The 72,089-nt window shown below is 36.3% G+C and overlaps 1 protein-coding gene across 1 annotated transcript; it reads right to left on the reverse strand.

The window, feature by feature from the left end:
• Window positions 1-13,187: 13,187 nt before the first annotated feature.
• Window positions 13,188-32,135, reverse strand: LOC100952759 (cytochrome c oxidase subunit 5A, mitochondrial-like). The gene is made up of 2 exons (XM_003797505.2): window positions 32,096-32,135; window positions 13,188-13,698 (listed from the first exon to the last, which is right to left on the reverse strand). The coding sequence occupies exons 1-2, from the start codon at window positions 32,133-32,135 to the stop codon at window positions 13,235-13,237; spliced, it is 504 nt and encodes a 167-aa protein (XP_003797553.1). The 3' UTR covers window positions 13,188-13,234.
• Between the last annotated feature and the right edge of the window lie 39,954 nt (window positions 32,136-72,089).

Genomic DNA, 72,089 nt, shown 5'->3' on the forward strand with positions numbered 1-72,089 from the left:
AATTATTGAAAAATGCATTTCTTAATGAGCTGCACTGAATTGTTCCTGTCCCCCTATTCACTCTGGTAAATATAGATGATTATTACTAATTGCTAGAATGAGATAGGGTTTTTTATCAATTCCATTTTTTTGTTGTTGTTTTTTGTGGATGAAAGTAGCAAAGAGATTTTGTTCCCATAAATAGATAGAAATGGAAGAATTTTTTCTTTTACACTCCAATGCAAGTGTTCTAATTCAGACAGACCAGAGAATAACTCAGGCACTGGAGGACAGACGTAACATGTCTTTATTCAGCTCCTGGTGGCTGGGGGAGCAAGCAAGGCAAATCTGCAATCCACAGTCCACACAAACAGAAGGTCCTGTATACCTATATACTCAAGGAGAACACTAGAGGTACAGGCAAGGCGCCAAGCAGCAGTTATACACGCGTGATTTCACTGTACACAGTGATGACTCTCTAGGAATGCATGGCACCTTCCCATGGCTGAGAGAACCCAACCAACTGTGTCTTGTCCCACACCCAAGGCCACGGATGAGAAAACTCAGATAACTTTGGCCCTACAACAGCAATTTCACTCAATTCTTTGAAGTCTTCATGAGTTACAGACACAAAATTTTCTTGGACAATTGCAAATTATTCTTTTTTGTTGAAAACATTGGAAATCATAGAACTTACAAAGGGAGTTGCCACTTAGTCATTAGACTCATTCACTTTATAGAGCCAATAAACAATATTTCAAAAGTTAAGGGTAAACTGAGGCACAGTCATTTTTTTTCCTTTGAGACAGAGTCTTACTGTCTCACCCAGGATAGAATTTCCTGGCATCAGCCCAGCTCACAGCAACTTCAGACTCCCAGGCTCAGGCTATCTTCCTGTCTCAACCTCCCAAGTAGCTGGGACTAAAGGATCCCAACACGATGCCCACCTAGTTTTTCTATTTTGAGTAGAGATATGATCTCACTCTTTCTCAGGCTGGTCTTGAACTCCTGAGCTCAAGCAATCCCCCTGCCATAGCCTTCCAGACTGTTAGGATTACAGACGTCAGCCACTGGGCCCCACCAATTTTTTTTAAAGAATTAATTTGAGCAATAAAATGATTCATGAATTGGGCAGCTCCAAATCAGTGGTGACTTAGGAGCTCCATTGAGGGATTGCAAGGGGGAGGATTTTTAAGATGGACACAGAAGTAAAGCAAAGAAGATAATTGATTGACACAATTTTATAGTTGCTCTATTTGATTAGCCCATTGGAAAGCCCCTAATCATACAAGAAATAGCTCAAGCTGAGTTTCACTTATGTTTGCAAATCAAGCAAGGTTTAGGTCCCTAATTAGTTTTGTTTACTCAGGTTTTCATCAAGCCTGGCTCCATTTGAATTTACTTTAACACTCTTCATTCTCTTGTTCCTGAGGAGATTTTTTTCCTATTTAAACTTTTTCTTTTCATTTTAAAATAAAGCTAAGATATGGAAAGTACACAAAACAAATATATGGTTTAATTCTGCCACCTGGATATCAAGCAGTAGCACATTGCCACCCAAACTAGTATAATAGTTTCACTAATATCCCCAATGGAGTGGTTATTGGGATATTAATCCCTTGTCCCAATAACCACTCCCTTGGGCCATTAAAAATGTTGAGATATCTGTCTGTGTTTATAGGAAGACACCAAGTGACCAACAGAGAATTCCAAACCAAAGATGGTTAGACTAAGGAAGAATACAGGTTGAGACAAGGTCTGCAAGGAGGGTGGGGTGAGGGGAAAGAACATGTAAAATCATTCACAGGTATTAGTCTAGAGAAAAAGGAACTTCTCTGTGAGTCAGAAAAGAAGAGAAGACAAGTCCATTCAGTCGATCATTTAATAAAGATTTATTAAGCCCCTGTTAATTGTCAGTACTGTAGAAAATGCTAGAGACAGATTTTAAGAGGAAAACATGCTGTCCTCAGGCTGCCCTGCTAGATGGGCTTAGTCTCTTCAAAATAGGAGGAGATAAAGTAATGAGTCTGAGTAAGAGCTATTTAGGGGAGGGTGGGTTGGGACACTGGAAGAGTACGAACGAGATTACGAAAAGCTACAGTAGGGAAAGTCCTTAGGAATCAACACATTTTCTTTTCGGATCTCTGAAAAGAACCAAGCCTAGTATTTTGTTTTGAAAGCTAAGCTTGGAATGCTCATATCATCCAGTACAGTGAACCTTATTGATTCCATTTTTAAAATTGCACCTGCCATGGAGTCATGCCAAAACACACATACCAAATTAAAGCACAAAAACCAATAAAACATAACAAGAGCTGAACATTGCAAACTCAATGGCTTATTAAAAAACCATTAGCCTTAAAATGTTAGCTTGTCAGAAAACAATTCCGTTCTATTACACGTCAACTTTGAAGGTCAGCTAATTGGAAATATATAGAATTAGGACAGAAAGGGAATTCAATAAAACAGACCTTGCAGTGGAAGAAATTTTGCTCCAGGCCCATATTAGTGGAATTGGAAAGGCATCATCAGATACATGCCTGCAGATCAGAGCTCTTATTAAGCCAGTAATAATTCTGGTCTTTAGAGTTCACCTGTGAGAAGTTATTCTGTTAAATACCCTATTTCAGGTAATATTTAATGTCTGTAAGAGGGCTCAAAAATACTAGGATGCTTAAACACTTTAGAAATAAAAGTCTCTGCACGCACTAGCGGGTGAGCTTTCTTTAATGTTTCCCTTTCTTTCAGCAAGGCAGCCTTTTCTTTTTCACTCAGTCCTTTGCTTCTGTTCTCTGAAAATTAATCTGTGGTTTTGATTTTGGATCTTTACAGAGTGGAGTGTGATCACTGAGGTCTTAATCAACATTCAGGCTGACAGAAAGCAGTTGAACCAGCTATTATTTTTTGTTCTGAGAGCCGTGTTTGTTGTAAACGCTCCGGGCTCTCTGAAGACAGGGAAAAGGGGCCTTTGAAACTGACACAAACAGCAGAGTGTCGCTTTAGATCCCTATGGCTAAGAGAACTGCAAAGGTGACTTGAGGGGAGAGTTATTTATAAGATCATTGAACAGAACATGAAAAGGAAACTGTTTTACTTTAAATATGACACTTTTTGTTATTATTAACTGAATCAGAATAACTGGAAGAGATTTCATAAGTCATTCCAGTGATTTCTTAACACTAATTTCTAGATAAAGACTGAAATGGTATTTCCACCAATCCATGTCAGACTTACAAATTAAATAAGAAACAGTGTAGTCAGGTTTTCTATGAAGGTAAATTTGTTATTTGATTTTAATGCTAATAGTACACTCTTATTATTTCTTCCTAAAATATTCTTTCTTATTTGAGATGATAGATGTATATGATGGGATGTATAAAATGCCCTTGTTTAGAGCAAATGAAATAATTGCTATTCATTTGGAAGTTGAGGCAGGACTTAGGGGAAGCTAGACTAGAAAGTAAGCAGCATCGGTCTGGTGACCGGGATCTCACTGTTCCTGATCCTTTCTCTTCCGCTATGCTTCTCAATGTCTTTACTTTACTATGCAGTCCACAATGTCCTTCTGTTCCTCATCTCCTTTTTCCCCAAATAGAACCCCACTTTGGGAAAGAATCAGCTTTCAGCCACTTATCCTACTCAAATGCAAGGTGAGAGTAAACTGTGAGCGCTACAAACCATCATCACCACTCTCAACTTTCTTTTCTGGAGTATATTTATCTCTCCCTTTGTACCAGCTGGATGTGCATGACCGATGTGATCTAAATTCTTACATCGCTTTTAAGAAATTAGAACTTTCCTCTTTGTACATCTCTCTCCAGTACCACGTTATTCCTCCCCACTAAACATACTTTACCCACTTCCCTCATTTCTTCCCACTCACTTTTCAATTTTCTTCAATTTGGTTTTGTCCTCATTCCACTGAAATTGCTTTTGTCAAAGTCAACAATAATATCTGTGCCACTAAACCTGATGGGCACTTTACCTTTTCCTCTTATTCAACTTTTCATAATTATCCAACACATTAGAAGAACCATGCTCTTTAAATATAGGAATATACCAAGATTGTCCCATTTTAGAAGCTTTGCAGTTGCTTTTTCCTCATTTTCAATGCTTGCTCTTTCCAACATATCAAATAAGACTTTCTTAGAAAAAGCATAAATTAATACTCACCACACACTTATTCTGTCTGTCACCCCAACCACCACTACTGCCTGTTGCTCTCTTTTAATATCCCAGTTTCCTTACCAGCACTTACAGTGTTTGTCTCCGTATTTTATATATTTATTATCTGCCTCTCTCAGTACAGGAAGCTTTATGAAGGCAGGAACCAGAATGCTATATTCATTGCTGTACTTACAGAACCCAGTACAAGGCTTGGTGTATAGTAATTCTTTAAAAAAGTCTTGTTAAAGCATTCGATAGACAGATGAATGCTAATAGTCCCACAGCCTTTTTCAGTAGTCTCAAGTCGAAAATTCACACCAAGCCCTTATTCTATCTCTGCAATGATTCTAGCATCTGTCTCTTCCATTCAATCCTTGCTTCTATCTTCCTTGCCCAAGCCATTATCACCTTTTACTGTAGCCATTTTAACTATTTAATAAAATTTATAACTCATCTGTATCTTCTCTTGATCTTTAATCTGATCTTTAATCACTGTTATGAACCATCCTGATGTTCTGATCTTATCATTTTACCATGAAAAAAATCCCCCCCCATTTGTGTAAACAGATTCTTCTAATCTTTCTATCTTGGCATTTAGAGTCCTCAAAGACCTGGCTCTAACCTTTACCAGCTATAAGTGATCATGACATTCCATGAATTCACATAACTCCTTTTTATGCCTCTCTTATGGAACTTTTATGACTCAATGTTGCGGTATTATGTGATTTAGTAGAAAGAGGTAGATACACAATGTGTTTTCTAATATCAACAATTATCATGGTTATTGTTACATAGAAAGGTCTATAAATATTTATTAAAAATATCATTGTGGGGCAGTGCCTGTGGCTCAAAGGAGAAGGGTGCCAGCCCTATACACAGAGGTGACAGGTTCAAACTCAACTACGGGCTGAAAAAAAAAAAAAAACCTGCCAAAAAAAGAGATATTTTAAAAAAAACATCATTGTGTGTCCCTCTTCTTGTAGTTTGATGTTCAGCATCAAACAGCATATGGAATATAAAAAATGATTAGCTTTAAACTCAAAGAGTGGGTGTAATTAAAATTAAAATACTGGGTTCAGAATATTTTGTTTAAGGCAATGGATGACTTATTAGTCATGGTAATGTTAAATTGTTTTGCACAATTGATGCCTGGAGCTTCCTGTGCCCAAATAGGAAAAATCTCATCCTCAGAAACTGTTCAACTAAAAGGCCATCCAATTAATCACAAGACCCTTAGCAAAAACTGTTGATGCATGTAGCCTTTTCCCCAGAAAGAACTGTAAGATATGAAGAGAACAATAGCCCCAGGCAGGACAGTCAGTAGATAAGACTATAAAATGTGGAAGAAGCCCATTCTGAACATTTCTAGCACAGACTGGCTGCCTGCGTGTCCTGATGTTAACCTCTCAGCGTGCTACTCAGACTGCCTTCACCACTCATGTGACATTCTAGGCAGCTTAGCAAAGGAATCCAAATAGTCCAATGTATATGTTTTAAATAAAAAAAATAATTTGGAGTTGTATAATGTTGCATGGAAATAGTATAATATAATTAAGGCCTGATTAGTAGGTAGGAGCTTACTTGTGTAAGGTATTTTTCTCAACATAGTAATTCTCAATTTTGGCAACACATTGAAGTTGTCTAGAAAGCTTTCAAAAATTCAGATGTTTTGGACTCACCCCTCCTATATTCTTATTCAATTGATGTGGGATGGATCTCAGGCATGAAATGATTTTGAAAGTCCCCCAGGTAAATCTAATTTGCTGCTAGTGTTGAGAACCATAGTAACTCACTATTCTCCTATAAGTTATTAAGGTGTAAAACAATAGCTATAGGTGTTCAGGGCCTTTGAATTTCACTCTAACATTACTTTTTTTCCCTTCATGAAGCTATAAGCTGGAAATGTGAACACTTCAGATTCAATACCTACAGTGAATGCCAGTGAAACTCCACACACATACGAAAGCAATGAGTATTCCACTGAGTACCAGCTATTCCAGTTATATTTTTTAACAGCTAGGAGAAGGTTGACATGCTGTGTGTAGTCTCTATCAATCATGCTCTAGTCTCTGAGGAAACAAAGTACATGAGTGATATTTGAGATACTTCATGTTTTATCCCCATATTGTCTTCTATTTTTATCTTATACCATGCCAAATTCATCTCGCTTATGCTGTAATCACACTGAATTATCTTAGAGTCACTCTGAATCCAACAATGCATAGGCTTTTATGTCTTTAGGCTTTTGCATGGCTGCTTCTTCTCTTTGGATTCCTCCTCATTCTTCTCTGCCTAAAACATTCCTACTCATTATCCCATACCAATAGCTCTGAATGATGCACATTCTGTGTCAATAAGTAAAATACCTGTTTGTATATGTGTGTTATATACATTTGCATTGGAAGAGGCATCATAAATTTCTTTACATTCCCCAAAAGGTCTATGACCCATAAAGATTAAGGCCCATTGCTTCTTGCTTATTTTTTTTTTTTATTGAATGGTAACTATGTACATTAATGCACTTCTGGGGTACAGTGTGGGGTTTTCACATGCAATCTGAACTACTTCCATCAACTGGTCAACACAACCTTCATGTCATTTTCTCAGTTATTGCTTTAAAACGTTCACATTCTACTCTTAGAAAGATTCACCTGTACCCCTATAAGGTAAACCTCAGAAGTAATCCCTCCAAACCCCCTCCCTCCACCCATTCCCCCCTCCCTTCTTGCTTCTTGCTTATAATCAAATGTTTCACAGGGAAGGCATTCTTGGAGATCCTCTGCTCTCCCAACTGCTCTAGCTAAGTTCTCTGTCACTGACTCTGGGTTCCCATAGCCCTTTACATATCTTTCCCTGTATACAATTTTCACTTGTCTCCCTTTGAGCTGAAATTTCACTGAAGGCATGGATAATGACTTAGTCATCTTTGATCTCAGAGCTTAGCAAAAATACATGCATTGATCTTTAGCAGAGTAGAATATTGAATCTCAGGTCAACTTTCCTGAGATTGCAAGGTTTTCATGTTTCAAAATTTTGTAGGAAGCAGCATTGTGCCTTCCACCTATCACCCATATACTTCAACATTTGACCAGTCAGCTCCCTTTTTGAAGTCACACTTCGTGTGAACACCAGTAAATATAACATTTGTTCTTTAATAAAATATGAAAACCATGAGTTGTGATAGATTGACACAAATGGAATCAGTGTGGTTCTCTCTTCTTAAGAATATCTTCTCCAATATTTTAATTGTATAACTACTAGAAAGAAAATAAATAAATAAAACTGAAGGGAAGAAATTATCAGTAAAGTATTTCAAGAAAAATTCTCAGAACTTAAAGATGCTTATTTATAAATTATAAGGTTAGCACCCAGTGAAATAGATGAAAATAGACTCATGTCAACATATATCACTGTGAAATTTCAGAATGTGAGAATAAAGAGAAAATTTTATAAGCTTACAGAAGGATAAAAATAGGTCAAGTACAAATGTCCAGAAATTAGATGGCTTAAAAATTTTCAACAGCATCATTATAAACCAGAAGACAACGGAATGACACATTGAAAATTCTGAAGGAAAATGATTTCTGACATATGTTTCTATTCTCATGTGAACTAATAACCAAATGTATAAGTAGAAAACAGATATTTTCAGACATATGAGACCTCAAAGAAATTATCTGTCTTTGAACCTTTTTGTAGGAAGCTACTAGAAGTTTTTCTCTACCAAAAAGAAGAAGTAAACCAAGAAAGACAAAGACATGAGCTGCAAGAAATAGGAGACACAACATAAGAGAGAGAAAGAGAAATGAAATTTCTGAAAGGATGTTGAAGGGAGATCCTCGGGTGAGAAAGCTGAATCAGCTGTAAAGGGCAACCAGTCAAGATTAATGTGGAAAAGCAGCTTCCATGAGAGTATTTCTGAAGGTGATACCATTGATAGAAAAATTAATATGAATAAAATTTCTGAGAGAAGATTTAGACAATTAGTAACACATTTTCAATTGAATTAGTAAGCATAAAAATACAATGAAGTTGGAACTTGGCAACAAAATCAATAAATATAAATAATTGTTGGCAACTCACGGATTACCATATTGGAAATTGTAAAGTACATACTTATGATATTGAAAATATTACAGATTAAACTTGTGAGTAGCACCCAAATTGGTATTTCAATAGGAACTTGGAGACTTAAATGTTTCCATTACAAAATAATAACCTGAAAATTAATGGGCTATGTATCTAAATTCAGAATTAGAAAAGAAACACCAACTTCTAAAAAGTTAAAATAGATAATGATGCAGTTAAAATTAATAAAGTAAAATAAAGCCAAAATTTGATTCTTAAAAAGAAATAAAGCACGAAAACCTCAGGGAAGATATGTTAAGTCTTAATCTACACAGTATAGATTAAGAAGCTTATGAGAGAATATGACGAACACTTTTCACAGATCAAATGGACATATTTTTATCAATATATCACTTAGTAATAAGAGTCATACAAGAATTATGTAATATGAATAGTCTTATAACTATTAAAGGAAATGAGGGCTTATTCCTACAGATAAAACACTAAGTCCATATTTTCCCCCTGGACAGAGCACTCCAATCTATATGAAGAATTCTATAAGATAGTGAAAAAAGAAGTGTACTAAACTTATTCCAAGAGGCTAGTAGAACTTTGATGCAAGCACCATACAAATAAAGTATATAAAAAGATATTAAAATTACAGTCCATTCTCATTTATGAAACAAATTGTAAAATTCTAAATATGAAAAGATTTATGTGCATTCTTTGAGGGTTAGAATGAGGTTGGCTTCTTCTGCCAGGTGCTGCTAATCTGGACCTACCCGCAAACGAATTCAGGTGTTGAGGCTTCTTATACTATCCAAGCATGTGGAACTGGCTCACCAATATGTGTGATGGCCATTCTGTGGCCATGACTTCTCAAGGACACAAATTTTTGCTGTTTTCTTCCTTGCTTTGACCACATCATTTAAGTGAATTTATTCATTTTGGATATGGGGACAAGTTTACTTCTATTTCACCTTTATCATAAAGATATAGTCCTATGGGATCCCTGATCCATTTTTTTTTTTTTTGAGACACAGTCTTACTTTGTCACCCTCTGTAGAGTGGAATGGCATCACAGCTCAGAGCAACCTCAAACTCCTGGGCTCAAGTGATTCTCCTGCCTCAGCCTCCCACGTAAGTAGTTGGGACTACAGGTGCCTGCCACAGTGCCTGGCTATTTTTTTTTTTTTTTTTTTAGAGATGAGGTCTCGCTCAGGCTCAGGTTGGTCTTGAACTCCGGAGTTCAGGCAATCCACCCACCTCGGCCTCCCAGAATGCTATGATTACAGGCATGAGCCATCATGCCCAGATCTCAGATCCATTTAGAGAGAGTAATTTGTTAAATTCCTTTTCATAAACAGACCCTAGGTTTTGAATCTATCTTGTTATATGGAGATGGATAGTTCCTTCCTGCCGCACCAGTTATTGCTACTATTAATGTTTCGTCCATCAGCAATTTTTAATTGTTTTCCTAGGAAGAGTTGGTCCAAGTAACCTTGGCTATCATTATGGAACATGGAAATTGATGAAATTTAACAATCCTGTCTCTGGCACCCTTTAGCAGTGAGCAATCTTTTGATATTTTTTTCCTGTGCCATTCTTGTTTCCCTCAGTGTCCTTTTTACTGATTTTGGCCTTCCCTTTTGTGAACACATCTTTGAATGAAAAACAGTTTTCCTGGGCCATCTTTTTCTAGGCTATCTGGGGAAATTGCAAAGGAAGTGTTTGTAAACAGAAAGAATTTTCTGTAATATTTACAGCTTTGTCTATGTGCGCATGTGTGTTGATGTGTATACGTGTTTTTTTTTTTTTTTCTTTTGTAGCTTCAGTTTCTCTCAGGTTCGTGAAGACATTGGCCGCTCTAGAGATATTGATGATACAAAGTATTAGTCTTCTTCTTTGCATCCCAGGAGTGAGTGCAAGAAGTTTGAGAGATAATCCTTAGCTACTTGAATGTAGGAGCTGGGAAAGTAAGACAGTGAAGGGGGGTAAATTAGGGGTACATTATTGAGCTGGTTGTTAGAATGGGAAACGGGACTCAGTCCCATTGGGGACCTTGAAAAGAATTGTGTAGAATATGCCTCACAGTTGTCCCTCTAAAAGACTGAGGTTCAGGCAATTATCTCTCAATTGTTCCCATCATTGTTGGAACATTTTCCCTTGGACAATTAACTTCACAACATTTGTGACCTACACTGTGCACTAACTGAATAATAACTTTTAACTTCAGATAAAGACTTGAATAAGAAAGAAGAGCGTTTTGGCGAGCACTTGAGGTAGCGTACAGGAAGCATACACAAGACCTGCCCATCGTAGCTGCGTTGGCAGTCACAGGTAGGCCAAGTGAAGCTGGTGTTAACTACAGTCACCTCTCCCACATGCACCAACAGATTCATTCTTAAAAATACAGTCTTCTGTGCTTCTAGGGACAACCCAGGACAATATAAATACCTGCTGCCAGTCCAAGTACCCTATCTGTATTGTTTGAATAAAATATCACATTACATATCATCTGAGAAAAGTGTAATCTCCTGGAGATTTCAGAGATGTGTAGTCACTAGTATCCTTTCTCAGATTCTTCTATCTAGGGTATTTATATATACATTATTTGGGGGGCAGATTTTTCTCCTATTTTGCATTTATAGATTCAAATATTTCCTGCCGGAGGTGACGGGTTCAAACCCAATCTCGGGCCAAAAAATGCAAAAAACAAAGAAAAGAAATATTTCCTAGATTTTTCCAATATTGAACTTTATTCCCTTATTTATTTCTCTGCTATATTTGGGTTATTTTAAAGAGTTAGAGATACCCCTTACTTCCTTCCATTCTCAAACAGAAAATCCCTTTAAAAGTGTATTTAATGACCTAAACCTATCTGTGGGTTCTATTTCTTCTCTAACAAAACAAAACAAGGAAACTTATTTAAAGTGTATGGTTCTGTGGTTTTAGACTACTCAAAGCCATCGTCAACATTATCTAATCTGAGAACATTTTCGTCACCCTAAAAGACTCTCCATACCTGTTAGGAGTCACACTGCTTAGTTCCTCACACCAGCCCCTGGAAACCACTTATCTATTCTATGTCTCCATGGGTCTGCCTATTAAAATATTTCACATAAATGGAATCAGACAATGTGTGGCCTTTTCTTTCTGGCGTCTTTCACTTAGCATAATGTTTTCAAGGATCCTCCATGTTGTAGCAGGTATTGGGACATCATTTGTTTAAATTCAATTTAATTATCACATTGCAGTAAGAACACTTAACAGGAGATCTATCTTATTAACAAATACTTAAGTGCATAATATAGGATTGTTAACCACAAGCACAGTCTTATACAGCAGATTGTAGAACTTACTCACTTTGCATAACTGAAAATTTATATCCTTTGAATGGCAACTCCTCCTCCCTGGAAATCACCTTTCTACTATCTGTTTCTATAAGTTGTACTAATTTAGCCATGTCATAAAAGTGGAAATATGTAGTATTTGTCTTTCTACGACTACCTTATTTCACTTAGTATAATAATGTCCCTCAGGTAAACCCATGTTGTGAAATATAACAGGATTTCCTTTGGAATAAGATTAAATAATATTCCACTGGATGTATACGCCATGTTTTTCTTATCCATTTATCTATACCAGTGGACATTTAGGTTGTATAAATATCTCGGCTATTGTGAGTAATGCTACAATAAACATGAGAGTTAATATATTTCTTCAAGATTCTGATTTCAATTCTTTTTTTTTTTTTTTTGAGACAAAGTCTCACTTGGTCACCCTTGGTAGAGTGCCACGGCATCTTAGCTCACAGCAACATCAAACTCTTGCCTCTGCCTCCCACATAGCTGGGACTACAGGTGTCTGCCACAGTGCACGGCTGTTTTTTAGAGACAGGATCTTGCTCTTGCTCAGGTTGGTCTCAAACTTGTGAGCTCAGGCAATACACCTGCCTCAGTCTTCCAAGTGCTGAGATTACAGGTGTGAGCCACCGTGCCCGGCCTGATTTCAATTCTTTTGGATATATACCCTTGAGTGGGATAGCTGGATTATATAGTACTCTGTTTTTAATTTATTTGAAAGACCACTGTACCATTTTCCATACTGGCTACACTATTTTATGGGCCCACCAACAGGGTACAGTGTTTCAATTTCTCTACATCTTTGTTATCCTTAATTATTTGTGTATCAATAGGGGGATACAAGTTGAGTTTTGTTACATGAATGTATTGTACAGTGGGGAGTTCTGGGTATTTAGTGTACCCATCACTGAATTGTGTACATTATATACAAGAAGACATTTTTCATTCTTCAACCCCTGCCACCTTATGTTCATTACACAACTCTGTGCAACTATGCATAGCCATAGCTTAGTACCCACTTCACAGTGAGCACATGTGCTATTTGGGGGATGTATGCTTTAGACAGGGTGAAACATTTTTCTGACCCTTGTAAATTCTTTTTTATCTTGTTTTTTGTGCTCCATTATGGTGCTCTAACTTCTTCTTTGGATTCCAAAATTATTACAAATGCATCCTTATCCATAGAAAATTATAAAATTGATGTATATTGGGGGCAAGAGTTGGGGACCTCCTAGTCTCTCATCTGACTAAGGTCCCTCTTCTGACATGTGTCTTGCTTTTACTTATATAGATTAACATTCCTGGGTTACTAATTATATCCAAGTAATTCATTACTATTCAAATATACCATTGTAAGTATGTTTAAAGTATGTGTTTTTCAGAATTTATTTTTAATATTGTCTAAAGTTGATTCTTTTTATTATTATTATTATTTTCAGTTCAAACTCATTTCCCTTTTATTAAAGCCCAAGTTACCATTATGGTTTGGTACTCAATAAAGAAAAACTAAAAAAAAATAAAAATAAAAAAATGTGAAAAAAAAATAAAGGAAAAGTTATTTAAATAAGGTAATATGTTATCATCAGTATTTCCTGGTGACTATTTACAATCAAGTAGTATTATCAATAAGTCCTTGGGAAGTCCATCCATGGGGTTCACACTTTGTCAAGGCCCAGTTCCTCTGGAGTGGAAATTCCCAATTCATTTAAAGTTGGTCTAAGTTCCCGAATGACATAGGGGTAGATTTTGTAATGAGATCTTGCTTTGTCCTTAACAACCGCTAGGATGCGAACTGCACTAGTAAAATCATTGAATGTTCTGCATGCCTGGAAAGCAGCATCAATGATTTGGGGTTCTGGAACCAGATCATAGCCAACAGGTGTGTTCATCCCTTTTCGCAATTCCCAGGCATCTATATCTGGCTTGTTGAAGTATGTCACCCAGAGAGCATGCAACTCTTCATCTGTCTCATGTGACCCATGGGAATAGCAGCGAATTGCCTGGATAGCGGCGGTGGGAACGTGGACTGGGGCTGGGTGCCGGAGGCCTCGAGGGCCCGGCCCGGCGGCTGTATCTACAGCGCCGGAGAGAGCGGTGCCCAGTAGTGAGCAGGAAGAAGCTGGAGAGAAGCAAGCAGAGAGCTCGCCGACAATGTCTATGTCTTTTTTTTTTTTTTGGCCGGGGCTGGGTTTGAACCCACCACCTCCAGCATATGGGGCCAGCGCCCTACCCTTCTGAGCCACAGGTGCCGCCCAGACAATGTCTATGTCTTAACCTGCTTTACTTAGTGGAAATGAACCACTACTTTTTGACTAACTGATTTCTAGCTACTTTGAACATCCTTTAAGTTAATATGTTTGATAAAATTTAAGTAATGAAGCATGTTTTTCTTTCAAAAGTCTTTATATTAGTTGTTTGCAACTTGACGTATATTTACTGATATAGTGTTTAAATTATCATAATACAATTGTCCTAATAATGCTAGTGTAAACTTGGAGTCCCAAGAAGGAAAGGAGAAAAGAATTTCTGTTCCTTGTATATTCCCAGGTCATTTCCTGTCATTGTAGTCTGCTACTTTGTCACTGTCTCAGCGTGCAAGACCCTTATTCTTTTCCTTGATTTGGAGGTCTGTGACCTCAACATGACGGCAGTTAGTTTGCTGGGTTTCGTAGTTCATGTGCCCCACATTTCCTCTCTTACTGTCTGCTTGTGCTTCTTTTGCACTTGTTTTGTGGGGATATTCTTTCATTACTTTCTGTTTTTTATGGATCTACTACAGCTATTTTCTTTGTGGTTACAATGATGCCATTTCAGTGCAAATGGTATAGGGTTTGGGGCTCTTCTAGGATACTGAAACTTCTTAACCAGATTCTGGACTTCTGGTAAAGGTATTTTGTCCCTTGTATTATCATTAAATTTGTGTTCCTGTGGGACAACGGATCTAGAACTTCTTATTATACCATGTTGCTGATATCTCTCCTTAGAACTTCATTCTTTTTATGGCTAAACAATATTCCATCATATGAATAAAATGCTTTTATTTATCTATTCATTGGCTGATGGGTATCTGGCTTGTTCACACATTTTGGCTATTGTGACTCGTGTTGCTATGAACATGAACGTGTAAGCTTTTGTGTAAACATATCTTTTCAGCTCCCCTGAGTATATGCCTAAGAGTGGAATTGCGGAATTGCTGAGTCAAATGGCAACTCTATTTTTAACCCGCAGAGGAATTTCCAGAATGTCGTCCTAAGTAGAAGGATCATTTTACATTTATAGCAGTAGTTAAGGGAAGTTCCAATTTCTCCACATTCTCACTGACACTTGTTACTGTCTGTCTTTTTTTCTTTTTTTCTATAGCCGTCCTATTTGGTGTGAAGTGATAAACCCTGTTGCTCATTGTGTGTAATTCTTTTGAATGTTTAACGTAAGATTTCAGATTTATTGAAATAAAGTTGCTTTTTTCAATTAATATCATTTTACTGTCAGTAGGGCCTGTAGTGCTAAGGCTCTTACTTTCCTGACATTGGAAATTTGTTTGTACTCTTGTTTTAAGTTTTAGTGAGGCATTAACAAGTTTATTAATATTTTCAAAAACTTTTTTTTTTAAGGCAGAGTCTCACTTTGTCACCCTCCGTAGAGTGCCATGGAGTCAGAGCTCACAGAAACTTCTAACTCTTGGGCTCAAGCAATTCTCTTGTCTCAGCTTCCCAAGTAGCTGGGACTACAGGTGCCTGCTTCAAAGCCCAGCTATTTTTAGAGGCAGGTCTCACTCTGGCTCAGGCTGGTCTTGAACCTGTGAGCTTAGGCAATGCACCTGCCTCAGGCTCCCAGAGTGCTGGGATTACAGGCATGAGCCACAACACCCAGAACTCAAAAACTTTTTTAATCCTTTTTATGTCACATCTAAAAGATGAGATCTACATTTTTATGTGTATAATTTTCTTATTCAATTCTAAATAGTTCATAAATTCCAGTATGACCTTTTAAATAAATGAATGATATGAGAGCAAGTTTGCTAACTTCTACAACTTTTAAAACTTTTAATTTCTAACTTCTACTTTAGTTATGTGTGTGCCTCTGTGTGTGTATAAATGAGGTCAATAAAACATAATTTTAAAAAAATAATGAAAAATTATTCACTCCAATCAGAATGGCCCTGATGACAAAGTTAAAAATTAATGGATGTTGGCATGTATGTGACAAAACAGGAATATTTATACACTGTTGATAGGAAAGTAAATTAGTAAAACCTCTATGGGAATCATTATGGGAATTTCTCAAGGAACTAAAAGTAGATCTGCCATTTGATCCTGCAGTAGATCCCTACTGGCTATTTACTCAAAGGAAAAGAAACCATTATATCAAAAAGTATCCGCACTTATGTTGATTGTGGCACAATTCACAATCACAACGTTATGGAATCAACTTACATGTCCATCATTCTAAGAGTGGAACAAGAATACTCAGCTATAAAAAAGAACGAAATAATGTCATTTGCAGCAAATTGGATGAATCTGGAGACCAATATCCTATGTGAAGTAACTCAGGAATGGAAAAACAAATGCCTCTCGTTCTCACTTATAAGTAGAGGTTAAGCTGTGGGTACATGTGGTCATACAGACTGTTTGCTATTCAAGTACTGGGTACAATAAAAGCACAGACTACACTGCTATATAATTCATCCACATAACAAAACTCTGCTTGTACCCCCTACATCTATTGAAATACAAAATAACGATAAGGAAAGAAAAAGTTTTATGATCTGAAACAGAGGTCCAGTTGAAAATTAAGGCCTGTAGAGTTAACTTACCTGGCTGCTTGTTTTTATAAGTAAGCATTTTTTGGCACACAGCTGTGCTCATTCATTTAGGTAAAGACTCTGGATGCTTTTGTACTATAGTGGTGCTTAAGTATTTGTGACAGAGACCCTATAACCTACAGTGCATAAAATATTTATCACATATCTGAATTTTTATAGAACAGATTTTCTAACCTCTGATCTAGAATTTTTCAAGTATTCATTGTGTGCATAGAAACAGTTCTCTTTCTCTTTCTCTCCACATCTCTGTCTGTCTTCCTCTTTCTCTCTGTGTGCGCATAAGCACACACACACGTGTGATCAGATACGTGTTAGATCAAGCTTATTAATGTCATTGTTTGAATATTTTTTCATTTTTAATATTTTCAGTTTTGAATAGAAGTTCACATTAAATCTACCTTCCTGGTTTCTCTGTGTTTCCACGAAGTTTTGTATTTTTTTGGCTATGCTGCTTAGTTCTCATAAGTTCAAACTAGGTGAATTATCCTTTTTATCATATTAAAATATACTTCTTTATATAAATAGAGGTTTTGTACTTCAAATTCAATTTATTCTAATATTAATATAAATATCGATATGCATGCTTGATTTCATTAAGCATTTGCCTGGCATATATTTTTATGTCACTTCAATTAGTTCAGCATTTCTGTTGTTTGCTGTTTTGTTTAAAAGTGTATTTCTTGTAGGCAGTGAATTGTTTTTAGGTTCTTATATGATTATCATTCTTGTCAAATAGGCAAATTCAATCAACAGTGATTATCATTTTGTATATTTTCAATTTTTCTATCATCCTATTTCATAGTTTCAGCTTACCATTCTTCCTTCTGTGAGTTAGAATATAACAAATCTTCATTTGCTTGAAAAAAAATATCCAGTCTATTCAAGGTCACATAGATGGAGACGAAAGTTCCTAGAATGCTGTCTTGCCCTTGGTTCTCTTCACTTACTTTGAAATCAATAGCTGCTCTACACACACCTTAGAAGGATCTCTAAATCTCACTTACTTTCCCTATTTACTGGACAACTCTGGATTTAATAAAATGTACTTTTCCTAATGGCAGGTAATAGAAGAATCAGAATCTCCTTGAGAACACAGGCTGCATTTCCCTTCATTCTTCCCTAGCTGGATCAGAAGGGACTGTTGTACTTGAGCTGTCTAAGGCTACTAACCATAGAGCTGAGGGAAAAAAAAAATCCCATTTATTGCTTTTCAGCAATCACTGTCTGATAATCACGAAGCGATTTCCTGGTCAGTTATGTATCCTCCAGGTAAGACCAATATGCCAGCTCAAAAAAATGAGGCAATAGAGTGCCTTAATAAAGAAATTTCTATAAAATGCTCAGAGGCACCAGTCTTAAAGCTGTGACAGATTTTCTTTTAGACTGGCTCAGAATTAAAGTTGGTGCTCTGTGTTTATTTAAGTACAACTGAATTCCACTTGATGTTGGTTACAAATGTATGATTTGAATGTCCCCATTAAGATAAATACTGTTAAGCAAGTGGCTTATGAAGATGTGTACGGAAATTAGTCATATTTTACACAGAGGCGCTGTCTTTTAGGGAGTTTAATTAAAATTCCCATACACGTGCAGCTGAGGTGCCAGCAAGGGTTTCAGCTAGAAATCTCTTCTTAGAATTAAGGGATCAAAAGGATGAATATTTTTTAGGGTTTTTTTTTTAATCAGTACTCAATGTCAATAATTAAAGTTTAATGAGGATTTTTCCTTCAGTTAATTTATTTTACAATTCAGAGGTTGAAAACTTCAAAAGAAAAGAGCTTCTCTCAGTCAACTGTGAGTTTTAAAAGATGACAACAAGGTACAAGCAACTTATTGCCATGTAACAGTGGTCTCTGGTTTTCTGATTTAGAATCTATTGGGATGTTAGATGGGAAAGTCCTCATAAGCCCAATTCTACAAATCCGTAGGATATCAACAATTGTCTTAACACCAGCCAGCTCTATAGGTCAATTCTATCCTGTTGGCGATAACAATCCATCTCATAGTTGTCCTAAGTTAGTAAGGGTTTGTAAAAATGTAATTTATATATGTAACATGAAAGAAAAATCTGAGGATAGAGGATCTGTAAGACAAAGATATGTTGGCTGCCATATACCTCTCAACTGAGGGAGAACCTACCTTACTTGTAATTCTCACTCTTAAAAATCACTGATTTGGTTCCATTCATTTGTACTTTCAACAAATATTTATTGAGTCCTATGTGTCATGCACTCTTCCAGACAGTGAGAATACAGGAGCAAAGGAAACAAAGAGAAATCCCAACTCTCATAGAACTTACATCCTAATAGGAGTATATAGACAATCAACATGACACATAATAAAATTTAGAAAAAATAAAGCATATATAAGGGAATGTTCAATGGTTGGCTAGAGTTTAAATTTATATTGGGTGGACAAGGAAAATCACTAAAAGTTATATTTTAATAAAGATTTGAAGGAAATGAAGGAAGGGGCCAGACAGATAGCTAAAGAATAGCATTCTAGACAAATGGAACAGCAATTGCAAGATCCTGAAGCAGAAGCAGGCCTGGTGCTCTCCAGGATTAGCTAGGAGGCTGGTAAGGCTGGACCATAATAAATGGACAGGAGAGTACTACAGGGCGAGGTCAGAAAGATAGAAGAGAAGATCATGTAGAAGCTTATAGAGTATTATAAGGACTCTAGCTTTAACTAACCAGTTTGAAGCAAGAGAGGCAAACATTCTAGCAAGAGGCAAAGGCAGGACTCTATTATAGTATTCCAGGTATAAGATAATGTGACTTTGGACCAGAATGGTAGTGGTGGAGGTGGTGAAAGTGTTAGACTCAGGACATATTTTGAAGTTGGAGCCAACAGGATTTGTTGATGAACAAGATAGGGGTTGTGTGAGGTAGAAAAGAATTAATGATGACTTCAATATTTTTTCCTTAAGCAACTGGAGTTACCATTTTTTGACTTACAGAAAACTCGGAAGGAACAAGTTTGGTTTTGGAGTAGGGGGTGCAAAGGGGCTAGGTTTGTGACATGATAAGTTTAAGACTCTTAGTATTTATTGGTAGTACATGTTTTTGAGAGCATAAATTCAGGAGCCAAATCACCTGAATTCAAATTCTCACTCCACCACTCAGCAACTGAGTGACCTTGAGCAAATGATTTAATCTGTTTCCCTGTTTCTTCATCTCAAATGGGGATAATAATACAAATCATGGGATTTTTGAGAGGATTTAGTGAGTTAATGTATAAAAAACATGCTGAGAATAAAGTCTGAGAAATAACAAGCAGGTATCTGAGTTTGGGCCACTGTAAAAAATTAACATATAGTTGGTGGCATATAAACAAGAGACATTTATTTCTTGGAGTTCTGGAAGCTGAAAGTCCAAGATCAAGGTGTTGTCATGGTCAGTTTGTGGTGTATGCCCTTGTTCAGGTTATATACAGCTGAATTCTCAACAGGTCCACATCTGGTAGAGAGCAGAGAAAAAGCAAGCTCTCCTATATCTTTTTTAAAGGTACTACTCTCATTGATGAGGACTCCTCATGACCTGATTACATCCCAGAGTCACCACTTCCTAATACCATCCCATTAGGAGTTAGAATTTCTTTTCTTTTTTTATGTTACAAGTAGCTTGATTTAGTCATGCCATGTTGTATATAAATATCAAAACATAACATTGTGCCCTATAATTGTAAACAATTAAAATTTGTCAATCAAAACAATATCAACAATAAATTCTAAAAAGACAAAAGTGAATAAGCTAAAAAAGAAAAAAATGCTACTGTTTCATGAAAATTTAACTGATACATTTTTTATAGTACATATGTTGTTCCTCCCATGTTTACAGCTTGATTCAATTAACTTTGTAAACATTTTTCTTTTCTGTTTTTAGATTTCAGATCAATATTAGGGTACAAACATTTAGGTTACATTGTTTTTCATTTCCAAGGTAACGTTCAACCTGTAGTTGAGCCCTTCACCCAGGGGGTGTGCTGAACATTCTCACGTTGTGCACATTAGATGAGATCCCACCAATCACCCTCCATCCTCCCCCATCCTTTCTCCCTTTCTCCTTCCTCTCTCCTCCTACTCTCTAGACTACATTTGTGTTTTTTCTTTTGCACAGGTGTGTGGTTGTTTACATATTGGTTTCATATTAGTATTGAGTATATTGGATGCTTTTTTTTTTTTTTTTCATTCTTGAGATACTTTACTAAGAAGGATGTGTTTCATCCCATCCAGGAAAACACAAAAGATGTATAGTCTCCATCTTTTCTTAGGGATGAATAGTACCTCCACGGTATGCATATGCCACAGTTTGTTAATCTAGTCAGGGGTTGATGGGCACTTGGGTTGTTGCTTCCATATCTTGGCATTTGTGAATTGAGCTGTAATAAACATTCGGGTTCAGATGTCCTTGTGGTAAAATGATTTTTGTTTTTCTGGGTAGATACCTAGTATGGGAGTGTGGGATCAAATGGAAGGTTGACTTTTAGTTCTTTGAGAATTTTCCATACTTCTTTCCTTAGAGGTTGTTTTAGTTTGCGATTTCACCAGCAGTGCAAAAGTGTTTGCTTCTCTCCACAGCCATGGCAATGTTTGCAGATTTGGGACTTTGTAATGTGGGCTAATCTCACAATCTCAAAGTGGTTTTGGTTTGCATTTCTTCAAGGATTACAGACAATGAAATTTTTTTTCATGTGTTTGTTGGCCATTCTTCTGTCTTTTGGGGAGAAGGTTCATGTTTCTTGCCCACTTATATATGGGATTGTTTGCTCTTTTCTTATTGATTAGTTTGCCTTCTCTGTAGAGTCTAGTTATCAGCCTTTTTAAAAGATTCATAGCATGCAAATATATTTTTCCATTCAGAAGGTTGTCTGTATGCTTTAGTTATTGTACCTTTAGTTTTTAGATTGATTATGTCCCATTCATTTAATTTTGTTGTTGCTACCATCACCAAGGGGGTCTTCTTTATGAAATCTTTTCCCAGGCCTATATCATCAAGTTTTTTTCCCACACTTTTTCTAGATTTTTTATCACTTTGTGTCTTAAATTTAAATCTTTTATTCAGACAGAGTCAATTTTTGTAATTAGTGAGAGGTATGAGTCCAGTTTCAGTCTTCTACATGGGGCTAACAAGTTCTCCCAGCACCAATGATTAGATAGGGTTGTTTTCCCCAGTGTATGCTTTTGTTTGGTTTATCAAAGGTGTTTTGATCACTATAGACTTGTAATACTATTTGAAGTGTGATAAAGTGATGCTTCCAGATTTGTTTTTATTTTTTTTTAATTATATTAGCTATTCAGATTTTTTTTTCTGGTTCCATATGAAGTGAAATACTATGTTTTCAAGTTCTTCAAAGTATGAGATTAGTGCTTGCATGGGGATTGCATTAAATCTGTAGATAATTTTGAGTAGTATGGACATTTTAACAATATTAATTGTTCCCAGCCATGAACATGGTATGCTCTCCCATTTGTTATTATCTTATGCTATTTCTTTTCTCAGGGTTTCACAGTTCTCTTTATAGAGATCCTTTATATCCTTTGTTAGATATATTCCCCGGTATTTCATTTTCTTCAGAGCTACTGTAAAGGGTATTTTGTCTTTGATTTGATTCTCAGCTTCACCGTTAGTGGCATATATGATGGCTACTGATTTGTGGACATTGATTTAGTATTCCAAGACATTACTGTATTTCTTGATTACTTCTAAGATTTTTGTAGTTGAGTCACTGGATTTTTCCGAGTATAAGATCATGTCATCTGCAAAGAGCAAGAGTGTGACCTCCTCTGTCTCCATTTGAATACTTTGATCTAGGAGATAGAATTTCAACAAATAAATTTTGGGCAAACACATTTAGTCTATAATAGCATCACACAAGCACTAGTTGCTATTATATGTTATTATTATTACTATTAGACATTTCAGTTGGGATGTTAGAATTTGAAGTATATAAATATATGTCTAAATATATAAAATTCAGAATGTATAAAGATACATATGTAAGAATACATATAAATATATACATAATGGATGGATATACATAAGTTCAAGGTAGGGAACTATTCTGGGGTGATTAGCATGTAGATGATATTTAAGCTAAGAGACAGACATAGATGTGGTATTCAGCAAGCTATATGAGGAATGCTTTCCCAGAGTCCCACAGATTTTGACAGTTTATGTCCCCTTTGTCATACAGTTCAAGTATTTTTCATTTCCACCTAGATTTAAACTTTGACTTAATTGTTGAGCAGCATGCTGTTTGATTTCTATGACTTTGTATAAATTTGCATGTTTCTCTTGTAATTGATTCCTAGTTTTATTGCACTGTGGTCTGAGGAGGTGCACGGTAGGATATCATGTTTTTAAAATTTGTTCAGGCCTATTTTGTGGAATAAGATGTGATATGATCACCATTGGAGAATGTCCCATGTGCTGCTGAATATAATGCCTATTCATTAATTTTTTTGGTAAGATGTTCTATGTATGTCTCTTAGGTCCATCTGATTGAGAGTCCAGTTGAAGTTCTTTGAATGACTGGGTTATCTTAGGAAACTTGCTTTCAAGCTCTGAGATTCTGTCTTCTCTTTGGTTTAGTCTGTTGTTGAAGCGTTCTGCTGTGTACTCAAATTTACTAAATGAATCTTTCATTTACTTAAATTTTATCATATTTTTATGTTATCTAGCTCTTATCAACTTTTTTATTAATTTCCAGAAAAATTTGTTTTGGTTTCTTTTCAACTTTATCTTTAATTCTTTTTATTTTATTTGCCATCTGTATTCTATATTCATTTCTCTGATTTCATCAATTTTCTTGTAGCTCCACTGTGATTCCTTACAGGCGCCAAACTATTTTGTTTTTTAATGTTGCCAGGGTTTTTTTTTTTTTTTTGCTGGTTTCTTCTTATCTTGCTCCTCTTCTCTCAGTTAATAGGATTTCAGGGCACTTATCTCCTTTCCTGTGATCTCGCCTGTTTAGTTAGGGGAAGGGAAGGACTCTAGATGGAAATTTTGTGACCTACTCTGGAATGTTGACCCATCAGGGGAGGCTCAAGAGCACTGAGAGGCTGTAAAACAGCTGCTCTGTTGGTTTTTTTTTTGTTGACGTTTCTTCATTTGTTTTGTTTTGGAGACAGAATCTTAACTCTGTCACCCTGAGAGGAGTGCTATGGCCAACCTCAAACTCATGGGTCTAGTGATCCTCTTGCTTCAGCCTCCTGAGTATCTGGGACTACAAGCACTCATCCCCCACACCTGGATAGTTTTTTTTTTTTTTTTTTCCTATTTTTAATAGAGACAAGGTCTTGCTCTTGCTCAGGCTAGTCTTGAGCTCCTGAGCTCAAGCACTCCACCTGCTCTGAACTCCCAGAATGCTAGAATTATAGATGTTAACCACTCCATCCAGCAAGCTGCTTTGTTTTGACCAATTCCCCTGTGATTTGCCAGCCCTGACCAGTGCTCGATGATCTTCATTTGAGGCAAAGGGATGTTCCTCAGCTCATTTTATGAAGTTGAAGTTGATAGCTGTGTGTGACCTTCTCCATGACAGCTGTTGTAGGAGATCACTCTGGTGAGGTCACCCAGTGGAGCATCTGAGTGAGTCTACTTAGACAGTGGTCACAGATGACTGTGCTATGAGCATTTTCTCAAATCAGGTCCAGGACTAAGGGCTGCTCAGGGTTAGAGGTTCCTAGGTGAAGTGCTGGACCTTGTTTATGTCCCATTTGCTCAATGGCAGTGGTGGAGACTCAGGTGGAGTCTTGTGGCCCCGCATAACTCTTGAGTCCCAGGGGTGGTTTTGTAGGCTATAGGACACAGCCTCATGCTCAGGCACAGTGAGTGCTTCAGAGCTGGATCAGGCAATTACACAGATAGGGCTGCACAGATGGAGAATAATTACACCAGTGGAGATGACTGATAATCAGTTGTGCAGGCAGGGGTTTGTCTCAGCAGGCCAGAAATTACATAGGAGACTAGAACTGCTGGTTGACCAAAGACCTACCTCTCTAACTGGGACCCACCAAGCCAGTCTCCCAAGGTTTCCCAAGTGGTGCCTGTGGTGTCTAAGGCTCCTTATCTGGTCATATCACATGCAGGGTAAAAAGTATGCTCAGTCCCCAGTCACAGTACACACCATGGAGGAACATCTGTCTGTTCCTTCCCCAGCCTGGGTGGGAGTGATGTGGAGGCTACTCCTACAATGCTCAATGCTGAGCAGACCTGGTACCATGCACCAGAATGACCAGGATGGTGATGGCTACAGAAATATGAGATTGACAGTCCCCAGATCTCTGTTGCACCTGGTCTCTGAGGCAGTGTCCCTATGCAGACTCTGAGCTGCTGACTGATCAGCCCAGAGGAAGAGGGAGCTCCCTCACAGCTTGAGTACCCAGCAACTTTTATTCCTTTCTTAAAAAGCAATGTACCCTATTGGGCTGCTTTTATTCTACTGTCTTCCCCTCCCCCTGGCACTGTAAATTCTACTGGCACCCCCAGCTTAATCTCTGAGATGGTGGGTGGTGCTAGAGAGAAAGAGTTGACTGTGCTCTGTTTTATCCAGACAATGGGTGCTATAATAGATTCTCCTGGAGTTGTCTCTCTCAGTACTTGGTACTTGCAGCAGAAAGCCAATTGCTAAGACATTCTTTGGTGCCTGTAATCAGCTCTAACCCCCTGAAGGAGCACTTGAATGCCCCAGGCAATGGGAAGGGCCCTGTAGCTCCAAGGAAATTGCTTTCCACCAGAGCAATGTGGAAGTGAGAGGCTGGGTGGGGTTAGGTCTGTGAGCCTGCCTTCTGGCTCACAAAGGTAGGTCTTAGAAGTGTCTGGGCAGGTATCAAAGGTCAGCTTCCAGACCATAAAGGAAAGCCACTGGGAAAGGGACTAGAAGCAACCTCACTTAATCAGAAAGTCTGATTATGAGGAGGGGGCCATCTATAATTTACCAACTGCCTATTGAGAGTGTTTTACCCCTCCCACTGTTCCCCTGCCCTGAGGATCTCCCCTCAGTGTCTGGTTGCAAATGAGCACCCAAACTCACCAAGCTCAGCAGCAATGGTGCCTTGAGTTTGGGAACTTCCTTCCCCTGCTCCAGGATCTTTCCCAACCTGAAAGCACAGATTTCCTGTGGGGCAATTTGTTCTCCAACAGTTCGCTGCAACTCAGACCCACACTATACTATACCATCAGTCCTGGCCACATGAGCTCCTTTGCCTCCCATGTCCAGCTTTCAAATCTCCCCTCTGTAATCCCATGCAATTCAATTGAGTCCTGGGGGTATGGTATCTGACTACCATATCTGTCCCACTAGTGGACGTCTCTGCGGGGTGCTGACAGACAGGAAACTCCCAAACTACTGTATAGTTCTAGGTCCACTGCAAGTCCTTGTGAGGGCAGAAATCTCCCAAGCAACTCAGCAGCCTGCTGATGACTGGTCTGTGGGAAGGAGAAATGAAATTCCCACTTATCCCCTTCACTGGCATTAATTTTTTTCTATTTTTTTCCTTCCTGTTCTGAATCACAATTTCTTTTCATGAAGTCTACACCAAACTCTGGCACCATTCTCCAAGAACTACATCTGAACTGTGCCCATTTCTCCCTCTTCTTTTTCTGAAGCCTTTCCATCCATCTTGGACAATCTGTCAACCAATGTCTCTCGTCAGCCATCTTGGACTCCTAGCCTGATACTGTTTTAATCCAAGTGCCCTGGCATCTCATCAGAACTAGTATAATGGGCTCTTAAGTGGTCTTTGTACTTTGATTGTTGCATTGTAACAGAAAGAGAAATTCTTTTAAAATAGAATTCATATGTTATAAAGATGCCCCCTCCAAAGTCTTTTGTAAGAAAAAGCTTTATCTAGGGCTCGGCGCCTATAGCTCAACCAGCTAAGGCGCCAGCCACATACACCTAAGGTGGCGGGTTCGAATCCCCAGCCTGGACCCGCCAAACAACAATGACGGCTGCAACCAAAAAAAAAAAAAAAAAAGAAAAAGCTTTATCTCAAACTTGGAAAATCACAAAATGCTAATTACTTAATATGATAGCATGTTTTATAAATCTCATCTGACACTCATCTGACATTCTCATCTTCTTGTATGTAGCCTTGCCACAATTTATTTGGCTAATAATAACCCATAGCTATTAAGCATAAAGTCAGTTTACAACCTTGCCAGTTTATAGGTTAACCTAGAATTTCATAAGGTATTAGGATTGTGTTACCTTTTGGAAAAGTTAGTACCCAAACTGTTACAGTTTTATTTTCCTATGGAAAGATACACATCCATGTATCTAACTTAAGAGTCTTACTTAGGCATTCATTAAAAATTAAAATTTTTACATCCACTTATATGAAAACATTGTAATATTACCCATACTATTTAAAATAAAATCCGAAGTCCTTATCATGGCTAAAAGGACCTATATGATCAAATTGCTGCCTAACACTCTAAGGTTATCCATTATCTGTTTTCTGAGTCATGCTGGCCTTTTTGATTTTCCTAAAACAGACCAAGTGGTGTTTCATCTTAAAGCTTTTTTACCTCGCTTTTTCATCTGTCTGGAAACAATTCCTTTCATATTTATATTTGGATTTATCCCTCATATCTGTAAGATTGCTACTCAAACGTAAGCTCCTCATGGATACTGACCACCCTATCCAAAATACCAGAAACACATACCACTTTGTAAACCCCTTAACCTACTTTACTTTCCTTAACACTTCACTCCAAAAATCTTCAGATATACAGAAAAAATTGAAGGGAATTTAGAGTGAACACCTTTCTACTCACCATTACAATTCTATTATTGACATTTTTAACATTGTGTAACATTTTGTAAATACACTTGATCTTGTCCTCATCGTTCTCATGCTATCCAAACTACTATTTAAAACCCATAAGTGCAATGATTTTTGTCTACTTGGAGCACTGCTATAGCCTCAGTGCTTGTAACAATACTTCACATGTAGCAGATGTGTAAAATTAAATTTCTGGTCTTAATTATTCAGTCATCTATTGTAGCATTATACATGCATGTTCTTGCCATGGTCTTATGGTGGATGAATGATGTGATGGCTAATTTTGTGTGTTAACTTGACTGGATCAGTATGTACACCAATAATGTGTTCAACATTTCTGGGTATGACTGTGATAGTGTTTCCATATGAAATTATTATTTTAATTGATAGACTGGGTTAAGCAGATTGTTCTCCCTAATGTGGATGAGCATCATCTAATTCCCCCTGGGGTCCTGATCGCTTTAGGTGACATTGGTCCTTTTGTGCCCTTAGACCCAAAGTTACACTATTGATGCTCTTGGTTCACAGGCCTCAGACAGGAACTATATCATCAGCTATCCCACGTTTCCATTTGTACAAGGCAGATAGATTGTAAGACTTCTTAGCCTTCATAGCCCCTTTAGTCAGTTCATGAACATAGTATATATACACCTGAGACTGGACAATTAAGTTTATGAACCGATCCTAGAAAAAGCGCTACATACTTCATTGCTGAATATTACTATGATCACCTTTGAAGTACTCCTTTTTGGAAATTATGTACTGATGAAAGTGCCTAGTCCACCCTTCAAAGAAACTTAGGAACTCTTTTTCTGGAATGACTATCAGAGCTATTGCATGACACACAAAGCCACTCAACACCAATAGTGACCTAAACTCATCAAGACACTGCCACATGTCAATATGAACACCACTGTGAGGCATTGATATACCAGGGTTATGAAATATTACTGAGTTTTTTGTACAGTGCAGCCAACATAAACACATCATGACAAGTTTGTGAACTTAATTGTCCTATCTCATATCAAGTTTCCTACTGATTCTGTGTCTCTGGAGAGGATTATACTTATCTACTCCTCTGCTTTAAGCATAGCTATTTTTTTTCTTCCATAAATGAAGCATTTGTGGATGTCATATGAGAAAATGGAAGTGCACTTTCAAAGTTGTCTATTGTTATTGCCTTGAGAAGATTGTGTCCCCACTAGTTGCTACCTGTTCAGCTTAATACCCAGCTTAATACACTCTGGGAAGCACACCTAAACTCAGTCTTCAGCATGAATTGATGCTGTGCTAGCTAACTTTGCAAACCTTTGGGTGACAAAATAATAAGCATTTTTGTAAACCTTTGTGATATTGTTGTTGCACAACACTACTGCACAAATAGCTTATTTAGGCTCTATGTGTTCAATGAGTACCATGTAATGAATTAATGAGTGCTAAATAGTTGGCATATGATGTGTTGTGTGATTAAAAAGCATTTTGTTAAACTGCCATATGTTGTACTTTGGAGCTCATCATGCTCCTAAATAGAATTTAGTAGAAAAAATTGTAGATGTTGAAATATGTTAGCTCTTTTTGCTATCTTCATGAATGTCCAATAATAGTTAAGCTGAATTTGGTATTTTGAAAGCTCTAACAAGGAAAGTGGTAATCTCAAAGACTTTGGTTTGACAGGCTCTCTGGCTGGGGTTCCTAGCTGTTATAAGTAAGTAGGCTGAAAGCCTAGTGAATTTATCAGTGTGGTATGTTGTACTGCCAAAGAAACAAAAACTTATCCAATAACATTAATCCCTTGGTCTGTACCATTAACAAATGGGCTGCTAAGTCACTGTAATCCCTATGAGGAAAAATTTGGAAAGTGATCATCCTAGATTTGACTTTCGAAGAAAATTAATGAGGGAAATTTCCCCAGAGAATAACAACAAGAGACAGCCAGTTTGGCTGACCAGGGAACTCGCTTCACTTCTAGCATATGGCATCTTCTTTATTTCTTACCAGCTAGATATGACATATTATATGGAAAAAAATCAACACATTATTGTTTTCTAAAAATAATTTTATTTCAATTGTGTTTCTGCTTCATTATAAAATATCAGCAGGTTTGGGATAGGTGTCATACCATTTAGCTCTGAATCACTGATGCATCACCTAGAGATCATGAACTTGGAGTTGAGTCCATTATCCAGGTGAGACTTTTAGGTAGCCTCTTTTTAGGGATAGTTGAGGATATTTCATGTAAGTGTGGTTGCTTTCAAAAATATGTATTGTAAATAGGCAGAACATAGCTTTTGCTTGCCCAGAGTATCCATTTCCCTTACTTTCTTCTTAAGGGAATCCTAATTTTCATCATGCACTTACACTTCTATATGAAACTCATATGACTCACATCTTCAGCTTCAGGGTAGATGATATACTAGTCAATCATAATAATACTTTGCCCCTAGCCAGAAATTATTTTTGGAAGCTAAGCTTACACTAATCAGCATGTAGCAATCTCTAGAAATGAACATGTGCCATGATTTGAAACATCAAGAAAGAAGTGATAAGGGGATAATAGAATGTATCTGACAGAAGGAACAAAGAAGTATGTAGCCCTGATTGCTCCTGTAGCCACCTTATAAACATAATGGGCACTAGCATTAATGTGAAGGTGAGACTGTGGTTAGGAGGGCTAAAAAATTATGTGAAACATTAACATCATTGAAAAGTTGATCCAACCAACCCTGGGGCCTTCCTTTCACTTGGAACACGTTTTGTGTGAGATAACAGATGTCTTATTTTATTTCTTAAGTTGGAAATTTTGGTTATTTGCAGGTGAAAGCATTCAGATTGGTCCAAGTCCTTAAGGCATGAGTTTGAATTGGTCACTTAAATTCTCCATGCTTCAATTTTTTTCAAGTGTGTTCTGGAAATAATATCAGATCTATGACTTTTGTCTTCTTAGTATCTAAATATCCTTTATTGGAATAATCCAAAGAGAAATGTGAGTCAGGCCCCCACCTTTCACTGGGAAGCCGGAAATGAGGGATATATATTCCTAGTGTCAACATGTTGGCATAAACGTAAGACATAAACTTCGCCATCTGGATGCTTAGACCAGGAGATTAGACTCTTCAGGTGGTATATACTAAGATACAGTATAGATACAGAGAATATTAGCACTTATTTTCAGTTTGTGGCGGAGGCTACAGTCCAGTCATATGCAGACAGTGTTCAGTATTGACTGCCTGCAGTGAGATCCTGAGAAGACATCTTCTCTTGTTTGATTCTGGGTGAGCTCTTTCTTTCTTAGCTATTTCTGTACATTTTTCACATGCTTCTTCACTCTTCTCATGGATTTATAAGAGCAATCTGACACTACATATCTAACAATTTTTTTTTCTGCTTGTATTACCAGATTTGGTTTCTGTTTTTGCCAACAGAAGCATAAACTGAAAGAATTATCTTCCATATAGGGTCGATTTGCGGATTAAATGAGATAATATTTACAGTTGATTCTGACTAAAATTAAATTTCTTTTTTAAGAGTCACAGAGCATCCTCTATGGTGGAATAGTGCCCATTATAGTGGTAGAGAAAATGGTTACAGAATGAAACACTCTCTTAAGTCTTCTCACCAGAAAAAACGCACGTAACTTTTACATTTCACTAGCTCAAGCAGGTCACACGACCTATCCTGAATTCAGTAGAACAGGGATATGTCTACTAAAGAGAAGACCACTTTAGAAGAAGGACTGGAATGCTTGGTGAATAATCTACCGCACTATCCTACCTATCTCTGGTGTCTTTACAAAGCACATTAGCCAGTTCTAAATTCCTTTGCTGAATAAGGTATTCTTTCCTAAGTATTTAGGGAGTTTCTAGTGAGTTTCCTATCAGACTCTATCTGGAGCAGGATCTACACTTTTTCCTTATTTTTGGCCTCTAAGGATTTTCCTCACTTTCTTGATGGGTTTGAAAAGTTTGAAAAACAGCCTGTATGGTTTGTAGTTCTTTTGTAGTCAAAGGGAATTTAGTCTGCATAAATTTTATCAGCAGAATTTGATATTTACATTGCACACACCCATAAATGTATTTGCATGCATTTATAATACATACCACTTGATCCTTTCCTGGAGGTTGGGATCTCAAAAAACAGACTTTGAGACTGAGTGATTGGAGTGCAAGATATCTATTTGAGGAACAAAAGCTATGAGAGGGAGAAGGAAAAACAGGATTGGGCAGAGGAAGAGGTTGAAGTGTGATGCGGGCTCAACAAAGCCTTATCCAACCTTTCTAGATCTTAAGATAGTAGTGCCCATCAAAGGTATCAGACTAGGCCCAGAATGGTTCAGACATCATATATAGGACTCTGTGGGTGTTATTTTGGGTGAGGTGACTTTCGTCACCTGAGGCAGACCCTGAAGGAACTAACAGCTGGAGCCTGTGTACCAATCACACTCCCTGTAGATGGGCAGCAAGTACTTCCTTGAAGGGGAAGTTAGACTGTATATTTTGTGTCTACCACACACTCAGCATTTGATAGATGTTATAATTCCTTTATGTAAGTTATTTAAAATAAGTAATCTTTGGCTGGAACTTTGATGTTTTATTTAAAGAGATTTTCCTTATAATGGTGGTTATTGTAATAGCATCCAGCCTACTTAGGCCTAAATCTAAGCTACCTGATCTACAATGATGACTTAGTATTGTACTGTTTCAGTATCACTGGCCAGGTTATAAGGAATTAAGTACAAAGAACAAGGCAAGGCTACCACCAAAGAGTAAATTTAGGTAGCAAATCAAGACATCTAACTTTAGTCTGCTGTCATTTTTATAGAGTCTGTGAAGCAGCATCAAGGACTTGGCTTCAAAGGTTTGTTTCTCTGAACTCTGTGGTACCTGACTTACCAACACTTACAATTCATGGTAGTATGTGTTGCCACATTTGCCAGCGACATTTTGGTATCTTTAAAACATTATTAATGTTACTCTGTTCAGCCCGGCCTTATCTACCCAGTCCTTTTCCACATAAAGGCTTCTCCATGCAGTCACTTTAGGCTCCATGCTACCAGCAATTTCTGGGACAGCTGAGGAAGAGTTTCAAAACTCTAACAATAATGGACCCGATGTTCTTAGCCTTGAAGTTATCATCATTGTTATTCCACATATATTTAGGCATACACATTATATTTTTTCTCAAATTTAAATGACTAGAAGTGTTAAATTTCTTTTGAGTTGAGTTAGCACTATAATTAATAGCAGCATACAATTGATTGAAACTAGTATATTCAAATATTTTGGAAAATAATTACTAACCACAACATGTTGACAATTATTAAAAAATGCATTTCTTAATGAGCTGTACTGAATTGTTCCTGTCCCCCATTCACTCTGGTAAATATAGATGATTATTACTAATTGCTAGAATGAGATAGGGTTTATTGTCAATTCTATTTTGTTGTTGTTGTTTTTTGTGGATGGAAGTCGCAAAGAGACTTTGTTCCCAAAAAGAGATAGAAATCGAAGAATTATCTATATAAGTTTATAATTCTATTCAGATGCAGGATGCAGAGATATCTGACTTATCCAACTCATATTGAGATATTTAGCAGATCCAGGTCACCAGTCCATTATTTTTCCTATTGTAAGAACTATGTTGCATTTTCAAAGAAAAGACCATTTTAATGGAAATAATATATTTCCTATACTTAAATTAAGAGGTTTAATTTTGAGGATTTAAATTAACTGTCTTGAACTGTTTTGAATTATTTATATGTTTAAAATGAGATTTTTAATTTTATGCATTTAAACTCATTTGTATGAATTATATTCCTAGATAAAGTCAAGTTATTTCTATAATCAGAAAATAAAAATTGTCCATGACACCATTATTAAAAATATAAATTGACTCAATTCTTCCCCTCCCCCAAGGGTCTTTAAAATTCCCATCAAACTCAGTGAGAATTTTTCCAACTAGTTATCGAAAAAAGTGGGCTAATTAAGAATCACCATAAGAAATACATTAATTTTATGGTATTAATTGATTTTAATTTAATTATATTTGTGAAATAACACCATTTTTTCTGATTATCAAGGTAAAACATATTAAGTGCTCTACTTGTAGCAAATATATAATACTAAAAAGATGGAAAATAAATATGACCCCATTTCTAGAGAAGAGAACTGTGAACAAGCCAGTGTACATTTTTCTAGTTATTTTTATGTGTCTAAATAATAGCTATAATTTAAATAGTATCTCATTATACAATACTGTTTGGTTATTACTTTTTGATATAATATCTCATAAACTTTTGCTATAAGAATTCAAGTTTTCTCTAACATCATTCCTAATGGCTTCATCGTTTTCCATGTAATTATGCCTTAAGTTCTGGTCAAATAAGATCATAACAAGTTTGAAGAATGCTGAAAATGCAATTTCTGAATGCCTATCACCTCTATGCATAAGCTTTATTGGCTAAAAACATGATTAAGAGGACCAGATAGGTATAGCACATATCAGGGGTAAGCTAGCTTCTTAATTTCCCTTCTCTTTTCTTTTCTTTCTTTCTTTTTCTTGTTAGACCCATAGCGTCCTGAGAAAACATAGTTTCTAGTTTTTATCATAACCTCTGCTAATGAAGTCACAGAAGTGCCCTAAAGCATTATATGTAGAATATGATCTTAAGAGGGAATAATTTTGCTACTCAAAAAGTATCATTAGAAAGTCTTGACTGAATAAGTCCAGGTCTAAAATAATTACCATTTCATATTTATTCACAGTCATGGTATTTCCCTTCATCTGGAAACGTGCATCAGATTAAACAAACTCCCTTTGTCTATCCCAATATTGGGACTAGTAATTCTTTTCTATTCATATCTAATAAAGGACATTACTGACTATGGCCAACCACATAGTATGCACCATCATTTACCAATGAATGATCTGTTGTGTGACAGTGGGATATTACCAATATATTTCTACATTCTGTTAAAATACATTTGTGCGCAAATTTTTTTTTTCTTTAGACGATCTCAAGTTGTCGCCCTGGGTAGAGTGTCGCGGTATAACTAAACAACATTAAACGCTTGGGTTTAAGCGATTCTCCTGCCTCAGCCTCCCAAAGAGCTGGGACTACAGGCGTCTGCCACAACACCTGGCTATTTTGTTGTTTCAGTTGTCAGTGTTGCTTTAGCTGGCCTGAGCTGGGTTTGAACCCGCCAACCTGGGTGTATGCGGCCGGCGCCCTATCCACTGAGTTACCAGCGCCGCCTTGTGTGCAAATCTTATTATGTTTTAAGGCAAATGCCTAGGAGAGAAGTTGGTGGGAAAAAGGAATTTGTATAATTTAAGGCATTTGAGACATACTATGAAATAGCCTAATATAGTTAATGAGACTATCCTTTGCATGCTTGAAAATAAGTATATTTTTTGTTTGCTAAATGTTAATTTTAAATATAAACAAATACACAGTTGCCTACAGCAGTTTAGATTTTACCTTCTTGAACTCCCAGTGCCTGAGAGTTGTGCTTTAAAATCTCCAAATACATTTGTCTTCGTACTTATTTCACTTCACAGTTCTGTCAACTGCGTTGCTTCAAAGCTGTATTGATCAGTGTACGTGCTCACGGCCATTATTTATTTTCCTTGATCTCTTGATCATTTGCTGCATATAATGTTGTTCTTTCCTTCAAATGAAAAGTTTGTTCTCTGCTTTCTTTTGGTTTGAATTAGCTCAGTTTACCTTTTCCTGTATTTTTATTTATTTTCATTCACCCTATTCTTCCTTTCCACATGCGTTTGCTCTGGGCAGTGTCTTGCTGGATATGTGTTTTTTAAAATAATTCAGTCATGGAATCTCTTTGAATGAATGTAGAATAGATGTTGCAAGGTATATCTCTACAAGGCCAGAGAGTAAATATTTTCAGTTTTGCGGGCCATATGGTACCTTTCCTGCCCACTGAACTCTGCCATTATAGGGTAAAAACACAGACAACATGTAAACAGGCATCGCCCCTATACGATTTTATTTTCAGATTGAATTTTAGGCCATAGTTTGCCAGACCTGTTTCTAGAGTTTGATCTATTTTCATTTATTGCAATTATTTTCACATAAGGATTTCTCTGTGCTGTCATAGGCCATGTTTTCTACGTACCCTTCTATTATTTTATTTCTCCCCCCCCTTTCCTGCCCTATTTGAATTTTGCTCCTATATCCATTCTGTCCTCAATTTTTCTGAAATAATAATTTGAGTTCCAGATTATGATTAGATTTTTCTTGTAGTATGTCTTTTCTATTTTGATTCCTTATATAGCATTTAAACTATACATTGATAATCAATCTGGCATAGTCCATTCAGATTTATTTATGTGTGTTTCAGTATGTATTATCACCTCTGTTTCGTTTCAACATTTCTCCCTCTCTCAAGGCTTCTGCTCTGGTTCTTTAGATGTTTGCTTGTAGTCCATTAGTGCTTTCTTGAAAATATTATTCAGAAAGAGTTCTGGGTTGTATATCACCTCGCAGGTGATTTAAGTCTTGGCTGGATTTGAGGCTCATACTTCCTTTTTCTCAGTAGTTTGCTGGTTAGTTTATTACCTCTAGTTTCGGTATTAGAAATGGTAAGTCTAATATCAGTCTGACTTTTTTTTTAATATTACTTCCCTCTGTCCAGACACTTTTTTTTCTATTTATCTTTGTAGTTAAGGATATTTTTTTTAAAATCGGGATATAGCTAGCTGAGTACTCCTTAGTGAGAATTTTTAAAAAATGTACAAATTGGCCATTTGTATGTCTTCTTTTGAGAAATAGCTATTCTAATTCTTTTGCACAGTTTTTAATTGAACTATTCATTTTTTGGTTATTGAGTTCTTTGAGTCTTTATATATTCTAGATATTAACCCCTTGTCAAATGCACGTTTTCTCTCTTCTGTAGATTGTCTTTTTCCTTTGTTGATTGTTTCCTTTGATGTGCAGAAGTTTGTGGTTTGATGTAATCCCATTTATCTGTTTTTGCTTTTATTGCCTGTGCCTTTGAGTTCTTAGCCAAACAATCCTTCCATAGACCCACGTCCTGAAGCATTTCTCCTATATTTCATCCTAGTAGTTTCATAGTTTCAGGTCTTACATTTAAGTCTTTAAACTATTTTGAGTTGACTTTGTATACAGTGAGAGGTAAAGGTCTAGTTTTACCCTTTTGCATGTGAATATACAAACCTGTATATTCTAGCAGTAGTTCTGTTTTTGGGATTTTTCTTTTGCTTGATCTTCCAGGCATTTGAGTTTCAATAGTATCATCAATCGAATTTTCAAAGTAAAAGCTGTTATTATTGTTCTTTTCATGTTGTATTTAAATGTCTTTATTGTTATTTATTATTTCTAATGATTGTGGGTACATAATACTTGTATATATTTATAAGTTACATGTGATGTTAGGATTCAGGCGAACAAAGGGAATTAATTGAGATGGGGTAATTGTGGTATTTATTTATCACCTCAGACATTTATCATTTCTTTGTGTTAGGGACATTTCACTTATGCTCATTATTTTAAAGCGTACCCTAACTTTTTGTTGATTATAGTCCATTTAATGTGCTAATAAACATTGTTCTTTCTATCTGTCTGTTGACCTGCATTTTTTTACCCATGAACCACTTCCACTTTATCCCCTGCTCCCTACTATATTTCCCTGCCTCTGGTAACCAGCATTCTCTTCTCTGTCTTTATGAGATCAATTATTATTTTAATATGTTGCTTCCACATATCAGTGAGATCATGTGAGATTTTTCTTCTGTGTTAGGCTTACTTCATTTAACATGATGTTTTCCAGTTCTAGCCATATTGTTGAAATTTCCATTCTGCCCCGTTGGGTGTATAAAAGACTCAAAGGCCTCAATAAACTCCTTCTGTAGCAAAATGGGAGTTAGAGAGGCTACTGCTCATAATGTAGGAGGACTCCCAAATCTCTGACTAAAATGTTTCCCACAGTTTCTCACTCCTGAGCTCTGCAGCATATCATCAAGCTCTAGTCTTAACCAGAGAACAACAAAGTCATCCTCTGATTTGGGGAGGGCTGCAGCATAGCTGGAGCTTAGTCTTTACAGCCTTGAGAATCCATAGACATTTCTGCCTCTGCAGTAATCTGGTAAGGGTTGGTACTTGAATTAGAATTGAGAGGTGAGAGAAGCAGAGATATAAGTTAAAGTTGGCATCTTCCTATAATCTTTTCTCCATTTCCTTCAATATTCCACACATAACCCTCCAATTATATATGTAACCACAGAAGAACCTCTGTAAATTGACCACCCAAGGGAATGTAGCAAACTGGTCAACATAAGGAACTAGGCCTGCTGTAATGATATATGTACATGTGGTGTATGTCCCGTCCAGGAAAATTAGGTCAACATAAGGGACTGGTATTGTAGTTCCTGACCAAAATTTCCGCCTTGTGGTCCTTTATTAATTTTATAAAGGGTGGTTTCAAAAGTATTGAGTATTTATGGAATTTACACAATAGGCTACAAGATCATTCACAGGTTCTGCCCCCAAATAATTGCAGGCTGTCAGGTTTGCCAACATGAATATATTAGTTTTTTTAAGTAAATTTCTGAGAACTTTTTTTTTACTATTTCCTTTAAACACACACTCTTTATAGTTATTGTAAACTGAATTGCATATAAAGTTTCATTGTTTATAGTTTTAGTAATGAGATCAGGAATTTTTTTTCTTTGTAATACAGGACAAATTTAATTACAATAACACGCTGTGTTGTCAGAAATCAGGGAACGATAAACAGTAATGAACTCAGAGGATGAGTTCTGGAATGCAGAGTCCTTTTCTTCAAGGTCTTTTTCTTCCATCCTCTCCAAATGATATGAGTTTTCATTTCTTATTTTTCCTGGACTCTGATAGCATCTTTTTAAACCTTTCATGCATGTATTTTGCTTAGCAATGTGGAGGATTAACATAAATCTCTCCTATTATATTGCTGTTTACCAGGCAACCCATTGGCTTTTTTTTACACTCTGTAGCTAGCTCCCTTATTGAATTCTCTCTTTCTTTCTTTCTTTTTTTTTATTTTTTTTGACATTTTTAATAATGGTGATTTTGACAGGGCTAAGGTGCTATCTCGTTTTGTTTTTTTATTATTTTTTATTAAATCATAACTTTGTACATTGATGTATTTATGGGGTTCAGGGTACTGCTTCATTATACAATGTGAAATGTTTACATTAAACTAAGTAACACATCCATCCCAATTATACTAATTTCTTAATAGTTTTGAAATATACCATTACATCATGCACATTAGGTGAGGTCCCCCCAAATACCCTCCCTCCTCCCATATCCCCCTCCCCTCCCCTCTCTCTCCTCTTCCCTTCTACTTTCTGGACTATAGTTATGTTTTGCTATTCATATGAGTGTGTATGTGGTTATATATTGATTTGTTAGTAGTATTCAGTACATTGGATACTTTTTTCCCCATTCTTGACATACTTTACTAAGAAGAATATATTCCAGCTCCATCCAGGTAAACATAAATGATGTGAAGTCTCCATCTTTGTTATGGCTGCATAGTATTCCGTGGTATACATATACCACAATTTGTTAATCCACTCATGGGTCGATGGACACTTGCGCTGTTTCCATGTCTTGGCTATTATGAATTGGGCTGCAATAAATATTCTGGTGTAAATGTCTTTGTTGTAAAATAATTTTTAGATCAGAAAATTTTTAAGTTGCAGGCAAACTAGAACTAAAGTAAGATTTTCTACACCGAGAACTGAAAATTAAATAATTTACAAATGTTCTAGAAAAAAATTAGTCTATTTGCTCAAGTGGCAATGCATGAAGAAAGATAAGTAAAAGGTAATCAAGAAATATACAACACTTGTAACTCATATTCACCACAGTATTTATTCTTTAGAGTGATTGGCAACTGACTCCTAGGAGAATAGTGTTTAATGAATTTGCAGAAAGTATCTTCTCCTAGTAGCTACTATAATCAAATATTAGACTGCTTTTGCTTGGAATACAATATCTGTTGTATTTTAGTGATTTATATTTGCAATGAACATAGATTTTGGATTTTCGAGAAAGTTCTGATTTTAAGGATTCTGTGATATTGTCCAGTTAGATTTTGAAGCACTGGGCTCAGAAATATGAATGGTATGTTGCATTTGAATTTTGTTACAGAATTTCTTCAAGGTTATAGAGGATGAACATCTATTAACTAGGTGATGAATAGGTAATGAATTTTGAACCTCTAGCATGCTTAGCAATTCGTTCCATGTAAAATGACCTTCTTTTTATGAAAAACTAGTCTTGACAGTGATACAGGGAAAAAAACCCTAATTTGAATGGACAGTTTATTCTCTGACGTCTTACCAGAAAAGTGGCTTCATTTCTGTTGTTATCTGTTCTGACTTGCCACTGTGAAAATAATGTTTAATCCTAATTATAAAGACTTGGAATAAGTTAAGGCCAAAAATCATTAAAAACCTATTGGGTTTAATATAACATTTTAATTTAATGTTCTTTTTGCTTCTTTTCATTTAACCTTTCCAGTGACCTAGTGTGCTCAGGCATAACTTAGAATAACTAAGGGAAGAAGGAAATTTAATTGAAGTTCATAAGGATATATCTGAAAGGAATTTTCTAGAATTTATTGGATTATTAAATATAATATGATGTGGTTGCATTTTAATTACTTTCTCAGAAATGCACCAAGGACTAATTTTTCTAGTATATGAAATAAAATTATTTTGTCTACTATAACAGCAATTATTCACATGTGGCTATTTCACACTTGACATGTGGTCAATTTAAATAGAAGTATAAAATGCATGCTGAATTTTGAAGACTTAGTATAAATAAGATGTGTAATATATCATTAATGAATTTTAGATCAAACACATATTGAAATAATATGTTAGATATATCAGGTTAACTCAAATATATTAATAAAATTAATTTCATCTGTTAGTCACCACCTGTATAGAAAAAAAAGTTTTTAAATGAATTTAAGGAAAAGTTGACAAAAGTTTTTTGCTATTGTAGGGGTGAGGAGGAACTTCCCCTTTGTCCTGAAAGATCACTGAGAGGTCAACTTACAATTAAGGCAGATTAATAAGAGGAAAAGGTTTATTTACCATGTGCAAGGAATGAATTGTTGCCGCTCAACCAGTTTCCTTGCCTGCTGCCCCAGAGGAAGCAAATACACAGACACAGCTGGTGCTATGGCAGAGAAAGGGTTGAACATCACAGGCACCATGTGAAGAGATGGGTGGAATTTGGGAGAAAGGGTTTCTAAAAACAGTTTGTTTGTTGTTGTTGTTTTATTAAATCATAAAGAGGTAGATCATGTATACATTAATGCATTTATGGGGTACAATGTGCTGATTTCATATACAATTTGGAATGTTTACATCGTATTGGTTAATATATCCCTCACCTTGTTTACTTAATTATTGTGTTAGGACATTTATACTCTATACTTAATAGATCCAACATGATTTAATAATAAAAAATATCTGAGAAATGATTTCATTCCAATATGGCGGCCAAGTAGCAGCTTCTGTGTAGCTGGGCACCATGAGAGTGGGGAGAGAAGACTCCAGGCATCTCTGGATGGTGGGTTTTGCCCAGATGCTTCCCTTTGGTGACACAGGAAGTCAGTAAGAGACTTCTGGACCCCACGAGGAGGACAAAAGCTGTGGAAAACTGTCAAGTGGTGGGTGCGTTTGTTTGGTTGGAAACTGTCCACAGTTGTAACCATAGCAACAGTGAGACTGCAAGCAGGAAAAGCTTTACCTGTGGGTTGTTTTGGTTTTTTTGGACTTGGGCATTCCCCTCAATTGAACTGCCTTGGGAGATCTTGGGTAGGTGTGTGGATGACTTTGGGTGTTGTCTGGAGCCCCAGACTGAGCCACTGAGTTTAAATACAATCTTCCATTTTTGCCTTCTTTAACATTTGCAATTTCATTTTTGTAAATGTTTCTGCCCCTATTATTATTTTTTCCCCAATTTTATCCTGTAAGGGTTTTTGCATGTTTGTTTTGGTTTAATTTATACTATTTTTGTCTTTCCTGTATACCTGGTGAAGGTAGAATACTGTGTTTGATCTGGCTGGCAAACAGCTGTTGACCTCAAGGGAACCACTCATCCCAGCACCCCCAGAGGTGGGGGGTTTTTAAGGTTGGGTCATAGTACACTACTATACATGTATATTCCTTCTGTTTCCTTTTTTCGGTGCCTTTGTTCTTTTTGTCAATATTTCCATTTACTCGCCCCCTCTTCTTTCTCTTTTTTCTTTCTTTTTAAAATCTTTTTTTCCTTCTTGCTCTTCAATCTTCTCATCCTTCTGGTCCTGTACCAAAAGGACTCGTTAAAGCTTTAGTCCAGGCTTGGCGCCTGTGGCTCAAGTGGCTAAGGCGCCAGCCACATACAACTAAGGTGGCAGGTTTGAATCCAGCCCAGGCCCACCAAACAACAATGAAGGCTGCAACCAAAAAATAGCCAGGTGTTGTGGCAGGCACCTGTGGTCCCAGCTACTTGGGAGGCTGAGGCAGGAGACTCGCTTAAGCCCAGGAGTTGGAGGTTGCTGTGAGCTGTGATGCCACAGCACTCTACCCAGGGGGACAGCTTGAGGCTCTGTCTCAATTTAAAAAAAAAAAAAAAAAAAAAAAAAACTTTAGGCTAGTGGCACAGTTACTTAAAGAGCAAGAAGAAGTGAAAGGAAAATGAGGCTAAGGAAATAGATACAAGAAAGCACTCATAAAGAAGAAACAGCAGAAATATCCTGGCAACATGAAATACCAGTTCAGAGTACCCCTTCTAGGGATTGTGAGGTAGCTACAGCAGAGGATTCCCCTTACAAGAAATGTTAGAACTGACAGAAAGGGAATTTAGAATACAGATGATGCAAACAATGAAGAAAATGATGGAAACAACGAAGGAAATTTCTGATAAAGTGGAAAATAACCAAAAGGAAATATAAAAACAGAATAAAATAAGAGATGAACAATACAAAGAATGTAGAAAAGATATAGCAGAACTGAAGGAACTGAAGCAGTCAGTTAGGGAACTTAAGGATGCAATAGAAAGTAACAACAGATTAGACCATGCAGAAGAAAGAATCTCACAGGTTGAGGATAAAGCTTTTGAGATAACTCAGATAGTTAAAGACGCAGAAAAGAAGAGAGAGACAGCAAAATGTTCACTGACAGAATGATGGGACTCTATGAAGCACTCACACATATGAGTTATAGGTATCACTGAGGGGGAAGAAGAATGCCCCAGAGGAATAGAAGGCATTCTAGAGAATATTATAAATGAAAACTTCCCAAATATCCCCAAAGATTTTGACATACTTTTTTCAGAGGGATACTGGTCCCCTGGTCACCTCAACTAAAACAGAGCTTCTCCAAGACACATAGTGATGAAACTAAAGTTAAGACAAAGGAAAAGATTTTGTGAGCTGCCAGTAGTAAGTATCAACTAACTGACCTACAGGGGCAAAGCTAGCAGGGTGACTGCAGACTTCTCTAATGAAACTTTTCAAGCCAGAAGACAGTGGTCATCTATCTTTAATCTACTTAAATAGAATAATTCTATATCCTGCTAAGTTAAGCTTTAAAATTGATGGAGAAATCAAATATTTTATTGATATGCAAACATTGAGGAAATTTGCCACAACAAGACCAGCTTTAAAGGACATATTTCAATCTGTTTTACACGCTGAGCATTACAATGGACCTTCAGCAAAGTAAACACCCAGAAATTAAAGGACAGAACCTAGTTTCCACAGTGATGCAAAAGACAAAACTAAGCAATGGACTTTCACAAAATAAGCTGAATAGAACTCTACCACACTTAACAATTATCTCAATAAATGTAAATGACTTGAATTCCCCACTGAAGAAGCATAGATTAGTTAATTGGATTAAAAAACACAAGCCATCTATTTACTGTCTTCAGGAAACACACCTTATATCAAAAGACAAATTAAAAATCAGAATTAAGGGGTTGGCAGTCAATTTTTCAGGCAAATGGAATTCAGAAGAAAAGTAGGGTTGCAATCTTATTTTCAGATACATATGGATTTAAAGCAGCCAAAGTCAAAAAAGACAATGATGGTCACTTCATATTGGTCAAGGGAAAATTACAACAAGAAGATATTTCAATTTTAAATATTTATGCACCCAATTTAAATGCTCCTAGATTCTTGAAATAGACCTTATTCAGTCTGAGCAATATGATATCCTATAACACCATAATAACAGGGGACTTTAACACCCCTCTGTCAGAGCTGGACAGATCCTCTAAACAGAAATTAGACAAAGACAGTACAGATTTAAATAAGATCCTAGAACAACTGTGCTTGATAGATGTATATAGAAGACTCCATCTCAAAGATAAAGAATATATATTCTTCTCATTGTCCCATGGAACATTCACCAAAATTGATCATATCCTAGGACCCAAAACAAACCTCAACAGCATCAAAATAATTGAAATTCTACATTGCAACTTCTCAGATCACAAGGCACTAAAAGTGGAACTCAACTTCATTAAAAATGTTCAACCTCACACAAAGGCATGGAAGTTAAACAACCTTTTGCTGAATGACAGTTGGGTGTAGGAAGAAATAAAAAAGGAAATTATTAACTTCCTTAAGCATAACAACAAGGAAGATACAAGCTACCAAAACCTATGGGATACAGCAACAGTAGTCTTGAGAGGAAAACTTATTGCTTTGGAAGCCTACATTCGAAAAACAGATAGAGAGTGTATCAACAAACTTACAAGTCATCCAATAGAACTGGAAAAAAAAAAAAAAGAGCAATCTAAGCCTAAACCCAGCAGAAGAAAAGAAATATTCAAAATTAAATCAGAGATTAATGAAACTGAAAACAAAATAATCATTCATAAAATTAATGAAACAAGGAGTTGGTTTTTTGAAAAAATAAATAAAATAGATAAAACTTTGGCCAGACTAACTAGAGATAAAAAAGTAAAATCCTGAGTAACCTCAATCAGAAATGATAAAGGAGAAATAACAATGGATGCCACAGGGATACAAGAGATTATTTCTGAATACTACCAGAAACTTTATGCCCAGAAATTTGACAATGTGAAGGAAATGGATCAATATTTGGAATTACACTCTCTCCCTAGACTTAGCCCAGAAGAAATAGATCTCTTGAAAAGACTAATTTCAAGCACTGAGATCAAAGAAACAATAAAAAAATCTCCCACCAAAAAAATGCCCTGGTCCGGATGGCTTCACCCCAGAATTCTATCAAACCTTCAAGGAAGAGCTTATTCCTATAATGCAGAAATTATTCCAAAAAATTGAGGAGGAAGGAATCTTCCCCAACATGTTCTATGAAGCAAACATACCTGATACCAAAACCAGGAAAAGACCCAACTAAAAAGAGAATTTCAGACCAACTATACGAATGAATATAGATGCAAAAATTCTCAACAAAATCCTAGCCAATAGATTAGAGCTTATTTTTAAAAAGTCATGCATCATGATCAAGTAGGTTTCATCCTAGGGATGCAAGGTTGGTTTAATATATGCAAGTTTATAAATGTTATTCACCATATCAATAGAAGTAAAACCAAAGACTATATGATCCTCCCAATAGATGCAGAAAAACCATTCAATAAAATCCAGCATCCTTTTCTAATTAGAACACTGAGGAGTATAGGTATAGGCGGCACATTTCTTCAGTTGATTGAAGCTATCTATGACAAACCCACAAACCCTTTTGTTGGGCAAGAGGATAGACAATGGGATCTACGAGTTGGCTGGGTTCGGGGAGGAACCATAGGGATGTACAAATAGTCTTCTTGGCTGAGTTGTATTTCACTGGCTTGAGAATCAGGAATTTTGAGTTTCGTCCCTAGCTTTTACCCCACTAGCACGTTGACCTTGCACAAATCACTTCCTCTTTCCTTATCTCATTTTTTTCCATCATAAAATGAAAGGATTTACTATGATGACTGAAGAATTTTCATCTTAGATGTGCTGTGGTTCTTTTATGCAACTCCATCCATATTGCTTGACTACTAGATGGCTAGAATTCCCATTTCTAAAGTGCCACAGAGGTTTCTGCTTCATTTAGGATGAGGTATTTTCCATATATCTGCTCCTGATATTGATTAATCGTTTCCCTTAGTATACTAACATAGTCATGTTTTTGGAAACTTCAATGAACTATCCTTCTGTAATACTTATCTGATAAGTAAAATATTCTTTTCTCTTATCTCTTTCACCCCTACGAAGTCCAAACCTTTGATTGTCATCCTTCTTGTATTTTTAATTTTGATTTTTGCATTAGACTATGCCCAAATTATCACATGAACGTGCAGATGAGTACATGAGGGCTTTGAGGGATAATTATATCTTACTATGTACCTGATGACATAGAACTTCACACTCAGAGCAATAGTTTATTACTCTGTAGAACCCAGTTGATAAAAATCTGTGGGAAAAGGTTCTACTCTGGCACCTGTGCTCTCGAATTGGATATAAAGAAGATCTAGGCTGGGTGATGCTGTCAGAAAAGAAAGTGGTCACTTGAAGAACCTGTTCGTTCTTTCAGCCTTAATATGTTTATTAGTCCATCCGTATTCCCTCAAACAAGTGAGAGCACAGGAACACTGCTGAGTTCCTCAAGCTCTTTAAAGAGTGTAAATTCCTTGTTTTTATATACCGATGATTCTTTGGCTTTGTCAGGCTTAGATATTATCACCAAAGAGCTAACAGTGTAGCAGCAGAAGTCATATTTAGATACAAATAACTACAAATCAAGGAACACATATTAAGTGCTATTAAAATTAAAGTAAAACAGGTTAGCAGCGCTAGGGAAAGCTTTAGGGAATATTCATATTAGACTTTTAGGAAAACAGTTGACAACACAAAATAAGTGACTAAGGCAGTTTATTAAGCCAAAGTTTGAGTTAGGCACCTGGGAGAAACACAAGCCCCAGACACATCTGTGACTTTTTTTCATGATGGGATTTGGGAACTCAGTATTTAAATAGGAAGAGGCCCACAGTAAGAAAATGGTGGGGGAAAGTATGTAGTGAGGGTAATAGTTACACTCTTGAGAGACTGAGGAAATCTACATTTTGTAAAAGATAAGGTGAATATTTGAAGAAGAAAAAGTGAGCGAAAGAAGAATCAATTATGTAGGTATCCCTGGGTAGGAGGAAGAATGATTGATCTTATTTCTGTTCTGTGTCTGGGAAGATAAACTGGCAGTAAATATTATTAGCACAGTATTTGAAAAGAAGTTAGTTTTATAAGCTAAGTCTACACTGAACACATAAAGTTTAAATTTGCATGTTGATATTTATGGGAATTCAGTAAGAAATTTCCTTATGAATAATCTATGGAGGTAGTAATTGTAGATGTCTGAGACCTTTTACCTTTCTTTGGGGAGCTGGCTAATGCACAATGCTATAATAGTAACAAGTATTCAATTAGAAAGGGGTGTTACATGACACAGCCTCCAGGCTTGACCCCATCTTTGCATAAGGAGTCGGAGGAATGGTCTTGTCCTGAGATTTTTATTTCCCTTTGCATGGCAATACTTGATCATGGGGAGAGAGGGAAGAGGGTAAAGTATTAAAGGCAGGAGGAGCAATATGGGAAAGGTACAAAGGCAGAAAATAGGAGCCCATTTAGTGAAATAGTAAGTACTCGCATTTGAATTGATCTCTGATCACAGGGCTAGTGAAGTGAAATTTGTCAAATTACTTTAGGGTTACAAGGGAATTCTAATGAAGACACTGCAGATTTGAAAGCTCTGAAATGTGATCACAAGAATTGTAGATGTTATTTTCAAAGCAACTGGGGGAAATGAGTGATTTTGAGTGAGGAAATGACATGGGGATTGAAAAATCCCAGAGCTGACAGGAATCATTGAAAGAAATATTGTGAATATAAATCGAATAAAAATTAATGTATACACAAATACAAGTGGTAGTTTTATGGTGTTCCTTGGATTGAGTTCAGAAGTTCAGAATTCAGGCAAATGTGGTGAGTATAGGTCTCCCATTTTCAGCGTCTCCAATGTAAGATAATGCTACTTTATGTGACTTACTTTTCCTGAACACCACATGTAGATTCCTAACTTCTTCCCATTTCTGCGCTCTCCATCCAGAGAGGACTCTTGCCCAGCCTCAGTGCCTGAATTATTTTCATCCACATATTTCCTCATTAACAATGTTATCTGAGACTCCCAAATTAAAACAGTTCCCCTGCATGTCTCAGAATCTCCTATTTTCTCACCAAAATACAGTGGAAACTCAGAAAAGGCAATGACATCCATCATATAATCAAACTAAGGCTCCTAATCCAACCTACTGACAGAAGACGAGAAGAATTTCTACCTACACTACTAGAAAAAAAAATCATTGCTGTTGGCAGTGGATTTGAAACACACTTTGCTGCTTGAGCTCATCAGTGTACAGTGTTAATCCCTCTGTCATTGTTTAGTCTTAATTCCTTCTAAAAATCTTACTATATAATAGACTGGGGAATTGTTTCTACACATTCTGAACTTGCATTCTGAAGGGGCTAAAGCTGTAAAAATTCATCCTTGTTCATGCCTCGCTTCTCTCCATGAAAGGATAGTACACATTAGAGCATCTCTATACACATTCATTACAGGAGTAGAATCCCTGGAAAGGCCACAAAGTGGTCAGACTTTTTGTGAATAAATATTATTTTCTACTTCCGCAGTAAAACTATTTAACAATATACCTGAAAACTCCTTAGTATAAAACAATATAAAATAATTTCTTATGTGTCTGTGAGGTGCACCTGATCTACTTGAGCTTGCTCACATACGTGATGATGGCCTCCGCTCCCTGTGTGTCTTATTTTCTGCAGCCTCGGCAAGTTTTCAAGGTAACAGCAGAGGGCAAGAGCTAGCAAGAGGATGAACACAGTCACAAAACCTCTGCTTGGAATTAGCATAATGCCATTTCCATTCCATTTTATTGGACAAAGCACGTCATAGGACCACAATTTCAAGTGATAAAAATAGGCTTTTATCCTTTAATGAGAGGCACTGCAAAGTCACACAATAAATAGGTATTATGGCCATGATTGCTATTTACCATAGAAGGGCACTGCATAAAGGCATAGTAAGCAGTAATCTTAGCATAGAGGATATGAAGTTGGTAGGAAAAAAATGGACCAAAGAAGACATATGTCACATATATTCACTATTACTTTTTAAAGGTATTTTATATATACTTAATTGTCAGTCTCAATTTGTCTCCCTTGTTAGTGATGTGCCATCACAGCTCACAACAACCTCAAACTCTTGGGCTCAAGTGATCTTCTTGCGTCACACTCCCAAGTAGCTGAGACTACAGACACCCACTACAATGCCCGGCTATTTTTACAGATGGGGTCTCACTCTGGCTCAGGCTGGTCTCGAACTCTGGAGCTCAGGCAATCCACATGCCTTGGCCTCCCAGAGTGCTAGGATTACAGGCATGAGTCACTGCACCTGGCCCTATACATTCTCTTAAAAGATATATTTAACTAATTTGCCTAAAATTTATTGTGGAAATGGTTAAAATTGTTCCCCATTTAGTGAATAGTATGTCCCTTTCCCCACTGATTTATTTATTTATTTTTTGCAATTTTTAGCTGGGGCCAGGTTTGAACCCCCCACCTCCAGTATATGGGGCTGGCACCCCACTCCTTGAGTCACAGGTGCCACCCCCCACTGATTTATTTTTTAATTTAGAGTACTAGATAAATACTAATATCTAGTTATTCACATCTGTATTTGTCAGAGTAGTGCTAGGTTGTGCTGAATCAATGCCATCACCAACAAAATAAAATCTCAGTGGCTTAAAATAACAAAGGTTTACTTCTTAATTTACAGTTCAGTATAAGTGAGCAAAGACTCTTTTCAATATGTCAAGGACCCAGGATCTTTCTCCATCCTGTTCCCTTCCTTGTCGACACATGGTTTTCAAGGTGACTATGTCAGGAAGAGAAAAGATTGGAAAAGCCAGATGAGGGCATACTGTCTTAATCTTAAAGTAACATAAATTTATTCTGCTCATAGTTCATTGCCCACAGATCATCAGACCTGAACACATTCCAACCTAATTATAAGACAAGCTGTAAAATGTAGAGAAATACATAAAATCTTGGTGAGCGCTCCCTATGATACATCTTCACATTTGCATATATTTGTGTAATTACATTTTTTGAACACACAATTATAATGTTTTAATATTTAGTAGAATATGATTTATCTCATTAATCTTTTAATTTTAGAATATTGGGGCATACTCGTGTTTTATTTACATATTTCACTTTAGTACAGATTGAGTCAAAGTTATAAGTGTGACCTTCACCTACATAGTGTGCACTGGACCCAGTAGGTGTTAATTTACCTGTCTCTTCCTTCCCCTTGTCCTTAGTATGAGTTTCACTGAGATTACTTCCATATATGCAGTGTTGATGAATTAGATCCAATTTGGTATTGAGTACATGTGTTTGTTTCTCCACTTTTGTCATGTTTCACTTAGAAGAATGGTTTCCAGTTCCATCCAGGTTGTCACAAAAAATACTAGATCATTATTTTTTTTTATGGCTAAGTAGGATTGTGTGGCATGCAAATACTACAATGTCTTATTCCATTTATATGTTGGTGGGCACTTGGGTTGTTTCTATGTCGTTGTGTTTGTGAATTTTGCTGCTATAAACATTAAAATGCATGTGTCCTTTTCTTAAAATGTTCTTTTCTCCCCTTTGGTTATATACTCAGCAAGTATATACTTGTAATACAGTGCTGGTTAAAATGGCAGGTATACTTTTAGTTCATTGAGGTGTCTCCATACAACCTTTCATAGAGGTTGTACTAGTTTATAGTCCCACCAACAGTGTTTAAGAGTTCCTTACACTCTGTATCCACCCCAGCTTATATTGATTAGGGACTTTTTAATACAACCCATTCTCACTGGGGTTAGGTGATATCTCATTGTGGTTCTGATTTGTATTTCCCTAATGATAGAGACCTATTGGCCATTAGTTTATCTTCATTTGAAAAGTTTCTGTTTGTGTTTTTTGCCCACTTTTTAATGGGATTGTTTCATTGTTTTATTCCAATTTGCTTGAGTTCATTGTCCATTAATCTTCTTTTTTAAATATCTTGAATATTTTTTATTTGAAAAGGTATTTTCAAAAATATTAACTCCTAATATTTTCAATAGATTTTTTTTTTTTTGCAGTTTTTGATCAGGGCTGGGTTTGAATCCACCACCTCCAGTATATGGAGCCAGCTCTCTACTCCTTTGAGCCATAGGTGCCACCCTTGTCAATAGATTTTTATAACTGGTTAATTTTCTTTTAACTTCATAATATAATTTTTCTGAAACCCTAAAATTTGTAATTTTATGTAGGCATATAAGTTAATATTAACCTTTAAAGTTTCTGATCATGGTATTGCATTTCAAAACAGAGTTTCCCAGCTCAAGATTATATGAATGTTCATCTAATTTTCTTTTCCTACTTTTGTAATTTATTTTAAAAATGTAATCATTGAATGTATTGTTATTTCTTTTTGTGCAAGATTCAACATGCAATAAATATATATTCCATTCCAAGTGGTGTTTTATTTCACCCAACACATTGAATAATTAACTTCCTGGTGTCAAAAAGGTTCTTGTAGGATTTATCTTTAACAGTTATTGATTTGAGATAGTCTTTGTCAGTGAGGAAGTACGCAGTTCATCCTAAATTACTTTTATTTCATTTAAAACTCAGTATTCAGTTTTAGCCAGTGCACTGATATCACCGTGTAACTTTCCAGTTAGCATTGTATTAGTTATATGTTACTGCATAACAAATTATCCCAATATTTAGACATAAAACAAAAATGTGTGTTCTCTCTTAGTTTCTGTAGGTCAAGAGGCTGGGTATGGCTTATCTGGGTTTTCTGAATCAGGGACTCTGACAGGATACAGTCAAGGTTTCAGCCACCTTAAGGGTGGATTGGGGAGGAAATACTCCTGTGCTTGTTGGCAGGATTTAGTTACCCATAGCATATTTTACTGAGGGACTCAGTTTCTCACAGACTATAAATTATTTTCTCATCTAGTCTTACAACTGACAGTCTATCACTCTTGCCTTATTCTACTCATTATAAGTAAATCAACAGGTCTTGCTCACAAAATAAAAGATATATATTAGTAAATATTCTCTAAATAGAGAGAAGATATAGGCTGCATAGATTGACTGATTGATTATGGAAGTTGACTTATGCAGTTATGGATGCAAGGAAGTTCTCTCATCTACTGTCTGCAAGATAGAAAATCAGAAAAGCCAATGGTGTAATTTAATCTGAGTTCAAAGGCCTGATATCCAGGAGCTCCAACGTGCAAGGGCAGGATAAGGTGGACGTCCCAGCTCAGGAAGAGAGAGAAAATCCACCTTTCTTCTGCCTTTTTGTTCTATGTGATTTCTCAACAGAATGGATAATGCCCATCAACACTGGCGAAAGAAGATCTTCTTTCCTCAGTGCACTGCTTCAAGTGCTAATCTCTTCTGGAAACACTCTCACAGACTCACCGAGAAAAAATACTTTACCAGTTATCTGGGCATCCCTTAGCCCAAGTCATGCTGATGCATAAAATTAATAGTCACAGAATGAGATTATCGAAGTGCATGAATATTTAGAGGAATCACTGGGAGGTGGGTTGAAAGCTACCTACCACTGCCATAGGAATGTGGTTGATTCTATTTCTAGTTTTTCAAGTATGGAATGATTATTGCATTTTCTGGTCAAATATTACATGGTCATAATATATTATTCATTTTAAAGTGCTGCAAGATTCAGTTCAATAATACTTTTAACATTGTAACTCTGATATTTGTGAAAACATTGTTTCTTGAAATTAAAAAAAAAAGTATGTTACGGAAAATGGCAAAACATGGACTTTCAAAATCTCTTCCATAAAAACCATCAGAACACTGGCAAAAATTGTCAGATGAAACTTTTTCAGAACTCTGGAAATAAACCAACATTAACAGTGGGAAAATTCTCGTCATTGAACATTATATAATAAAAGCCTTCTTTCCTGCCCTTGAATAAAGACAAGTATCAACCAAGAGCACCACTGCAACTAAAGGAAGAGCTGATATTAGGGGTGACTTGCCCTGCCTCATGTCATTAACCTTCTGAGAGAACTGTCAGGTTTGGAGACAATCTCGTAGACCATGGAGCCAACCATAGGACCAGAAGTCATACACATTATGTAAAACGTTTCACCTAAGAACATTCAATGGAAGCTAACCATAAGAAACACTTACTTCCTCTAAAGAGATTAAGGACTTTACACAAACTCTATTTAAATGAAGACGGAAGAAATGAGAGGGAAGAATTAAGATGAAGTACTCATGTAGACCTGGACTTAAAACTGGCTTTACCTTTTACTAGTGGAGTGACCTTCTGTAAGCTACTTGACTTCTCTAAGCCTCAATTTCCTCTTGTGTGAATCAATGATAATAACAGTACCTAATTCATAGAGCCCTCTTGAGGGTTAAACAGAACAGTGATTATAAAGCTTTAGTGAGTTTGGTAAGTGCTTAAAATGATAGCCTACTTGTATTTCAATTGCTAACAGGTATTTCAAGTGCCTGAAATAAGAATTGATTTTACTTGTTTCTTCTCTACTTGCTGCCCCTACTTTATTTTATTCTGCGTATCTCACTCTCAATATGTAATAAGAAATAGAGAATCAGGATTTAGTAAATTTGAAAGAAAACTACGTGGCAAACAATTAACTGAAGAGAACACCGATGCAATTCTACTCAAATATTCTATTTTTCATTTTTTTCTCCAGAAATCTGAATGTTTAAAAATTGTCACAATAATATAAACTGTAATGAATGATGTTAGAAGTCCTAAAAAGTAGCATTTTGAGTCCAACAAAACACTAAATTGTGATGTGGTTCATGCTTCAAAGCCAGCTTTATATTAAACACCTTTCCTTTTGTTCTTCACTTTCTAGTGAGAAAAAAAATATGTTTTCCAATAATCAAAGGTGTTAGTTTTTCTTTTTCTAATCCTGCCCTTTCCCTGACTTAGGTAGCGTGGAGTAGAAACAACCAAGAGAGAAGAAAAAGCTATAATTCATTTCTGATTCCTTATATCCTATTCTCACCCCAAAGTGAAAAGCTGTTGACTAGTGTGAAACTCTGTGGTTGTATTTCTTCAGCCAAAAGTTTCAAGGATTTTTGCTTTTGTTTTTGTTCATTTGTTTTACTTAACCATATAACGCCTACTGCCAAAAACTACCTATAGCCCATGGCTCCCATTAGTACCTTACTTCAAATATAGTATTAGAGAATGAAATTTATGGAGCAAAAGGATCACACTCTGCCAATTACAAATTTGTCATCAAAAGTCATTTATTTTTATTGTTGGGGATTTATTGAGGGTACAAGGAACCAGGTTGCAGTGATTGCATTTGTTAGGTAAAGTCCCTCTTAGAATTGTGTCCCACCCCCAACGTATAAACTTATAGTTTAAAATGAATTTATGAGTGAATAAATGAAATATTATGCAGAAATATAAAGTGGACCTACCAAATCATATTAATTCTGATACATTTTAAGAAATTCCATTCTAGCAACTTAATGCACATTTCTCAAACATAGCCAGTGTTATTGATTTTTTTCTTTCATAGTTTCAGCAATATTAACTGAGACCATTTTAATGCATAGTGTCAGCTATACAGTAGCATATCAATAAGTTTATTGAGCATATGGATGTTGGAATTAATAGAATGATGTAACATTATGTACAGAGAGAAACAAAGTACTATATCCACAGACACATACGCTGGAAACGAATGTTCATTAGAAGTGTTTTGATTATATATATGTTAATGAATATATCCTATAAAATATTAAGATATTAAATCAAGTGAAGTAGAAGTTCATCTATAACATATCTTTGATATGTTTTCAAGGGGTGAAGAAGGGATAGAAAACAGCAAGAAAATAGATATGTTATGATTCAATTTTTTAAAGCAAGAATGGAATTTCCACTTCAGCCCTTCCAGTAACTGATACGGAATTCTTCCTCTCTATGTAATAAACGATAAAACTAGAAAAAAATATTGGAAACCTATTTTCATTAATCAGGCCAATGGGTAGTGCAGCACTGGGATCACTAAGAGAAGACAAAGAGCTCAGCTCTATCTTCCTCTTAGGAAGCCATTTTCAAACCATAACACAGGAAAGAGAAACTTAAGTAAGGTACTTTTGTCTCACTAAATTGAAAAGATAGACATCAGAAGTTATGGATTTGCAATAATTAGAATTTTAAGAGCAGAATAATGCAAAAGAGGAAGCTATGCAGAAATAGAGCTCCAAAAATCTTCATGGGGGCCCTTGGAGTCTATGACTGACTACTAATAAGCATATTTGCAAGTTGAGTTCCGTGAGGGCAGAGAAAGATTGACTGCCTGTGAGTCATCAGTTGAAAAATTTCCAGAACTCACTGTGACTGCCCTCCAGGAACACGCATACAGTTAAAGAAGCTGGGGTTCTTACTCATCCCGGTGAAAAAGAACGAACACCACCTCCTTTGTTTTCTTTCTCTGAGAGATCACAGTCAATCTCAGCCCATTGTCCTAATTAACTAAAAAGAAAACCGGTTTTTAACATTTTATTTTCTAACTTTTGCTTATTTATATTGGGAGGAAAAGTTCTGTAAACACAGGGAAACTTCAGTAAGATGATTTTAGAAATAAGTTCTTATAAGATTTGGGTTTTGGATGAATAATTTGGAAGAGAATCTAAGGAAGTGGGAGTTTGTTCTAGACTGAGCACGTTCAGGAAACAGGAGCAATTCTATGATGGGGCATCTAGACCTTCTATAGAATGAAGGCAGAATAAAGCAAATAAAAAGCTCTCATTGTAAACATAAGCAAAAGTTACTTATATTAGCAGGTGATCGGGTATTTTGTACTTTTTGTATTGCATAGTGATCCTATTTTTGTCTGTGCTGAGACAAAATTATGAAATAACCTTGTTTTATTTTACTTTCTCATGGTCTGAAATTGGTGTTCTGTGAGATTTTTTTCTTCAACAAGATAATCATAGGACTTATCTGTGAGTGACAGCCAAACTTAACAGCACCGACGCCTAGCTACAAGTGTCAGTTCGGTTCCCAGCTGTCAGAAACTGCTTTTTCAAATTTCCCACCAACATATAGGGCTAGAACATCCTTAAAATCCTATCAGCGAATTACAGAAATCTCAGTTAATACTCCAAGCAATCAGTAGAACATTAAACAACAACAAGATAAACTAGCCCAAGAGTAAAGGCTACTCTAGACACAACCTAGCAAAACTAAAAAGCAAAGCAAACCTTAAAAATCAATATCCAAAATATTAAGCCAATTTGCACTGAATTCCCTAGAAAAACCAGCTCAACAGCAAACCGTGACCGTAAGTAGGAGGAAATTAGAAATAATGAAATTAGCTGACAGGGGCTTTTAAAGAGTTATTTAAAATATTGTAACTATGCTGTATGTTTAAAAAAATGCAATAAAAAGAGAGACAGAAGACAAAACATGGGGTTTGGGAACTAATCCATATACTTTCTGAAATGAAAAACTAACTGGATGAAATTACCATCACATTAGACATCGTGAAATAAATGATATGGAATCTAAATTGGAGCAAAGACAGAACATTCAGACTGTGACTGAATGTCACAGCAATCTGACTGTTTGACAAATGTATTTTATTCTTACTGGAGAGGGTGAGAGGAAAATGAAAATGAATGGTGTGTATAAGACTACGTATAAGAGGAGCTCATAGAGACGGTCTATTGGATAACATCGTTTCCCATTAGGATACGGGTTAACAATTCTGAAATCTGTATACATTTATACTGAAACTCAACAAATAAGCAAATAAATGATAGATTATAGGAGCCCAGTTTCTCACTGATAAAATGAAATGTTGTAGCCTAGCAAGGCGAAAGGCTAGAATGACATATGTGGCAATGGATTGAAGTTGAAGGCATTTGTATAAACTTATGTTTAGCTTAACATAGATACAGATGGCTACTTAAGGAAGTGTTTATAAATCTGTGTATTTGTACAATTTAGTGTACGTACATATACTTTCTCACTGTGTCAACTATGAGACCCTAGGAATAATGGCAACCCAGCAGCAGATAGTACTTATCATCCTGATCTTCATTTCTAGTAACATTCTCCATTTAGGAAAAAAAACAAACAAACATGAGTACTTGAACAAATGACTGATTCATGGACTTGGGCATGAAGTACACAAAATGAGTCTGAAACATCTTGTGGCACCAGAAAGTACAGAACTCTTAAAAACAAAAGGTAACAGCGTGTCAAACTGGCAGAGCACTGTGGTTCATGCCTGTAATCCCAGCACTCTGGGAAGCCCAGGTGGGTATGTTGCCTGAGCTCAGGAGTTTGAAACTAGCTTGAGCAAGAGTGAGACTCTGTCTCTACTACAAATAGAAAAATAAGGTGGGTTTTGTGATGGATGCCTGTAGTCCCAGCTACTCCAGAGATTGAGGCAGAAGGATTGCTTGAACCCAGGAGTTTGAGGTTGCTGTGAGCTAAGCTGATGTTATAGCACTTACCCCGCAGCAACAAAGTGAGATCCTGTCTCAAAAAAAAAAAAAGAAAAAAAAGAAAGAAAGAAAGAAAGAAAAGAGAAAAGAAAAGAAAAGAAAAGAAAGAGTATTATCAGACCAATCCCGAATGGGGGACACTCTCTACAACACTCCCTAGCACCTCACACATCTGTCAAGAATCAGAAATAAGAAAAATCTGAGAAATTGTCACAGCTTAGAGGAGGTTAAGGAGACACGAGACTAGATATAATGTGCTACCCTGCATGGGATTGTGGAACAGAAAAAAGACATCAGGTGAAACCTAAGGAATTCTGAATAATTCATGAACTTCACTTAATAATACTGTATTGACATTGGCTCCATGGTGTGAGAAATGCACCATAGTGTTAGCCAGGAAGAAAATTAGATGTTGGATTTTCTTATATGAGAATTTCTTGAACTATATTTATGTCTTTGCAGTAAATATAAAACTATTCTAATGATGTTTAGAATTAGAAAAACAAACAAAGGTGCCTTACATGTAGAAGAATAAAAATAAGAACTATTATAGACTTCTTTTTAGAAATTAGGAAAGCCAGAAGACATTTTAACAAAATTTAGAACGTGCTAAAACAAAAAGAAAAAAAAAATTAAACTGTCAAGGTAGGTTTATACATCAAGGAATGTTTTGCTTTGGAGTCGAAGAAACAGTGACCTTTCAGAAACAAAAACAGAAAGCATAGAGAATTTTTCACCAGGATTCCTGAACTACAAGAAATGTTAAAGGGAATTCTTCATAATTAAAGGAAAAGGGGACATAACCTGGCCACTTGGATGTACACAAAGTAAAGGAGCCTGAAATGATGAATATATGTGTGCGTTTGGAAAACTCTGGGGGGTTTTAATCAATGAAGAGAAAAAAACAGAAGGCACAAATTACCAACATTATGAGTGAGAAGGGGTATGTCCCTATATTGTGGTATCTCATAGTTTCTAAAAATATACATTTTTGAGAGCTTTATGGCAATACATTTGTAACTCAGATGAAGTAGAAAGTTGTTTTAAAAGATAAAACTTTCCAAACAAGTAGAATCTAAATAAACGAAATTGGAGTAGCCACACAAATATTAAAAAAGCTGAATTCATAGATCATTCCCTTGCCAGAAAGTAAACTCCAACACAAGGTGACTTTATTGTTGGTTTCTATCAAATTTTAAAATAGAAATCATGCAAACTCATATAGAGGTTATTTCAGAGATTAAAGACGAGGGAAATATTTTTAGCTTTTATAATGCTGACACTATTTATGTGGTAAGAAGGATAATTCCCTCCTCCCCCAAAGACATCTATGTCTTAAACTTCAGAACCTGGGAATATGTCACCTTACAAATCAAAAGGGACTTGTCTGATGTGATAAGTTAAAGATCTTAAAATGTAAAGATTATTGTGAATCATAGGCCCAGTGTATTATAATCACAAGCATTCCTACAGAGGAAAAAGGGAAGCAAGTGAGTCGGAAGAGATGTAACAGCTTAAACAGAGGTCAGAGTGATGTAATTGCTAATAGAATGCCACAGGCCAAGGAGTGCAGACGAACTCTAGAAGCTGGAAAAAGTTTTCTTGCCAGAAAGCCTTTCTCTCCTAAAGCCTGCAGAAGAATGCAGCCTTCCTGATACCTTTATCTTCAACCTCATGAGGCATATTTCAGCTTTCTTACTTCTAGAGCTATAAGATAATATATTTTTGTTGTTTTAAATCATCAAAGTTGTAGTGATTTATTATAGCAGCAACAGGAAACTAACACACAGTGATACACAATCCAAACAAAAACATAACTATAAAAGAAAATCAGAACAATTTCATTCATGAACATAGACACAAACATCCTTTAAAAAAATCTGCAAATTGAATCTAGCTTTGTAGAAAGAGAATAATCCATCATGCCCAAAGGTACTTTATCTCAGTAATGCCACATTGTTTTATCATTTGAAAACAATCTATGTAGTTCACTCTATTAACAAACTAAGAAAGAAAATAAATGATAATTTCAATAGACACAGAAAAATCTCATGGCAAAAATCATCATGCATTCATGGTAAAAATTCTCAACAAATTAGGAAGAAATGAAAAATTCTTCAAACAGATAAATTGCATCTGTGAAAAAACTACAAAACTGACATCATACTAATGACTTAACACTGAATGCTTTCTGGCTATGAAAAAGATTAACTATATACAGCTTTAAAAAGAACAATTGAAACTGTCTTTATTCCCAGAACATATTCGTAGGTACATAGATTATCCTAAGCCATGTACAAATAAGAAGCTACTATAAATAGTAAGTGAATTTACCACCACGGCAGGATAAGTGATCAATATGTACAACATTAAATATAGTCCTTTATCTAGGGAATGTAGAATTAGAAAATAAATTTTTAAAATATTAATAAAATTTTAAAACACTTACAATAGCATGAAATGCATAAGGATAAATTTACTAAAGTGCATGTAAAACCTGGACACATAAAATTATAAAAAAAAATGTTGAAACTAATAAATACCAAATAAATGGATAATTGTACTTGTTTGTGAATTGTAAAACTCAATCTTGTTAATATTTAGATATTAAGAAGAGGGAGAGGGAGGAGGAGAGTAGGGACAAAAACCTATCTAACAGGTACAATGAATAAAATTCACCTGGTAGGCACATTTATAGCCCTGACTAAAGTATTATAGAAGCTACTCGGGTAACAAAAACATTTCTACAAGCTTGATATTTTTAAATTTGTTTAAAAAAGAGCTAAGAAACGAAGTGAGATATGAGAGCATCTAGGTATAGCACCAAATTCATTTTTGAATGCGTTGAGGAGGTTAGGAAGGACAGTTTACATTACTGACATCACCTCTCCTGAAACCCCAGGCAGGACAGTGTAGAGAGAGATACCCTCCACATGGGGGAAGGAGAGGCAAGTGAGCACCAGACTCTGCCTTGGACTCTGACACTGGGACTCTGGCAGTAAAACTCAGCACTAGGCAGGATCCTGTAGCCCTGAACGTTAGGTTTGTCCATGAACTAGGCCGGCCCCTGCAACCCTAGCCATCAGGCCAATATCTGAGAACCCATATATCTATGCCAACCCCTAAGGATGTAAACTCTAGCCAACCCTTGTAGCTCCAGGCTCCAGGCCCACCCCAGTTCTAGACCAGCCCATAGCCAGGTGGACCCACATAGCCCCAGGCTACATATCTGACCCAGGGCCAGGCCAGCACTCTTGGCCTCAGACAACAGGCTACATCCACTAATGTGGGTTCCAGGCCTACTCAGTGTGAGGCCAGTCCCTGGTGGTGCCATAAAAATTAAAAAAAAAAAAAAGAGTAAAAAGGTAAGTTGTTTTTATTCATCTCTTTTCTAGCTTCATGTGGTAGGCTCTAACACAGTTTTGGTAATATAGATTGTTGAGTCATTTTTGAAAAGTGTAATTTTAAATGAAATTGGCAAGGTCATCAGATATTCTGCAGTCCTGGTAAAAATAATACCAATTGCCCAAACTTTATGCTAGTTGAGTTTCCCATTATCCTTAATAGTGCCATCAACCTTAAATATCTCGGTACTCCAAATGATGAGGTCATTTTTGATATTCCCTATTTGATAAACATATTTTCTCCCCTCTGCTCCATTCCACATCTATTTATTGAAATTATGCCTATATGAAAATTTCTAGTTGACCTTACCCTTTTCCATGAGAAATGGCCAAAACTTCTTACTAAAACTTGGAGGACCTTGTTTGAACTCTTAGATTGTGTTGTCATTCTTTTATAACATTTCACACATGAATATAAGGAGGAAAGTGTGGTAAAATGAAAATAACCTTTTGGATTTAGAATGTGTAGTCCATGATTCACACTCCAGCTCTGTCTTTTACTAGATTTGTGGTTTAGGGCATCAAACTTTAGCTATAGGTGCCTTTGTCTCCTTGTTGACAAAATGTGGACAATAACTAGTACTTGGGGTTGTTTTGAAGATCTTATTAATTAATATATGCAGGAATGTCTAAAACACAACTTGAAAGATACCAAGTAAATAAATAGTTTCAGGACATAAGGCTTCTATCTTTTACTAGACAGAAAGTCATTTGCTAACCTGGGTCATGTCCTCTCCAACTCTGTCCTATAAATACATATCTACCCCTCCATGCATCTAGTTAGTATGCTGCCTGGTTCATGACAGAGACTCAGTCAATGTTAAACGAATGAATTTTTTAAAATTAGGATAAAAATTTGCTGTCCAGTACTGCAGACATCTTATTCTGTTGCTTATCCCCAGATCTTCACTTCACCACCTTAGAATTAGGTGGTTTATCACATATACTCTCTTTGGTTTTGGTTGTAAAAGATGTATGTTTAAGGAATAGATTGTATTGACTTTTCCCACAATATCATAGCATGAGATGGCAATATATCTCATGTGTTAAAACACTCTGAGCAGGACCCCACACCCTGTGATCACACGCAATTTATTTTCTATTTACACCATTGCTATCAGAGCCACCATGAAGGGAGCAGTAAAATAGTAGTATGACAAGCTAAAAATAAGTTTTAGTTGGTATGTAAGTTAGCTAATTCCTTGATTCAACTTTTTCTTTGTTTATTTTTTGTGATTACTGTATCCTTATTTACAAGATGAAAAACTTACAAATTAGACTTCTATACCTGAAAAAAGATTGAAATGAAGGAGTAATATGAATGATGTAATTATAATGTGCCAAAATAAGATCATTAAAGTACTTTTCCTTTTAAGAATTTACTTTGATGACATTTAAATGTAACTGCGTTTTAATTCAAACACAAAGAGGGAAACCCATATCACTAACCAGCACTAACCAGCTTTGCCAATCAACTTGTCAATACACTATCAAAAACTTCACCAAGAGAGAACTGCCCCTTCACAATTGTTATACCCCAGTTTCACACACAAAGACAATTACTTTCTTCAAGTTGTCACCTTATGACTTAAATTTAAAAGTGCATTCCCCTGCAGTGCTAATAGATTCTATGAAAAAGTTGTGAATTTTGGCAGTGAGATAAATAGTATTTCCTAACTATAACACATGCAAATCCACTGGGAATAATACTATACACTCCCAAACCAGTCTTATGCATAATTTTAGGCAATAAAATAATAATGTAAAACTAATCATAACCATTACTTAATGGAAAATACCAGTTTTAGACATTTAAATGATATCTTTGATTTTAAGAACTCTTAGAGAATTATCATGACACGTTTAATAAATACAAAAGGCTCAGCAAAGCTGAGTCACTCAATCAAAGATGCATAGTTAGGAAGTATGTAGTTTAGTCATCTTTTTCGGACTAAAGCCTCTTTTTTGTTTGTTTGTTTGTTTTTGAGACAGAGTCTCACTATTGCCCTTGGTAGAGTTTCATGGCGTCACATCTCACAGCAACCTCCAACTTTTGGGCTTAAGTGATTCTCTTGTCTTAGGCTCCCAAGTAGATGGGAATACCAGTGCCTGCCACAACACCTGGTTTTTTTTTTTGGCCGGGGCTGGGTTTGAACCTGCCACCTCTGGTATATGGGGCTGGAGCCCTACTCCTTTGAGCCACAGGTGCTGCACCTGCCTGGCTTCTTTAATTGTAGTTGTCATTATTGTTCAGCTGGCCTGGGCTGGGTTCAAACCCGCCAGCCGCTGGCAGCATAACCAAGGTGCTACGAGCGCCAAGCCTATTTTTATATTTTATATTTTATTTTTTTTTATCTTATGCTGAAGCTAGAATGAAAATATGCTGGACTTCAAGCAAGGCTCCTAAAATCCAGATGCCACAAAGTCAAGTACCTCAAGAGCACATTTATATGTGTAACTCCAGCAGTTAGTTTTCAACACAGCTATTTCTTTTAAAAAGATTTTTATCAGAACAAGTTATTCTCTTTTCATGATCTTGGTGAAGCATGAAGCATGGTGTGTAATCTAAGCCTCTTAAAGATAAATATTTTGTATTATGATTAAAATATTGACATTTTTGCTATTGTTTCATTTGCATTCATCATTTTTTACTTACTAATATTAGTTCCTAGGTTTATGATGATTCAGTACTCAATTGCTTTAATAGAGATGGATATATTTTCCAAAAAAATAGTGAAAAACTTCCGATATTTTTTTCTTGCTTTTTGTTAGTTAAGTAAATGATATTACTTTAACAACAATTATATTGAGTATCTTCTTTATGTTAAGCACTCTTCTCTATAGGAGAATTCTCTATAGGAATTCAACAGTGAAAAAAAATAAGGTGAAATCATGCTTTACTTTCAAATAGGTTATTTTCTAATGGCAGTGTGCTATGGTTTAAGTGTTCCTTCAAAAAACTCATTTTGAAACTTAATCCTCAGTGTGGCAGTATTGAGAGATGGGCTCTGTAAAAAGATTGGATCATAAGAGCTTAATGGGTTAATGAATTAATGGGTTGACATGGGAGGGGAACTGGTGGCTTTAAAGGAAGAGGAAGAGAAACCTGAGCATAGCATGTCAGCATGTCCAGCCCTCTCATCACGTCACACCCCATGTCATCTCAGGACACCTCAGAGAGTACCCATCAGCAAGAAGATTCTCAAACTAGATGTGCCCCATCAACTTTAGATTTCCTAGTTTCCATAACTGTAAGAAATACATTCCTTTTCATTATAAGTTACCCATTTATAGTTACTCTATTCTAAGTAGCAGAAAGTGAACTAAGAAAGGGTAATGAAAATGGAATCTTAGGCATGTTATACAGTGACAAGTTAAGTGCTATGAAAGGAAAAGTATTGGAAGGGAAGGAAAATATAAGTTTGTTGGGGAACTTATTAATTTTTAAATGAAAGTGGCCAGAAATTGCTTATTGAAAAGGGTATTATTGAGCCAAGACATGAAGGAGAGAAAACTGTAGATAACAGAGGAAAGAAAACTTCAGGAAGAGGAAAAGTAACTTCAAAAACCTTTACATAAGAATGTACCTGGAGTGTTCAAACAAACCTAAGAGGCCAGGGAAGCTAGAGCAAAGGGAATAAGCAGAAGAGTGGGAGAAAAGTTCACAGCAGAGACTGGGGGGAAAGCAGGCTTGGTGATGAGCACGTCATAGAAGCCTTTGGCTTTAGTTTGACTCTGAGAGTGAGTGTTCTGAGAAAAGAAATGACAATATATGACTTGAGATTGATCAGGAACACAATGGCTTCTGTCTTAAGAATAGTTTGAAGGAGAGGAATGTCTGAAACAAGGAGTTTAGACAGGAGGCTATGAAATCATCTATGCAAAAGACGATGGTATCTTGGATCAAGATATTGGCAATGGGAATAGTGATAAGTGGACAAATTCCAGATATATTCTGATGATAGAGCCAGCATGATTTTTGACCAATTGGCTGTTGAGAAGTGAGATAAATAGAGGACTCAAGGATGGCTCCAAAGTTGGTGGCCTGAGTAGCTAGAATTCTATTGCCATTTACTGATACAGAGAAGACTGAATGGAGCAGGCTTCAGCAAAGAATGGGTAGGAGTCAGGACCTTGGTTTGGGGTGTGTGTTAAGTTGTATTAAGCATATGAACATTGAGTTCAGGGGAAAGGTCTCCACTGGAGACAAAAATATGGGAGTCATGAACATAGAGATGATATCAAAAGCCATGTGAATAAATGAAATAACTTAGAGAGTGAGTATCAATAAAGAAGAGATTTAAGTTTTGAACCCTAGGGATCATTATCAAGTACAGGTCAAGGAAAAGGGGAGGAACCAGTAAAGAAGACAGAGAAGCAGAAGCAAGACAAGAGGAAACATGACACATGCAGCATCCTTGAACTCAATCCATAATTTTTCTATCTAGGAGGGTAGAACATTTTTTTTTTTTTTGAGACAGAGTCTCACTTTGTTGCCCTTGGTAGAGTGCTGTGGCATCACAGCTCACAGCAACCTCAAACTCTTGGGCTTAAGCAATTCTCTTGACTCAGCCTCCCAAGTAGCTGGACTATAGGTGCCCGTCACAACACCTGGCTACTTTTAGAAATGAGGTTTCACTCTGGCTCAGGCTGGTCTCATGAGCTCAGGTGATCTACCCACCTTTGCCTCCCACTGCGCCCAGCCTAGAACATAGAAAATTTACAGATATTAGTGCTTCCCACAGAATGTTTCAGTTCCCCTTCCATCTAGGCTGCATAACTTAGTTTGGAAAATTTTATACTGCAGTAACATATAACCCCAAACATACGTGGCTTACAATAGTAAAATTTTATTTCTTGTTTATGCTACTTAATGATTTAATAATAGATACAGCACAGTTCGATAACATCTTCATTCTAGAATCCAGGCTGAAAGAGGAATCTAGGCTGAAAGTGGCATTGCCAACTTTATGGCAAAGAAAAGAATAGAACATAAAAAACAACTCTACAGTTTTTACAACTTCTGCTGAGTTATTTCTACTAACTTTTCATTGACTAAAACAATCAGATGTTTAAGCCTGACACAAATAAGATGGGGAGGTACAATGAAGGGCATGACATGTTTAGGAAAGTGGGTTGCAACACAAATGACAGGTGTCACTTTTGAGCTAGAATATTTAATTGCCAATGTGAGACCCTGAATAGCTCCATTTGCCATCTGTCACACTTACTAGTAATGCAATCTAGATAGTTCCTGCTCCCTAACATCCCTCTTAATCCTTGATATTTAATAAGAGCAAGAATTAGAACATTGTTCTATTAAGTCACTAAGATTTTGGATTTATTTGTTTTATCAGAAAATTGTAATCTATCTTCTTTTATATACATGTTTTGCTGCGATCATGTGGAGAGCCATCCTCGAAATACAAAATAAAGAGATATGTACCATAATCTACAATGGGTAGACACATATTTTGATCCCAAAGAAGGATTCCTGCACCATGAGCTTACAGCCCATGCATATACTAAGCTCTTGGGTGGGTCAAGAAAGGTAGATTGACAGAAATCCCTAACAGATTTGGGAACCAGAGAGAAGAATATAGCCATATGCCTGAGACTCCTTCTGGCCAGGAACAGTGAGACATTGAAAGAAATGTCCCAATCTAAAGAGTTAGTCTCCCAGAAATAGAGAGTAGAATAGTGATTACCGTAGGCTGCAAGTAGTGGTGGTTGAGGAGATGTTGATCAAAAGATATGAATTTCAATTAGATAAGAGAAATAAGTTAAAGAGATCTATTGTGCAAAACGGTGAGTATAATTGATCATAATACATTGTATTATTGAAAAAGGCTAAAAGACTAAATGTTAAGTATTTTTACCATAAAAAAATGATGACTTTGTGAGGTAATGCATAAATTAATTAGCTAGATTTAGTTATTTCTAAATGAATATATATTTCAAAACATTATGTTGCACATTATAAATAGATAAAATTATACCAGTTGATTAAAAATAATAAAATTAAGAAAGAAAGAAATGTCTGTCTGGGAAGGTGGACCTGAGGCAGTCTCACATATGTACTGTGTACAATGTTTTTGTGCATGGTGTAGCAGAAATAGTGTTGTTACCTGAGAATAGCACACAAGCAATAAAGATCCTATTAAAAAACCTACCTTCTTTTTTTAAGAATTGGAATGGTGAAATAAGCAATTAAATGTTTCCAATGTTCCTCAAAGGCACAAGGACATGTCTGCAAGAGAATCGGCACTGTAGATGTCCTGTGGTTGAGCCTGAGGGATTACCTAGAAGTATTCTGCATGAATTAGCCCCTAAGGTCAAGATGGGATGATGTGCATCACAGGAGATATCAGATGGATGCAGTCCTGGAGAAATACGACAGAGATACTGAATAGATTTAAGGTTTTGCCACTTGAAAATTAAGTGCAACACAGAAAAATTGTATTGCATTTCTCGCTCAAGTACCTAACTTTTATTAGCCAGGTTAGTGTAAGTGCATTCCTCCACTTTTCACCTAGAATAAAATGTAGAATTTCAACATGAGCCACTCTGCTTCATCTTTCCGAACTAATAGAATTATTTCTCTGTGTTGTTCTTCATTTACTCTCTTAGACCATTCCTACTACTATAACGAAACACCGCAGGCAAGGTATATACATATACTAGCTACACCAATAAAAAATGTCACTCTCAAATCCATTTGTATGCATGCTAATATTCTTTTTTTAATAGAAAAGTCAGGTGTGTAGTTTATAATAAAGGTATAAGAAATGAGCATATCTTGCACCCTGTCTTTTTATGGCTAATAAATTTAGGAATCATATATCCATATGAAAACAAGCATATATAAATATTTTGCCATTGCCTGAAATACAGACCCTAAGGACCCTGTAACCCACTCTACAATAATGTTCAGTTAAGTTTAAGGTCTTCTATTTCTTAATCATACATTGGAGGTTGCCATGCTTTGGGATTCTTGTAATGACAGGGGAATTGAACTCATTTCAGACATCAAGTCCAGTCCTGTATGAGTCTATGCTCCAAGATGAATCTGAAAGGGGACGAGGAAGGAAGGAAGAAAGAAAGAAAAGAAAGAAATGAAGGAAAGAGGTAGGATGGGATGAAGAGGGAAAGTGGGGTGAAGAGGAGGGGAGAGGAGAAGGGAGGGGCAGACGAGGCAAGGGGAGGGGAAGGGAGGAGAGGGGAGGGAGGGGAGGGGAGGAGAGGAAACTATCCCTCTATCAAAAATGGTAGAAAGCTTCTTAAGTCTGAGTATTGACAACTACAAAAAGAGTTATAATGTTAAAAATGTTTCTGAAAGCCATCTGGGCAACTAGAAAATGATTCCCGAAAATATTTGGTAAAGTAATAATGACAATGACTTTTTTCTTCTGCCTTTGATCTCCTACAGTATATTTTAAGCCAGATCCTGCCTTTCCTTTAACAAAATCTTGACAGGCTTTTCATCTTATTAAAATTCAAGTTCCTAATAAGGCTGTACATGATTTCGTCACCTGTTACCTCTCGGGCATTAATGTTTATTATTTATATCTTCAATCATTCTGCTTCTATCACACTCACCAATTTCTCATTCCCGTAACCCCTCACTCATTTCAGAGTCTTTGCATTCCTCTGCCTGGAATGTTCTACTCCAGAATATCTACTGTGAATCCTAATTTTCTTTTATACTCAGAAGTCACTTTATCAGAAAGGCTATCCTTTGTTTACTGGTGAAGACATTAAACGGTCCTCATACTTCTGTTGAAAATGTGATCTTTTGCATTAGTGTCATCTCAATGACATGCAAACATTTGAGAAATACTTGGTGATTTATTTTGCAGTCTCCATTATCACACACATATACCTGTAGAAGAAAGAATGCTGAACTGTCAGGGAGTAACAGTGGAAAATTATTAATTCCCTATCTATAAACTGTCCACTCTGGTTCTTTTCATAGATGTGGTAGGGCTTACTAAATTGCCAAGTGCAGTACAACTCAGCCTATATTAATGTTATATTCATTACGATGACTTCTTTTACATTCATTAGAGGTAAAATGGCTTAAAGGTAAGATCATGTCCCTAGTCCAAGTCTGGATTATGAAACTTTCTAGTTGAGTCAAGTTTCTTAACCCCTCTGAGCCATATATTCTTCGTTTGAAAAAGGGACATAATACGAGCACCTACTTCCCAGAGTTGTTGTGGGAAACAAATATATTAATATATGAAAATCTTTTAGCACGAAGCCTAATACATAGTACATATTCATTAATCACTATTACTGGTGAGTGTAATAGGATGTGGAAATTGATGACATTGAATGTTTGGGATGAGGATTTGAATTTTTACAACAGAAAAAGCATTGGGCATCAATGGAGCTACTGCATTTACATCATAGGATATGAAAGCTGGATGACATCGCAGGGTTCTTGAACACAATGTCTTCATTTTTAAAAATAAAAGAAAAATAATTGAAATCCACAGTGGTACCTGTGGCTCAAAGGAGTAGGACGCTGGCCCCATATGCCAGAGGTGGCGGGTTCAAACCCAGTCCTGGCCAAACACTGCGAAAGAAAAGAAAGAAAGAAAGAAAGAAAAAAGAAATCCAGAGAGGAAAAATAACTTAATTAGTCTCAACCAACTACTTAAACAGGTGAATTTAAGGCAAGAATCAAGGCTCCACACTTCAAACTATGCTAATTACTCTTTCCTAAATCTGTATGTTAGGTCCAGTACAGGTTTTATAATGAGTAGTGATGCCAAGGAATCTGGGGCAGGGGCCTTATGGTGCCCATACTATTCATTAGATTGCCCCACAAATGTCTTCTAAATAAGCATATCTGGGAAAAAAAAAACCCATTGTGAAATTGCTATGGAAATTTAGCCTAGGAAAAGCCCTTTAGCCCTTCTCTCCAGTGTCCTCAACCAAATGCTGATGCCAAACATCACAAATATGAAAAGTCTGGAACAGCTACTGTTTCTATGGATGTCATTGATATGCATGGAGTAGAGATTTCAATCTAATTTCAAGAGCAAATCATAGAATTTTTACATTTTGTGAGTCACACAGGATTTTGAAAAATTGGCTAGAAATGAAACGTTAGTACGTGTTGTTATGCGCGAGGAAATGGTGTTAAAGCTGTAGGCTGATTTACATGCCTTTTCCTTCTCTAAGTGATAGCTAAGCGTGAGATTGCAGCTGGGATGAGCAAACATTCCAATTCAAGTGTCAGGTCCCAGGAGAAAGGAGATTAGAGTTTTACTATCAGTTAATTCCAGAACTTCAATGTATCCAGCACACATACAATGGTGTTTATAGAAAAAGCATTCACTTCCATCATTATCTCCAGTTGTGTTGATTGAATGACCAGTTCCTGCTGCTACTATGAGGGAAATTGCTGCTCTGGTTCTCTGCGGAGACGAGCTGTAATTTACTCAGTGGAGTGGCTTTCCAAAACTTATCAGCCCTGCCAATGTGGCCATCTTATGCTGTGGGAATAGCTTCTGTTTTGTAAAACCTTGCTGAGTAGATGACATGTATAACCTTTTCAGTTCTACTGTAAAGTCATAGTATTGATTACATATACAGTTTTTAGCCTAAATAGCAATTATTTTTCCTTGAATGGAAAGGAATACAGCTTATTTATTTCCCCATTTGAGCCAGGAACATCTGACCAGTGACAGGCCTCAGGAAATGATACCCTAAAATAAAGGTTTCAAAAGCAGCCTCAGAAGCAAGTTTTTCTCTCACTTTCTCCTGCTGTCCTGTTTCTCAGTCCCATTCTCCCCTGACTCGGGCCATAAAAACTAGAATCCCTCTTCATCGAGGTGAGTAATAGAAACCAGAGCTGGCCTAAAAATATTACTCTAAATTTCCCTCTTCCTTTCTGCATAAAAACTGGCCCATGAAGAAATTATCTTACTTATCTAGTTTGACTATAGGTCATAAGATCGTCCTTCCAGAGAGAATCCTGCTCAACACCCAGAGGGAAAGAACACTGCTCACAGAGATCAAGAACGGTCTAGACAGGCCTTGCCAGATTTCCCAATTCAGTCTATTAGCATTAGATCAGACTTTTTTGTCCAATCACATTTCTACACAGCTGTCCATATTCTGTGGAACCTACGTATAAAATGGACAAACTCCTTCTGTATATTTTAGTCTTCAATCCGAAGGTTCCATGTGCACATTAATAAATTGTATGTGGTTTTTCTCGTGTTAAATTTGCCTTGTCAGTGATCTTCAGTGAACTTTCATATGGCAGAAGGGGAAGCTTCTCATTTGGCCCGACAGCAGCATCTTACTGAAAATTGGAGTGCCAAAGAAGGCTTTTCTGAGGGGAGGCAGTAAAAAACATTATGGCTTAATTTGGTCCTTTTAGGACTAGCAGGAGGAGGATATTCCCAGCCCATGCACGAAGGCAGAGAAGCAGTAGAGAAAAAGGTCCTTTGGGGAACGATAAAGAGTTCACTATTTGTGTCGATGGGAATGTAAGGTGGTGCGAGCTGAGGTAGAGCCAGATCATGGAACACTTGGAAAATTATGTTAAAGACATTTCAGTGCCCTTTTCAATTGTTTTGAATTAATCTGGAAGGTTATGCTTTGAAAGATTTTGAATATGAAAGTCTCGTGAATGGCCTCTTCACCAGACAGATGTGGGAAGAGATGGATGTGGCTATAAATAAGATTCATGCTTTTAAAGTAAATCCTTTCAAGGTAAAAAAGATCATTCCAAAGTAAAGTGAATGCAAATTTGAAGTCTTTTGCCTCCAAATGAAGCCTATAGGGGAGGTAGAATACATGTTCATTAAAAGGAGCTAGAGAAGTTCCTGCTTTTTATTTTCTTTTATTTTGCCATTTTATTTTACATGTAAAGAGCCCATAATTTTTCATAATTTATTTTAACATTTCTTATGAATGTTATGTCTTATCTTGTAATTTAACTTGCTTCGGGTATCCTTCGGCCCAAACATAGGCTGTAATCATTCAGCACTAGGAGCAGCCACACCCTCAGCCTATAATTGTGAACCAACCAACGTTCACATTTTTCATCATGTAAGAATAAGAACAATGTACAATGTGTAATTAAATAAAGAAAACTATTTTCTCTGCTGTTGTTATTAAGGCCAAAGCAGACTGAAAGAGCTCAGGATTTTTAAATGACAGCAATTCAGGTGATTTATTGCTGCAAAGACTGACTCACTGCTTTCTAAGGTAAAAACAGTCTCTGAGGATATTTTCTATCACCATAGATCAGTAAATACATTTCTTCACAGAGTCCATAATGTCCCATAAGGCTTTGATATGATTTGAATGGATACTCACACCATTCTCCCATGGGCAGACATTGAAATCATAATAAAACTTGGGCTCAGTGGAGACATTTCATTATTCAAATGAAAGGTGATTTGATGATAAGATCAAGATGTAAAACTTATTAGTTTGATTTCATCATAAGGTTATAATATCAATGTTTCAACCTAAAAAAAAAAAAAAACTCTTACAAGTACATGGCTGACCTTATGCTTTTATAATCATAGCAGAAGTTAATTAAAATATCATATCAAAGTCTTCATTTGAGGTTAGAAATGGATTCATAGAAATTTATCTTATTTTTCTGTGAACATTTAAAAATTTTACATCTTTGAGTATACTTTTAAATTATTCCTTAACTCCTTCAACAATATTTGTTGATCATTGACTTTGTGGCACTCAATATACTAGAAAATTCTGATACAGTCCTGAGCAAAACAGACATAGTTAACATGAATATTTCTATCTAATAGGTACAATAGATACTAATCAAATAAT

This window comes from Otolemur garnettii, unplaced genomic scaffold (assembly GCF_000181295.1).
Source record: "Otolemur garnettii isolate 467f Iridium unplaced genomic scaffold, OtoGar3 scaffold00117, whole genome shotgun sequence".
Classification (NCBI taxonomy): domain Eukaryota; kingdom Metazoa; phylum Chordata; class Mammalia; order Primates; family Galagidae; genus Otolemur; species Otolemur garnettii.

Bases quoted from the DNA above. Each gene is read 5' to 3' on its own strand.
- LOC100952759 (XM_003797505.2), bottom strand. From the start codon at position 32,135: ATGTCGCTGGCAAATGTGGCAACACATACTACCATGAATT. The intron at 13,699-32,095 runs GTAAGTGTTGGT...GCTTCTCTCCAG, and splicing joins AACACATACTACCATGAATT to CTTCTTCCTGCTCACTACTG.